This window comes from Strongylocentrotus purpuratus, unplaced genomic scaffold (assembly GCF_000002235.5).
Source record: "Strongylocentrotus purpuratus isolate Spur 01 unplaced genomic scaffold, Spur_5.0 spur5_scaffold_6, whole genome shotgun sequence".
Lineage (NCBI taxonomy): Eukaryota > Metazoa > Echinodermata > Echinoidea > Camarodonta > Strongylocentrotidae > Strongylocentrotus > Strongylocentrotus purpuratus.
This window is the reverse complement of record NW_022145612.1, coordinates 51,458,916-51,526,285: the sequence shown is the minus strand read 5'-3', so window position 1 is coordinate 51,526,285 and position 67,370 is coordinate 51,458,916. Positions and strand designations below refer to the sequence as shown.

Here is a 67,370-nt window from a genome sequence, read left to right as displayed (position 1 = left end):
AGATTGATGCTAAACAGGCTTTGATTTTCTTGAGCTTCAGTGAAAAGGTTCCCGTGATTGAACAATAGCTTAATAATCTACCTCGGACGTTTGAGTACAGCGATTATTATAATGATGCAAACGAATAAGACGGCCTGCATAATAGTCAAGAGTTGCACGATATCGTCTGCACCTCCTTCTATTCAACACGAGAAATCACAATAGATTTTTCAAGGCAGACATTCCTATCATACACGACGAATAATAGATATTCAACTTATCTAGTTTTTTTTCCTGCTTGAATAATCCTCGCAAAAAATTGATTACTCTAGCAAGAATCATAACTAAATGTAGATGCCGACGGCCACATATGAAAATACATTAATTAGTACGCATTGGAAAGCAAGTTGACTTGGCCGCACCCTCTTAACCCTTCAATCGCGATTTATTTTCTCTCTCCTTTTTCCTTCTTGTCTGACGTCAGAGTGCGTGGTTCTCTGAATTATGAAAATGGAATGTGGCATTTCATAAAAAAAAGCATTGTGGTATGCATCACAGTGGTGTGTTGCTATGCCTTCTCGCCCACATATTTATGTTTGGATCAGTCTAAGGTCACATTCATGTCTAAAGAGCTATACCTAACAACATCCGTGTTCTATAGTAATAATCTTAATTCAATATTTCAGAATCAATTTTTAAACATACATTTTTAAGCAGGTGTTCAATAAAATACCTGATATAGACTACATGTGATGAGAGAAGAGCAACCAGTAAAACCATGCAAAATATGGGCAGCCAGTGTGGAAGTGCATGCATAATTTGCATTTTCCCCTGACAAGAAATGAAGAAGAAGAAAAAAAAGGGTCATCATATATATTTTTTGGGCCGTCACTATACCTTTTACTCCGCGGATCAGGCAGAAACTGCATTGTGACGAGTGCATGGAAGACTAAAAAAGCTTTAGTGCCGTTTGTCTCTTCCAAAGCAAAGAGTTACATTTTGAACTTTAATTTATGGAATGTTATCATTTTTTTTAAAATTATTTTATTTCCACATTTGGGGTGGATTACCTTTTCAACTTAAATCGTTTTCATAGGGGTCCATACACATCTTAAAACAGTTACAAATCGCGTCAAGAAACAAGCGAAGAAATAAACATTTCAATACATGAAATATCTTTTCTTGTATATCTCATGTATTTAATCGTTTATTACTTTATCTCTTGTATAAGTAAGTCGGGCCTTTAAAGTTACTACGTCCCTTTTGCAGCCAACATCAAATTCTGTAGAACTTTGCAGGAATTATGAATATGTCATGTATGTCCTATCTGTGAAATTTAAACGTTAGCAGTGTCCTCATATTCAAATTATGCAAGGAAACCCGTTTACTTACTAGACTTCACTGTCAGACACTATTGAGTGACTGACTGGCTTTTTTTCTTCTTTGGTAATAACATACATGAAAAGAGTTGTAAAGGGTACATGCATTTGTCTACATCAATAACCCACTTCTTGTGATGGCCAAGATTAAACTGATTGAATCTTTGCGCAGCATAAAACGTATGACCATTCGGTACAATGAAAATCAAGACTATTACTTTTGGGCTCTATAGCCCTAAAGTCGATTTGACAACTAAAAGTCATTATTTTCCCACTTGAAGATATTTTCAAGCCCCACCCTTTTTAGGGAAGTTCTAAATAAGTATTATCTTTCAAATGCAGTTGGAATTTAACTTTTTCATTTTTTTGGCCTGCAAATGGGACATAGTACCTTTAATGAATGTCGGAGTCATGCACACACTAAGAAAAAATGGTGCAAGTATGCACCTTTAGGGGTGCTAACCGATGCAACACTGGCAGCACCTCTAGGGGTTAAATCCTGCACCCTTTTTAAAGGGAAAAAAACGCTTCTAGTTGGACACAATGACAAATATTGCTTTGTTGGGTAATGCAAATCAAAAAAATATTCTCGATATTGATTTTGATCATGTTTGCAGTCTCGGCACGTCAAAGAATTACAGAGTATCAATACTTTTGTAATATTCACAGGAAGCCTAATTTTTAATGTGACATTACAACACAAACAAGGAAAATATTAAACACTCCTTTAACAGTCGAGCTACCGCTAGAAGGACAAGGGGGTATGCATTATGGCTATGCAATCAGGGGCGGACTCACCGGGGGGGGGGGGGGGGGGAGGTGCCGCTCACCGACCTAGGATTAAAAATGTGGCCGGGAAAATGTTGATACGACGGACCAATTCTACATAAAAGCCAAAATCGAGTTCTTAGGGGCGGTTTTCCCATTAATTTATCTTTATATACACTAACATGATGTCACAAATGCCGCCGGTCCTCTCCGAGCCGTCTGATGGAAGGGAGGGGGGTAGGGCGCAAAAAAGGAGCAAATTTCACGAGCACTTTTCAATAAAATTTCAATTATTTTCTGTCGGAATCCTTCCGGTCTCTCCGAGTCTCCAACATGGGGTTGATGGTTGGGAGGGGGAGGGGGGGGGGGGGCAGTGATCCCTTTTTACGCTCCAAGAGGCAAGTTTTGTAAGTTTTCATCCTGTAAGGAGGGTGGCAGCCGATTTCCACCCCGGATCCGCCTATAGGTTAACAACCCTCCATGATCACAAATCGACAGGTTCTTCATGCAGATCCTCAGTTTCCCCTACTTCACGAAACAGCTTTGTTTTTCATGGCCATAATATCCTGGAGGATCATTAGTCAATATAGGTCTAGGCAATAAAATGTCTCAGCCAGATTATCAACTTGATTTATTGAGGTTAAGGTTATATTAACTCTGTATGCTGTCTCTGCTGTCACGTATGCTTAACTAGCCTTTCAAACGCACAAAAGTTGGCATTAGCTATGTTACCGTATGACAACTTCGGTGAAGGGGTTGGGGGTCCAGGGCAACAATGGCTTTTTATAGACTTGGTCGGCACATTTTGTTGTCAGCAGAACTTTGAACTTTAGCCTATCTTAAATTATTTGTGCAGTTTTGGTTCCCCCCCCCCATGAATAAATGGATACGCCAATAATGCCATTACATTTTTACGAGGACGAGAATCGAAACCTTTTTAGTGATTGATTTCCTATATAAAATTAATGTTAACTTTATGCACAAGGCAAATTTCAACATAAGCTTTTATTGTGAAGTTACATCTAAGGGTCAAATAACAGAATTACTGTTGATAACAATGAAATATTGTATAAAGCGTAGGCCTACATGGATGAAAATATTAGCCTCCCAGCCATGCTAACCATTACTGACAAAATTCTGATGAAAACGAAATGTAGAGGCATGACTTAGTTTACAAAAATTGGTTGGTAAGTCAATAATCATCAATAAATACATTGCTCCTGAAATCCCAAATTATGTTTATTCATTTTCTCAAAACGTTTCTGATCGGTCAATAATTATGTAGCCTCATAAAATCAACCGTTAGTTTAAACAAACTGAAATAGATTAAGATTAGGAAATGATTTCCCAACTAATGCAGCCAAGATAATGAAACATAATAAAGTATTGTAATGCCCTATCCCGGATATTTGCACTATATACTTTTGGAACTCTGGTAAATGGAATTCGAAACATTCACATTGCTGCTGTTAGAAACTTAGAATGCAAAATGTACCGAAAGTTGTCAAGGAAACTGTGTATAGCGAAATGATAATCCACCAAACTTGCTCGCTTGCTTCTCTCGATCGCCAGGTTCGAACATAGCTTCAAGTTGTGCTTCTCATGATTAGTGAGACTCACCTTTTTAGTAGTAAAGGATTTTAGTTATCTCCCCCTTTTCAAGTTTTTACTCCATTGGGGGGGGGGGGCGATCACCCTCTCCATTCTTGTCTTTTAAATAATTTCTGCCATCCCTGCCCGCTGCACTCCAGCCAGATCCGTAAAATGTAGATAGGTTGTATATAATTATGTGAACAATGAATTATGACCCCCTTTTAGTATCGCTATATAACTTACAAAATGACTCTGTAATCACATACGCCATGCCTGTGTCTGATCAATAAAGTTGAGATAATCGACATCGATTTATAAAAGACTGTAATGTTACTGGTACTTACCTTATTTGAAGTACCTACCACCGCCATTGTTTTGACTTTGTCGTTGTCCTATTCCTTGATAAAACAATGCCGGGTAGACTGATAACAAAGTGATGTATGACTGTATGGAGATCTCTAACGTGGGCAGTTTTTACTAAAGAGAGAGAATGAAAAAGTTTACACCAACCAGGGATCTCCTTGCACCGACTACCACGAAGATGTGCGTCACACAGTGAGCCCTAACACAATGAGAGTGACATTTAGCAGCTCTACTGCCATTATAGCGTAGTGTGACGACATAAGGGGAAGAAATGAAGGGAGGGGGGGGGGGGGGGTGATAAGACAATTTTAGGAAGACATGAGAGAAACCTTCAGAACGCACCTGTTAATTGCATTAGTGATGTCTTTGCGACCCGCTTGGATTAGGGTTGGAGGGGGTTGCCAAATCACTCGAGGGGAGCGTGGAAGGGATGGGAGAGGGGGGGGGGGGGCTCACCCTCGTAACTCCCTAAACACAGACCGCCCTCAGATCTGCATAAGCCTCCACGCAAAATGTAACATCCACGTATAATTTCCTCTTTATGATCGAGTTTCATTTTCGTGGAGTAAGTAGAATGATCGACCGATTGTCTTTACCTTGTTTGCCCTCTCTCTTCAGTCTGTAAAGTTTGGTACATCCTTGTGGTCCCCGTGATGTCTATTTTAGCCATGGGTGGAAGGGAAAGAGTAATTATTCAAGGACTTTCTTTGATAAACGTGCCAGCTTTATTAGAAAAATATCATAAAGACATGTTTTTTCATCGTGTTGCATGCAGTCATCTTTACTTTATTTTAGGGTAGTCCGGCATATTAGGTCAAAATCTTTTAGCTCTGAAGGCAGTTAAATACTTTTGACAGAAGTATAATCAATACTTGGCTATTGCAGATTTTGATCACAACGATCTTTATCTCCATTATACTTGGAAATATGGTTTTGGGGTACAGGGTTGGCGGGAACGGCGGGGAGGGTGTCACAGAGGACTTTGGCATGTGGAGGTGTACCTGGGTATCTTTATGTGGGTTAAAGAATTAAAGAGGGAAGGGGGTGGATAGGAGAAGTTAGAGAAGAGTGGAAGGAGGCAAGGAAGGAGGAAGAGAGGAGATGAGAGAATGGAATTGAAGAGAAAGAGAGAGAGAGAGAGAGAAAGGGGGCGGGGGCGGATCTAGCTTTTTGCTAAGGGGGGGGGGGTTGACCCAATGACAATGCGGATACTGTGTGGGTCTGGCACATGATGGCGTTTTTCTATGCACATCACATTTTCACTTGGCTTGAGGGGAGGGGGGGGGGTTAAACCCCTAACCCCCCCCCCCCCCCGTATAGATCCGCCACTGGGGGTATGGGAATCATGTAGTTCCATTTTTTTTTCGAGGCCACTTTCTCTTCGACATATTGTGTTTCGTGATACCAATAACCTCGGAAATAGGCCTAAAAGGTTAATATTCTTAGCATAATAAGCCCACCCTCTGATTTCCTCTTCCATAAGATCGGAAAAGAGACAAACATGGGCAGGATGTTCTGCTCTTGTTTTTTAATCTAGTGGTAAAGGAGATCAGGATATTTTGATTTGGGGAGGATTTAAAGTAAGCCTATGTTTTGCTGGTGTGTATGGCCGGGGTATAGGCTTTCAAGTGACGCGAAATCAATCTCAATCATTTACAGTAAAATAACAAGGAAGAAAGAAAGAATATACCATAATAAAAACATTTCCTCTCCGAAGTGAGACTTCTGAATTCAATACATTAATTTATTGTTTTCCATATTCCAAATGATAGAAATAGCCCTACTACAATATAAAACAATTCTTTGTAAATTATAATCACACAAAAGGAAATTAGATACATGTTACAAATTTAGATCGAGTTATTAACAGCTTTTATTAGAAGACGTATATATTTATTTGATAGTGAAATATGACGAAACCTAATAAAAATAAAAGCTTGTTAAAAATAAGTTCCGTACAAAATAAAATAGTGAAAAGGAGGGGGAGGGGGTTGTTAAGCGGGATAGAAAAAATAGTTTAAAATAAATTGGAGAAGGATTAGGATTTGGGAGTTGAGTCTCTTCAATAGTTGTACACACAAAAACCTTCTGTGTAATTGATAATTTGTTCATAACGTTTGAATGTGTCATTACTTTGTATGTTTAGTCAGAACTAATTGACTGTAAAGTAACAAGCATGGAACTTTAATGATCGCATTAAAGTTTAAGTGTTCAATGAAAGTATTTTTCAGATTTTCTCAAACTTTTATTTGTTTCTGACATATCACTTCCACTTCAAGTGTGTATAATGAAGATTCGATCCCTCTTAAAATTGCTCTTCTTTATGTGTCCATTTTATCGACGTCCTCTCCTCACACACTTTTGCACTTCTTTTTTCATAACACATACATTGATTGAGTCATCGCATCATGACTGCCCCCCAAAAAAATTTGGTGTGTGTATTATTTTGTTTTTACTGTGAAAAGATAATTGTACTCCCTTGGTTTCAAAATGATATAGCGCCAGCTTGAGTTTATGATGTTTCCTGTGGCAACTAGGCGTTGTGGCGTGCGCCTGTAATCCAGCTAAAAAGTGGAAGTTACAAACTGATTCAGCCGAGGACGCAGGTTCGAAACTGAGTCACGTCTTTCGGATGGTGACGTTTAAAGGTCGGTCCCAGACGTAAATAATCATATCTGATTGATACACGTCTGTAAAAACCCAATACACACACACACACAGCTGTTTACTACGTGTACCGCTTAGGTTTCTGAAATTGGTTCACTTCGTGCGACGGTATCATTAATTATCTATGCATTTCGTGAGCTGTTGTAAGATATGGAACTACTTGCTGTTTACTTGGAGGTACATACACACGACAGCTCTGAAAATCCCTTGATCACTGTACGATGGCTGGCATTTGGGGCAGTTTTGTTGACAATATAAAGTCGTTTTTTGCTTGGATCTGGGTCTATTTATGGGTGATTTGGCTTTTGTTGGTTGGTGTGCTTGTCTACATTTTGAGGTCACCATTGAAAGTTATGGAAAATGTGAATGTAGGTGAGTAATCTTTGAAAACATGATGATTCTTGCTTGTCGCTAGTCACAAAGTGTGTGGCTGTATGCATGGGCCTGACACATGGGCAGGCTTCCTGCCAGGGGGCTGGGCCGGTCTAGAGTTCCGACTGTGTCGGTGAGTGTGATGATCAACTCCAGCCATGCAGCTATATACCAGCTCTAAACTTAAAGTTAGTGCTGCACCCATGGTGACGTATGAATGGTGAGTTGTGTATGTGTGCCATCAAACTGAGAGGTAGGGGCTAGTATAAGTAAGGCTGATCTTCATGGAAAAAGCACTGCCAATCCATCCGGCATAAACTAATAGGGCCTAAAGCAAGCTGTACTTTACATGTAGGTCTTCTTTGCAGGACTCTCTCCCCCGTTCCACTACCAGGAATGTAAAGTCCAGGGCCTACACAACCCTTGTGTGCCCCCAATTGGAGTATCCCTCGGAGGCTTGGAACCATCTGCTGCTAAAACCAACAGGAATTCTTCTTGTTCTTTCGTTATATGTATATTCCACCAATTGTGTCAGCTTGTCATTGTATTTGTAGTAGAGGGCAGCAAATTAAATGACATTATTTTTGTGTTCCATCAATGTATGAGGTTTAAATATATGATCATAATCATTCATAGACTCAAACCTAGTAATAGGATCTGTGTCCTGCTGCACCAATGTAAAATAAACACCAAAATCATTGGTAGCAGGATTCAATTTTCTCCCACATTATCTAAATTACTTGTTTCAGGAACTCTTCAGAAATATTCTGTTACCAGTTTGGGGTTTCTAAGCTGAAAATGAAATTTTAAACAATAATTTTCCACTCATGTATGGTCTATCCTGAACCAATCTGTGAGGATTCTCACTAAAGTTGTTGTAGGAATTCTAACAGGCACACCTGTACAGCTATGGAATGGGTACAAATACAATTAAACCATGTTCATTTTTAAGTGAATCACATTAACACAAACTAGTTATCACATTTACTTTACAGTATATGTTTTATGTTTGAAAATTAAAGCCTAGATACAATTGCTCAAGATGGGTTTTTATTTCATAAATACTGCAACAGTTAATGTAACTATATGGGGCCCGTTCCTAGAAACCGTTTTCTAGGAACGGGCCCATGGTATCAATAGTGTTTAAATATCAATATGTAAAATTGTAAATATATTTGATGTGAACAGCATTGTGTAATGCCCTGCTGCTGTATCCAAGAGGTGTACACTTGGCCGGGAATGAAGTTGACTCAAGATGTTAATTTAATTATTCCTTTGTGAACTGACTTATACTTTAGCAGTTATGATGGCAGTGGTGGGATACAAACCCACAGCATCAACATATATGTAGGCTATGTACTGTAATAGTTGCAATATGACCCCTTGTAATGTAGTAACTGATCACTGAAGGTTGGGCTACCCTACTTAAAAAAAAAAAAAAAAAAATAGTAAGACATAGGGCAGGGCTCTCCACTACCATTTTTAGAATGGGTTCAGGTTGAACTTTTTACAGTCTTGAATGTAAATACCCTATGTAAAAACTTCAATTTTTGGGGTACAAACTTATATTTTAGGTTCCTACATTTGTATGTTTCCTGGGCCCAAGTTAGTGTTAAGCCCTGATGAGGGTTATGTAAAAAAAAAAAACCACCTCAAGGCTCAAGGTTATATTTGGTTACAGTGGTTTTCATGAAAATTATTAGATTAGATTGCATTGTGAAAGAAACATTGTGAAATCGATCAGAAAGGATTGATCATTTAGCATATAAGTATTGGTGTGTACCTCAAGGTTCTGGAATCATCAAAATGATGAGAAGTTTGGTCCAGTCTTGGTAAAGTTACAAGCACTGTACACAAAAAGATGTATATGGGACTACAGGAACATGTGGCATACAAATCTGTCCCGATTTTTATGATGTTACATGCCATATTTAGAATATTAAGGCATTTGAAGAGCCATGCTTTTGAGGGAACATTTTTTATCTAATTCTCTGCCATACTTGCATAATAACAATGATAACGCTTACAAACTATTTTTCACCTCTTCCCAGAATTCAACCTTCTCTTTTAGTGTTATAAGGTGCATGTGGGCAGTTTTCAAGGAATACTTTTGTTTCAGCAGGGTAATGCTAGATTACTGTATAATTATGCCACTGGCTTAAATGAGCCATTAAAACAATACTCTAAGAACAGGGCCCCTCCTAATAGCTTTGCTTTCTTGGAGTCCTTTCAATGTATTTCTTTGTATGTATTCATTATTTGATTATTATGTTTTAATGAAAAAAATAAATAAAAATTGAATTGAATTCAACAAATATAGCAATTGGTTTGATGGACTTGACTTAATCTGTGCTGGCATGAGTGTACAATGTGTCTAGTAAATTTGATGATGCAGTACTGTGTGCAGTTTATGTACCTGTGAAATGAACATGAAAAATAAAATAAAATAATAAATCAACCAAAACAACAATTACACCCACAATCCCCCCAACAACACCAACCAACAGCAGCAGCAACAACACAACAACACAATTTGACAGCCAAAATGGAATGCAGAGAGGTACATGATTTAAAAAACTTTCTCTCAACTAAAGATTTTAATTTTGTTAATTTAATATTGAAATTTACAAAGTATAGAAATCATTTTGTCAACTAGTTTATTTGGGTGGCATATTTCCCCAGCTGCACTTTAAAGGATGTAATTTCCTGCTTTGTTTACCCTACTCACATCCTGTATACTCCACATCCTCTGTCTGAATTTTCTTGTTCTTTACTTCTTTTAATGACATTACTTTGAAAGAGAAGAAGTACAGTGTCAATTTACCTTCGTGTTATTACTTTTACAACACTATAATGAATCAATCCAGTTTAAATTTCTAATTGTAGATCGCTGGGATTGGGCATTGTCATTTAATCTACATTTTTTAATCATAAATAACATACTAACTGTACAGGGGTAAAAGATGTCCAGTACAGTCATGAAGAATTTTGAGAAGCTGAATAATCTTATCATAAATTTGGGTCATGGGAATTCAGTCTACTTCGTCTAATACTGTGCATATAATAGTAAACATTAAGTATTTAAAATTAGAAGCATATATTTGTATAATACTACTTCGTCTAATACTGTGCATATAATAGTAAACATTAAGTTTTAAAATTAGAAGCATATATTTATTCAAGAGAACTTTGAAATGTCATGAATTCTGTCTGTACACAAATTAGTAATAAAATAATAGTCATGGAAGTCTAGTCAGTTTGGTCTGTTGATCTTTTCATTTTTTGTTAGCACTGGGACTTCACATTATGTGTGTGTGTCTTTCATGTGTTTAAATATATTTCTTGTTTCTTAGCCTATTGATATAATCATTTGATTATAGTGCTTACTAATATACATTTGACAAGTTGATTCATTATTTGTTAACAAAATCACTGGCATTGTGTGATAACATGATCAGAGTCACTTATTTTTATATTTTAAATGAAGATTAATATGATTATTTGATGACCTGCAATGATGATTGATGATAACAAAAACTAAAATATTTTCCTGAATATATTTCCATTATGTAGTAAGAATTGTGATTTTCAGTAAATGTTTGGTTCCTTAGCCAACAGTAGACATTTGTATAGTGATATGGGAGAAGGGAAACAAAATCTCTGAGCTTAGGCAATGCATAACATACTTTCAAAAAGTATTGCTGCCCTCTGTGTGGAACTTGGTTATATTCATATATTATACAAGTCTAGTATGCAATAAATCAATTTTTTTCCTTTCTTCTTCATGTTGTGAGGCAGGCGGTATGATTCCATTTTTGAAGTGAAAATGAAATCAGCTAGACAAGAAATATCTCAGAATATCCCATTTCAATGGGTTTGATGAAAAAGGAAGACATACTCAGTCCGACTCTCCCCCCCCCTTCTCTTTCTTTCTCTCTCTCTCTCTTTCATTGGCAGTCCCTTTCTCAGTCTGTCTGTCTGTCTCTTTTTGTTTCTCTCTCTCACCCTCTCTCTATCTCTCTCTCTCTCTCTTACTGGCCCTCCCTTTCTTTCTCCGTCTGTCTGTCACTCTATCTCTTTCCGTTTCTCTCTCTTCCCCTCTCCCGCTCTCTCTCTCTCCCCGGGTCCCTCCCCTCCCCCTCCACCTCCGCCCCTTCACTCTTTTTGTCCCTGTCTGTCTTGACTTTCTTTCCTTTGTATTTTATATTTTGATCCCTATATCAAGGATTTGCAAGCCCTCAAAAGCTTATGTCATAATTTATCTGTAGGATCAAGTTGAGTTTACGAAAGTTTCAAAATTTCAAATTATCTCTATGAGTGAATTTCGAGGCCCTTGTATATTTCACATAACAAATGGGGTAAACAAAACACTGCCAGTTGCAAAAATCAAATTTGAAAAGAAAATTAACTGCAATTTATTTGCCACCATACTTTTGGGAAAGTTTTCAATTACACATGTAGGATTAACTGAAGCATTTTGGCCCTTCTGAGCCCTAATATAATGAGTTTTGAGATTTTCGTTTTGGGGGTTTGGTTTCATAGGAACAATAGTTTATCTGAATAGTTTATCTGTTTGAGTCTTATTCATGTTATAACTCCCTGCTTATCCACCAGGCAAACTTGAATTTCATTCTGTCGGGCCTCAAAGGGAGTGGGAGGGAGGGAGGGGGGGGGGCGTCTATTTACGATTGAAACCGTTCTGTTGAATGAGTAGCACTTTCATGATAGGGAAGAATCCATCGTGAAAAAAGTGTAAGTGTATTTTAATTTTGTACTTGGAAAATAATGAACAAAATATAGATGTAGTAATTAAAGAACATTTGATCTTTTGCTGTCAAATTCTTGAGCTTTTTTGTTTTTAAATTATATTTTGTTTGTTTATTTAAAAAATAAAGCTAGTATGGCGATATCATAAGATTTATTACCGATATTTAGAAGGCCAGACGATTGGCGACCTTTGACCTCAACATAAACTAGTTGCCGTGTCTGCGAGGAAAACTCCATATGTTGAGAGATTAAATACTATTTCACGGCGAATTCCGACTATTCTTCGGTGACTTTGAGTACTTTTTGATGTCTCTAGATCTTTGAGAAGCCAGATTTGTTGCATTTTTGAGCAAGCATGAATGGTAAGGCAGGAAAAAATAAATGCGAATTTGGTTACGATTTTCCGCTGTGAGTTGATTTCGGATGTCTGCCAGCGAATCATCATGCAGTGTGTACGTAGTACATGCAGGTTATCCTACAGTAATAATATGTCTAGCCTTATCTGCCAGTGCAGTGCCTGCGCCCGTCAGTGCAGTGTGTGTGATCTGACATGACTGAAGCTGTAGTAGGCCACGTTTGTCATGTTTGTTGTAGACTATTTGACTTATTTTCATCATTTCCATCGTGTCCATGCCTAGACTAGACTCTATATAAAATGAGACGTTTCATAGCTTGTCTTTTAGTTCAATATTATTTTGTTCCAAGTTTCAATTTCTGTTTGAAATTGACTCATCTCTCGAGTAAATAATTTCAATCTGTCTTAAAATTAAACTTTAGAGACTTAAAAAGTGTCAATAAATGTCACATTTTAGTGATATTCTGAGGCTGGAACAGATACCGGCGCTTGTTCAGAAACGTATCCAAATTTGACCCGGAACTCCGGCGTCGAGATACCCTAGATCTACTAAAACATACAAAAAATGAAGTAAATATTCAATAAATGTCCAAATAAAGATCATGAGTTAAAAGTTGTTATGTTTATTACCTGTTTCGTGTCAATTTTCTTGATATTTATGGAGTATTTTTCGGAAAAACAATGATATTAGTATACACTTTTCACTTTCACGGCAAAATGCTGCACAATACAAGTCATGAAGTGCATACCGATGGTGGGTTGCGGGCGGGTGCTCGCGCTCCTGTGTGAAGTTATCTACCGTAACTTCACACAGGCGCGCACCCGCCCGCAACCCACCATCGGTATGCACTTTTATTGTACAGCGGTTTGCCGTAAAACCTGTGAAAAAGTGTATACTAATATCGTTTTTCCGAAAAATAACAAGAAAATTGACACGAAACAGGTAATAAATATAACAAATTTTAACTCATGATCTTTATTTGGACATTTAATGAATATTTACTTCATTTTTGGCATGTTTTAGTAGGGTATCTCCACGCCGGAGTTCCGGGTCAAATTTGGATACGTTTCTGAACAATTTCTGATACCAATGAATCATGATGACGGAGGCTCCTATTCTAGATTCATTTACTATTTACATGTACAACAGAACTCACAGAAAATCATCTTAAGAACCTTAATTCTGCCACCACTCACACTGAGAGGTTGCGATGTTGGTTTTGCCGCAAACACAAATACATGTGAAAATGTGTGTTTTCGCTTTACTAAATTGATACTTCATGATAATATCAATTAGTTTTGTGTTCTTAGGGTGTACGAACGGAGTGTGCTGAGTTTAGCAAAATCCCTGCGCTTGTGACTTTTTACATTTATAGCTATTGCTATAAATAATATATCTCAAATTGGCAACGTGAAAAACAGCCATTTTAGCGTACACTGCATGTATTTGTGGTGGCGACAAACCAACATCGCAAACTCTTATGAGAGGTCAGAGTTTTTTAAAATGTAAATGGCATGTTTGCTTATTATCATCTGGTGGAAAGTGAGCAAAGCGTGATCTCTCTGGCAACAAATTTCCCCATCTTTTGTTAAATTCTTGACCAATTTAAAATTGCTTTGTATGAGAAGAAAGACGTGTCCACTAGTGAACTCAAGAAGGTAGTTTGCACGGTCAGTCGGGTGCGGAAATGGGTGATTACAAACGCATTTTAGACTTAGTTTACATCAGTCTTTGGGAATGAAAATTTGTATCGCTACAGTAACTTTGTATTCTTTTAGGTTTTTTATCAGGAACTACATACAATGTACTTCCATGATTTTGATACGAATTGAAAGTAATTCTGGATCAACAAGTCCAAAATTTGATTTTAGTGTCCTAAACCCCCTCTAGATTACCCCAACATATTTAGATCAGACCTCAATGAAATCCGATCTCTGAAGGATATGGAGAAGAGTGGTTAGCAAAAGTTGCACAATAAATATCAGTATAAATGTAATTTGGCAACTATAAAAAGATGGATTGAGTAGAAACAAAAAAGTCAACAAATGAAGGGGGGGGGGGGCTGAACATTGCTTATCAGTCCTGTACACCACAAGTATTATCCAGTTGTAATGGAATCAACAGTTCATGATTACTTTTGAGACTGGCTCTGTGTGTAAAAGGGGATCTAATGTACGACATGTTCATTTGTAGCTTGTGCTTGCACAGTGGTTGTTCACCTCTTGTTTAGCCTATGACCTTATTTGGCCAAATCACAGCTTGTATTCTTTCAAGTACAGTACATGTTATGTACATGTACATGTAATATTTGTAGTAAAGTCGTGCATAGTCATGCATCTGAGGTGACTATTAGATTTAGAATTTAAGAAAGTGTTATTAGGCCTATATGTTTAATAGGTTTTGCAACTTTGCATTTTTTATCTAAAAAAAACATGAAAGAAAAAAATGAAAGAAAGCATACGTCCATTGTCTGTGTAATTGATTAAACTGTTGGGGTTTTGTGATCAGACAGACACAACTCTATTTGCTTTAGATGTGGTTTTTAATACTGTTCCCTCAACTTGAACTCCATTGCTTTTAGTTTTGTATTACAGTATGTACACAGAAGTCAGAATATCCCTTCATAACACATGTACCGTGTTGATTGTATGTGTACTACACGTGTGTAGACGCATTGACTAACTTAATATTGTTTATGACTATGTACATAGTTGATTTGTTTGTTTGTGTGTATAACATAATGGAGGCAGTTATTCCATTGTCAATTTCCATAATGTAGGGCCTTTAAAAAAGAATACCTGTTTGGAGAATAATAATACCATCCTTTTTCTTTTTCTCTTTTTCTCTTGTTCTGCAGTTGCAATGTTCCTGAATACGCTCACTCCAAAATTTTATGTGGCACTGACAGGGACTTCATCTCTCATCTCTGGTTTGATTCTGGTAAATTTTCAAAATAAACAATTACATTTTCATTATAGAATAAGTAAGTTCTTATTTCATGAGAAAGAAAAATTATAAATGTTTCATTTGAAAATTCATTGGCACATGAGTTATTCCCACATAATTGAATTATGATCAAAAGCCATAGTTCCATGAGTAAGGCATCCGAATGGCAATATTGTATTTTCATCAATGAATTATTCCATATCTATGAGTACATTTTTGTTAATCTTTAATATACTGTACTGTGTTGATATATCAATTGTTCAATTTTTGTTTGAAACCTCAGTAATATCATTGTGTTCACTTTACTTTTCCATTTACAGATCTTTGAATGGTGGTACTTCCGTAAATATGGAACATCATTCATCGAGCAGGTGTCGCTCAACCACCTGTCTCCTTGGTTAGGAGGTGCAGAGAATGGAGGAGGGACTTCTACTGGGCAGCAGTCACCACCAGGTAAAAATATATATATATATATATATATATATATATTAGTTTAGACAATTAAACAGATAAATGTAGCTAGTTGAGTCTTTTAATACAGAGTCAGAAATCACTGATTTTGCTGTTTCAAGTTTTGTTGTAACTATTAATTGCCTGTGTGCATTGGTTTGCCATTGCTGTGAATATTGAGGCAGTTTTGTAGGATATCTTTATAAGGGAAGCATTTGAAAAAGCTCTGAGTGAATGAAACAAGGAAATATGGATATGACACAAATTGAATTTCATTGTAGCTATAGCTAGATTTTTTAATCAGTAATTTTTAGGAAGTGATATTTGAATTGTGTTTCATTTTTGATCAAGTCTTATGACATGATTGACAAACCTGGCATTTATGCTTACAATGTAGCATGTCTGTAGCTCACATATAAATATGCAAATATCTTATTGAGGTAAGGTAATCCACAACTTCCTTGTCTATATTATTGATTTTGGATAGATATCAATGCCACTTGTTAGTTTGGTATAGTTTGATTAAAGTGTAATGTGAGAAATGATGACATATAATCTTCTTTTAGTTCTAAGTGAAAGTTATAGGTAGCTGAAAATAAGTATGATCTTACGTGATTCAAGTTACTGTTCCTCATTATCAAATTTGAAAATCGAATAAAAGTAATAGTACTGATATTTTTAGACAAACCAGGAAGCTTATTTTAGAAGACAGAGAAACAAAACTGTTTTTTAAAAGTCTTAATGGGTACAGTATTACTGTTGTTTTTATTTACCGTATATTTTCAAAACTTTTGTATACCAGTAGTTCAGGTTATGTTAATCTTTTTTTTAAAGGTGCATAATTGATACTTTGCATTTTAAAATACTCTAAAAGAACTTGATGATTAGCAGGCACGAACTGTAGAGTGTGTCTCAGTAATGCACATATTTCTTTGTAAAACACTAATGCATTAATGACTAAGTGATACCACAGACTGAAGAGTGCACACTTTGAAATGATTCTCTATCTCTATGATTTTTCATTGAACAGAGTGTAAAACGTGGCGGAATCCACTGAACCTTATACGAGGAGCAGAGTATAATCGATACAACTGGGTGACAGGGAAAGATCCATTGACGTACTATGACATGAACCAATCCGCGCAAGATCACCAAACTTTATTCACCTGTGATTCGGATCCTACCAGACACCAGGATGAAGGTGAGATAACACTCATGATGATATATCATTCTGAAGTTAAAGATGACTACCTAATTTTTTCATACTTAATTACCAATAATAATAACAATTCTTTTAAACCAAATAATTTTTGTGATTGGAGAACGACTTCAGATTGGTAGGATTATAAAGATTATATATATTTCAACCCATTACTAAGTATATTATGACATTCCTCTTTATTATGCACAATAGTCTAAAGAAGTTATACATTCTTCCTAATTGTTTATCTAAAATAGCAGTAAAATTATTAGGTAGCAAATTGAATTAGTAAAATGCTTTATTCTGGATTTTTGATAGCAAGAAATACATAGTGCATGGTGTATCTGTTATGATTTTATTTCAGTTATGATGAAAGCATGGCGAGAGAGAAATCCTCAGAACCGTATCAAAGCAGCACACGAAGCCTTAGAGAAATCTGGAGAGTAAGTTTGGTACATGTATTCCTCATAATCAAAGTCAAATGAAGATTTAATGACATAACTGCCGTAACCCACTGAAAGACTTACAGTTGATTTGTTATGATAGGAGATAATGTTAATAATGTTTTCCCAAGGTATCACATATTAGGTAGTAAATGTAGCTCATGTTATCTCAAAGTGTTAAATCATTATTTCTGCCACTTTTAAAGCTTTCTAAGTATATTTTTGAATGTTTTGCATTATCTGCATTTTAGTAAATGTCTGGTTGAATACTTGCCTGTTTGAGTTCTTGTTAGTTTTGTATTTTGTTATTTAAACCTTACTTTCAAAAGCTGAAAAATCTTATGTGTAACTATTTGTCATTTTAAGAATACTAGATTACTTCTTTAAGATGAATCAAATCAATTGGTATAGCAGAGTAAATTGAACTGATAGTTGTCAATGATGTATGTAGTACAGAGCTGGAAGCAGTACTTATCTTAAGTACTCCTTGTTTAGATTTGAGAAGAATGTGATTTCTTCAAATCTAGATTGTTTTCTTTCATGTGTGAGAAATACTGATGCCCTGCAAATAGAACAGGAAACTGAAATGTCTGGTGCAAGTAGTCAGTTCCTATAATTTGTTATCTTGTTAAAATGGTCAGACATTTACATTTGTGGCAGATATTTTTAATATATTGATGGTACTTGAAGATGTATTGTTCATCATTAAACACAAATGTCTATATTCCATTATACAGTTGTGCAACAGCATTGGTTTTATTAGCCGAAGAAGAAGCAACAACCATCGTTGATGCTGAGAAAAAGTTTCGGCAAGCTCTCAAAATTGCTGAGGCCAACTTCAAGAGAAGTCAGGCCTTGCAGCACCACAGTCCCCCTCATGAGAAAATACACAGTAAGTCATATACATAGGATGTTATTGTGTTTATGTCAGGGTGACGGGCAAAAGGGTACCTGGTCCCAGTTTAGCTGTATGATAGCTGCCATCGGGATTATCTCTACAAGTAACAAGTAACAATAATGGATGTATGGCCAGGGTATGTTCGTTTCTAGAAGTATGCACTTTCAAAGTTATGCCGTTTAACTACAGATACAAACTATGTTTCAGTCCATATTTTTGTCTTGAATATAAATTGTGACAGGTTAATTTCTATATCCTTAAATGACAAAACTGAGAAAAAAGTAACTATAAGATACTGGTACACATTTGTGTGTCAAATTGTGGTACTCTCATTTTCATATTGGTGCAATTTATTGTTGTTCATTTATGTCTTGTACTGTGGTATTAAAAATGCCTTCTAAATTGATCAAAACTGAAACTAACTTAAAAGGTGATTGATAAGCTTGCGTCCCTGCTGTAATGATTGGTTCATAATCACCTTCTTTCAACCCTATCTGTCATCAATACTGCAAATTGTGTCTAGCCTTAAATCATCTGATGATATTTCATTTCATATGCTAATTTTAAAGAAAAAATGTGTTAGGAGTTTGAAGGAGAGTTGAAGATTGTCTTCAGTATTTTCCCGTTGTCACCCTGCTGTTGTAATAATGTCATGAAGCGAGTAGGGCATGTTAAGACATGATTGTTATGCTAGTGTTTTCTTTGTTTTTCTTTGTGGAAACAGGAAGAGATCTGAATGTACTGGTGTATATCAAGCGGCGAATTGCCATGTGCATGAGGAAACTAGGCAGAACAAAGGAAGCGGTGAAAATGATGCGTGATGTAAGTCAGGATTATTATGCATGAAACCCATCAAGCTCCATGTATGAAATAACACTTAAATCATGTAGCATGGGAATCTGAAGTTTCAAATCAATAGAATGAACATTACTCCAATAATTGTAAGATTATGAGGGATTCAATTATATTTAGCAAAATCCCACATGAAGTAGGCGTTGAGTGGAAATACGAGCAATTGCAGAATCACCCTTTAAAGATGTTCATTACATGAAGTAATTAGGTGACATCAATCATTTCAACGAGGAAGTATGCATTTATAAGCAAGACAAAAATAAACTATGGTTTCAGGTTTTGCCACCTCATTGAATCTGAGGCGTATGAAAGTACAATGTACTACTGCAAAACCCAGGAATGCTCTAATATTAAAATCTTAAACATACATCATTGATTTTGCAAGGTCTGGCATACTCCTATAGATGTTTAAAGAACTGAGATTGATATTCACATGGTAAAAAATTCCTTATTGTGGTAGATGATTTATTACAAACAAATCCACTACTGGGGACTCTGGTGAAGAGGAAATACATATGAAAAATGTTTAGCAGGAAATTGACTGTTAAAATTGTTGATATTGCAGAGTATGTTGGGCATCATATGTCCAATGATATACTGATGTCATATGAGAGCTTATGTCACTTAAGTACAAATACAATATCATTGACATAGTAACCTGAGATTGCAACAAGGGAATAATATTCATAAATTAGTTGGTAATGCTCCATATAGAGTACATATTAAATGGAGAATATGAAATCTGAGTTATCATATTTTATTTATTCAATGAACAATTAAACTCCTTTCACAACATTATTTAGATATTTTACAGAATTGTTTATTCTGTGCAACCAGTAGATTAACATTTTGTAAAACTGTTAAGCCACAAACTTTTGCCTACATGAAAGTTCGCAAATGTCATTAGTGGTTCAGGTTTGGAAAGTATCATACTGTTAATAAAGTAATTGATCGCAGCTGACATATCACCAAATTTTTGCAGTTCAAGGAAGTTTTTTGCTGAGAAAATCCTAGTCATATTCAATTTATATGACATTATATAACACAGCATTTTTTTAATTTGTTCTGTCTGTCCTGTGTGCTCCTTTCAGCTGATCAAAGAGTTTCCAGTAGTGAGCATGTTTCAGATCCATGAGAATCTCATCGAGGCTCTTCTGGAGATGCAGCTCTATGCAGATGTCCAGGCTCTACTTGCCAAGTATGACGATATCAGTCTACCCAAGTCTGCCACCATCTGTTACACAGCGGCACTCCTGAAAGCCAGGACAGTGTGTGACAAGTAAGTAGCTCCTCAAAACCCCTTTCAGACACAATGTAGTAAACCACCTGAAATACAGCACAGGCAAACGTCATGTTTAAATGATGGCATAAATACAAGTTTTTAGAAGGTGATAAATCGTAGCTGTGGGCGATGGCCCCTACTCTAACTCCTAAAATATGAAAATGCAAAGATCTTTATTTTTTATCTCCTATGATTTTGCTACAGTGGATTTTAAAAAAAAAAGTGGTTTACCACCTCGTGTGTGAGTGAGCCATTATAACTCAATGCACATCTCAGATATCTACCCCTTCCACAGAAATTGTATTTTTATTGGAATAATATGTTTCAATCCACAAGAAATATTGGTGAACATACGCACTTGTAAACATCATTGGGCTACAATTATTTCTCTGTTTCTGAATCACTGATAAGGATCCATGTATTTTAGAATCACAAAAATGGGAGACAAGAAGATCAGTGTGACAGGAATCATTTAAAGACCGTCACCACTACTGGGCAAGAAGGGATTAGACCACACAGCGAGCCATCGAGGTCACTGTGACAGGTGGCTATCTCATTAACTCAGCTCTCATTTAACATAAGAAAAAGAGGATCATGGGGGACCAACAGGCACCGATTGGGGAAGTTTTCTATATAGAGGGAGCAAGTAGCTACAAGTATGGCAGTGTGCCTTTAAAGCTTATCTGCCGTAGTTTACAGGAGGGATTAGACCGCTCTGCAAGGTCACTGGACAGGTGGTTATCTCATCAACTCAGCTCTCAGTTAACATAAGAAAAAGAGGATCATGGGGAACCAATGGTCACCGATTAGGCATTGTTTGTTATATAGAGGGCGCAAGTAGCTACCAGTAGTGCAGTAGGCCTTTAAGAATTAAATCATCATAGTGACTGTAGCTTTGTCCATTCCTTACCCTTTATGTAGTGCTATATCTGTAATGCTTACATATCTCCAACTCTACTCCTTGGAATATAGAGTGCTTCAAATATCTTAATTTTGTAAGAATTAATTAAGATTGCTTATTAAAAAAAATATGTTTGATATTGACTTTAGGTTAAACTGTAGAATACCCTACCATGCATCAGTAGTTCAGTACAAAGTATTAGGGTTAGGGTCACTGTCAGGTCCTGGGGTCAAAGTTAGAATGGGGTTACAAGTGTGGTGGGGTATTCCGCTGTTGTTCCAAACATTGTCTTTAATGGTTCCTGAAAATCTGACAGTATAGACAGCAAAGCACAAACTGACACATTATTCTCTGTTTTGTTTTGCTTTGTATGTATAGAAACTCCAACATCCATAGCAGCTCCCAAATTTCTCTTTCATCGTTCAGGTTTTCGCCTGAGATGGCGTCTAAGCGGGGGCTCTCAACCGCTGAAATGAATGCAGTGGAGGCCATTCATCGAGCTGTTGAGTTCAATCCTCATGTACCAAAGGTTAGTCAAATAATGTAGTGAATTCTATTTACATCAGTTTGACTTATGATGTAAATTATGAACTGACATTTTTTCAACCAATATCCAAACTTTTTTGCAACATTATAGACAAAGAATGTGTTTTTGTTTTGGAGTTACAAAGTATGATTCATTCCATTGATTAGGAATGTCAGCTTACAAGTGAGCACCTGCATAAGGCCCTGTGATGGTATTTGAGGCCTAATGCCCTTGCATACCTAAGAGAGTCTACGTTCTATATCTAGTGCCACACCTGAGATGTAACTATGAATGGGGTAGCAAATGAGGGTCACATTGTCTTAGCTTTACGCAGTGTTATTTGAATTACTTGTATTTAACTTGCAACTCTGGCATCGGATGTAAATGGGACCAAAGAAAAAAATGCAGGAAGAATATTTTCCAACTTAATGGGCACCCGGTAGGATGGGACCGCCGTTGTTGGTCAAACAGCTTTTGAGCGTCAAGTAATTGTGCACACAGTGTGTGGGCAAGCACTGAATCCAATCACAGGGGTAACAGTATATCTGTAAAGGGCTTAGAGTCATTGTATTAAGCACTATATAAAAGCTGAATATTATTATTTATTATTCTATTCCCCCCTCATCTTGCAGTACTTATTGGAAATGAAAAGCCTGATCTTGCCACCAGAGCACATCTTGAAGCGAGGGGACAGTGAGGCTATCGCATATAGCTTCTTACACATCGCACACTGGAAGAGGGTGGAAGGGGCACTCCAACTTCTTCACTGTACGTGGGAGGGAACATTTCGAATGATCCCCTACCCGCTGGAGAAGGGACACCTTTTCTACCCCTACCCCAGCTGTACAGAGACAGTGGATAGGGAGTTATTGCCTTGTAAGTCGAGAGTACTCAGTTTCAAAGGCTCATAATTTCCTAATTTGTTTATCATCGTGTTTAAAAAAAATGTCTGCATTTTTACATTTTAGTCCCAGAGGGTTAAGTATTTATATTGTATTATTTTTTCCCTTGATATTTTCCCTCCTAAGAGTCTGTTCTGGTAATGAATTTGCCATTTATTTCCCCAAAAATCAAAGTGAAAACTATTTGCAGTCGACTGTATGAATAAGATCTGAAGTCATAAAAATTGAATAAAGCAGTCAGGTTTAACTTCGAACATATCATATTCCACCTATTATTCCAGGAAATATGGTTGTCACTAATTCTTGAATGTATGAGTCGTACCATTCCTGATGCATGAAATGTTCTTTAATTCTCCTTAAGTAATAAACAACATGTAATTGAAGATGCAGATTTAGGTGTAATGTCATTGATGTTTTTAAACGATGTTAGTACTTTGAAGTGTCATAGTAAAACGGTTGAAACACTTGACTGGAGATGTGGAGGTTGTGGGCTCAAATCTTGGCACCTCATAACTTTCTTTAAGCAAGAAAATATTAATCTACATTTCCCACTATATGCCAAGATGTTAACTTGGTATCTAGTAGGAAGGCATCTCTTGAATGCTGTGAGCACTAATATTGGAGCATTTTAAGCACGGTGAAATGTGTGCATGGCAGATAAGGGCACTATAGAAATGTCAATTATTGTTACTCATACTTCATGTCTTGATGTGAATTTCTTTGTTTGCATTACAGCAGCTTTTCACGAGGTATCTGTATATCCCAAGAAGGAGCTACCTTTCTTCATCCTCTTCACAGCAGGGCTGTGTACTTTCACCGCCTCTTTGGCACTCCTCACGCATCAGTTCCCCGAACCCATGGGTGCTATCGCTAAAGCAGTGAGTTCTACCAAACTTTTCTATTGGATAAGTGCTCTCTCTCTCTCTCTCTCTCTCTGTTTCTCTTAGATTTACTTGTAGAAAAGTGACAACTAATGTTTTCTACCAAACATTTTGAACACCATAGAGAAACTACATTTCTATAGGATTTTAATGATGCATAAGGGAGTATGTGCAGTTAACCTCCCTTGTTCTGCTATGGTTTTCATTCTTATTGATGATATCTGTATTGCTATTGTGATTCCTGCAAGAAAACGTCTTTAAAGGTTGCTCTACATTTTTATTGATATATGTCATTCCTGATGTAGATTGTGATAAAAAGAAAGCATATTATTTATCTGCATTTATTATTGTGATCTTAGGCTTTTAAAAAGATTATCATCAAATTTCTTGCATTTTTTTGTATTATTCACCTTTCTCTCATCAACTTCCGCTAAAACCTGTCCATCCAAACGTTGTTTTAGAATTGTAGAAGTAAAAAAGTTTTGTTGATGATAAACAGAAGAGGAAGCGCAATAGCTCAGTCGGTAGAGCAATGGTCTCGTAATCAGGTGACCTGGGTTCGAAACCAAGGAGATGGGCTAGTGCCCTTTGGTAAGGCATTAATCCTCATTACCAGGTCCCTCGGAGAGGACCTTAAGCCGTCAGTCCTCTGGTTGCTTAATAACAAGCATTTATGCTTTCTTAGCAGTCAGGTAAAATAACCACCACTACAATAGCAATTTTCATAGCAAGAAACTTTGGCAGTTTGCAAAATTTAGTGTTGTGTTAGCTGTAATTCAATTCTTTGCGGCGTGAGACTGTAGTACATCTTAAGCCTTCACAAAATTTGTTAATATTTCATTCTAATATTTTGCCTTCCTTTCAACATCTTCCTAGTTCCTCTCGTCACTGTCGGCACCGTTCAGCTTTATGATGGAGAGACTTGAGGGCATCATCCCAGCAAGCCTCTTACAGCAGCTAACGCGTCTGTAAAGACCACCATCATCATCATCATCATCATCTAGCTTGGGAGAGTCTTAAGATGTCACCATCTACACACTCGACCAGCTTTGTTTCTCTTACCAACACAAATCGCTTCAAATCCACCGCTTTTTACAGGTGGTACGCGATGGTTGGACCGTATGAGCTGTGCTATCAGTGTTTGTGTTTCCTTTTCTGTTCACGTCATATGATGTTGTGTTCATGTTCAAATGGTTGGACATGGCTGTTTCCAGTTCTGCTATTCTTTTTTTCTTTCTGTTTTTCTGTGTCTGTGAAATGTATTGAACCTTGTGGCTGATTTCTCCTAACGCTGAGAGAGCCAGTAACTTACCTGCTCTATGAAAGAAGAGAATGGAAATTGTAAAAGGAGTAGGCTAAACATTTTTGCAGAATTCTTATCTGCACTGTGCATTCAGACATTAAACTTGTGGCTTATTTAATGTATTGCTTGTTGTTTGAAAATAGCATATGAAAAGTGGGCAAATGGTTGTTAGAAAGTGAACATAAAAATTCTTTTCACTCCTTGTAAGATTCAAGAAATTGCCCTCGCTTTTTTGTCTGTAACCAATAAGTATTATTCCAAACATCATGGCTTTTGTAAACAAAAACTGGATCATCACCTTTCAACTTCATCAGATTGGGCTTATAATTTTTTATAAATTTCCATTGCCAGGAAATATGTGACCCTAGCCTGCTCAAAACCATCAACAAGTCATTGAAAACAATTTTTGTTTGTCCTCTAGAATATCTTTATCTATGTTTTGCATTGTTTGAATTATTGTCCACTTATATTGTGTGATTTGTTAACAGCAATTATTAAATTTATTCAGTGAAAATTTCAGAGAAAATTAGTAGACCTGGCTGATCTCTTGAGTATAAATTATGTCAAATATGTCATTAAACAGTTGACATAAAAACCAATTGAAGGTATCTATCAGGTTGCATTACTTTGATAGCAACTTTTAGTTTTACTACATTCACTACTAATGAAAAAAAAGCTATAGGTTGATTGATTATACAATGTATATTCTTAAGATTTACTGCTGAAATTTAAATTTTGATATGACAAAAATGATGAAATGACCAACAAACTACTTATTTATGCAGACAAGCAGAAAATTATCTCAACAGAAAATCACATATTTACTTTCCCATTTGCTCCCTTGTCTTTATTTTTGTTTAACCTGGTGGTGGTTTTGAGTTGGCAAGTCGCATATTGATCATCATAAGTGTAGATAAATAAAGTTTAAAATCGATAGTTGCATTTGCGTCATAACATTCTTTAGGAAACGCCTTACACAATCAATTTTTTAGCTTAATAGCTGGGATGAATTTTTAATGCCCAAACTTTTCACTCTTTGCTGATTTCCTGCTAGTTAGCAATACTCCCATCATGGAAGCGTTGCTGAGAAAACATTAGTACGAGAGATTAACCCTCCTGCCAATGTAATGATTTAATTTATAGACAAGTTTGGATGTAGCAGATATTCATCAGATATGTGCACTCATGGGCTTCATATTACTAATAAACTTTAAAAGGACTACAATAGGATCAAGTTCCCCTCTAACCACAAAATGGAGACAGATCAGATGTTTTTCTAATCAAATCATTGGAAGAGAGTGAGATAAAAAAAAAAAAAAAAAACAATCTTCTTAGGCAGGGATATTATTTCAATGAACATGAATGAAATCTTCATCACCATATTTTTAGATGAGAGATTGCCCATTTAGATGTTTGTATGTGAGTCATATTCAGTCCCAACCACATTTATTACCATAACTGAAATGTACAAGAAGCTCTTCGTTGAGAGAGAGAAACTATTTCTTTATATGTTATTTTAAATTCATAACACTGCAGGACAGGGTATAACAGTACTTATTATCATTTTCCCTTTTCATCCCACCCATCTTTTGTCAGTCCCAGAGTCTGTCATTACTATTATTTATTTACATTCAAAATGATGAGAAAGTGAGAAGTCGGTACATTGCAACAAAGTGGATGTTTACGTTCAATTATAGCCCTGTAGCTTTTCATTTCTTCTTTGTTCACAAGATGGATGTAATGAGACACACACTCAAGGACTAGTCAAAATATCAGATATTCATGTTGCAAAAATTTCCAACACTTCTTGCCATTGTGGACAGTGTTCTTGTTGAATTCTCTTATATGATACTCAGCTTTTTTACTTTCCGTTTTGATCACAGTGCACTTGTAACAATTTGAACATTTCAGTTGAAAGTCACCATTTTAAAACAAGGACAGTTGGCTGTCAATTTGATGTTGGTGGCATAATCACTTTGCCGTTTCATATCTGTCTCTTCACCAAGTAAAGAAATGTAAACGTTTAAAGACGACAGAAATTTAGAAATAACAGTTCCATTTGTTTGCACTTCAGTATTGACACTTGGTAATCATAATAATGCACTTCAAATGCGTAATGCACCTGCAATTTATGTTATGTGTCATGTTGACACGTTATAAGTGACCCTAAATATTCAATTATCTTGTTGGATCACCTCAAGTGCACAGCAGTTTTATAAGTGTATACTCTGCCTGGGCAGGCAAACGAAAACGGACAATGGTGTTACAATCTTAGTTAACCAAAGCTGTCAGGTTTCATAATGCTGTCTAACTCTAAAAAATTGAGACATTATGTGAACAAGATGATTCAGATTGATATCATGTATAGGTGAATGATGACTTCCACGATATGTTTAGATATGTTAATTAATGAATGTGATGTGGGAATGTGGCTGTTACTTGCACATGCAAAGAGTCTACCAGATGCACACTGCTCCTGTTTTACAGACAGTAAAATTATTTGTTAAGTTTAAGAATTAGCAAGTGTAACATAATCTTTGAAGATGTGTAAGTTGAGCCTTCCACAATTTCATACTTCCAGTTGAAATAGCTTGCCATGGTTGAGTCAGAATTATTGGTATGTGCTCGGGCAAAAGGGGCATTGATGGATTCTTGGCTAGTGGTTGCAGAAACAGGCAAGAAATATGCATTTTACAGGTTGGACTATTCTTATACTGCATCTGCATGACGATAGTTAACAGTGAGAGGTTATGGACTTCTCTATTCTATTTTGTTACTTTTTTCTTTAAAGAAGTATAAGAGTAGAATGACCAAAGTTTTTTTGAGCCTTATGCCAGGCACACAACCATCAACCATAGCTCATGTGAAGAGCCAGAAGGGTGTTAAACTCATATATTGTGCAAAGAGTTAACACAATTCTGGCCCTCTGTAGACAGGAAATTTGAAGTTTTGGATGTAAAATTAAAAGGCAAGCAGTAATTGTATTGCATAATTAACATGCAATGTATATCATTAATACCAAAGATAATCATGAAACCATAACATCATACTTCCACAAGTGTAAATGAAGCATCATTAAAGACACAATGCCAGGACAGATTCATTCTTTGTAAGAAATGTGATACAAATGTCAGTATGTGAAATATACTGTGGTAAATCTACCATGTGAATGTGAAGTAAAGAATAGAGGAGCAAAAAAGAAAATCCTTTCATAGAAATTATAAAGATGCAAACAGCAAGAAAACAAGTACTATTCTGAGTTTAATATGTGCTTTTGATGATGTAAATGTAGCAACAAAGAAGGATGATTATCTAGTGAAAATCAAATCTCGATGAATCTAATCTTGTTTTTAAAATGTGTCATCTTGCCTTCTCACTTGAATCAATTCTGATCTGTCAATGTCCCCCTTTCCATTTCTGAAATGGGGTTTAATTTATCTCCAGTGTATTTAAGAGTATCTGAAGTCTATAATTACTAAACCCAACAGTAAATCAATAATTCTATAAAAAGGAGCATTTCACATGAATATGAAAAGTTGTGGTGATTATATACAATCTCTTAAATTTCATTAATAATTCTAAGAAGTACATGTAGTACAAAGCTATATAAGTTATGGTTATTTGCTATGTTTGCCAAAGGAGGTACAAAAAAGCTAAGAAATTACTGAGTGATCAGTGATAAATGTTGCGCCTTTCATTTCAGAGAGATATTTGTTCGATTGCTTTAGTTCCTTTTCTCACAATGGTGAAAATTAATATAGATACACAATCTCCAGAACACCAATGGGACAGGTTTCCCCTGTCAGACTTGTGTTATGTCAGCAAAAACATCAATAGAGAAAGTATTTATAAATGTAGCCATGAATTTCGATCTTCTTAGCTATAATACCTTAAATTTGCTTTTCTGTCTACGGGGAGTGGTATTGTTTTTTGTTTATCTTGCTACTCTTCATATCAGTGCTGATACCTTTTGGAAAAGGTCAAGAAGGTATCACATTTCTGATCATTATACTGCTTCCCTTCATCCTCTTTGTTTTTTGTTTGAACGCTTCCTTTTTCTTCCGTTGCATCATTTTGAATGTCGTTTATTTTTGTTGAGATGTTATTTATGAGATTTCTGACGAGGAGTGAAAAGAATTTCGGTGTTGTTACATGTTGAAATGCTGTCTGATGCAAAAAAGTATTAAAAAACAAACATGAAAAGAACTGAGAATGTGTTAAGCTTTCTTTATTCTTCATGAGATTGTGGAAAGTGAATTTCTGATAAGTCAGAAGAGGATCGTGATAAGGTTTATGTTCTTGCCAGTGGAGTATTTAGGATTATGGTGTTCGGGACAATAACAATTGCATTGGGAACTGTTTGTGTGTGTGTATGTGTGGTGGTGGTGGGGGGGGGGGGGGAGGGTGTGTCGTCCATCTTTGTGTGTCTTAGTTTTACTTCTCCCTGTCATAAGTCGGATGTACTTTAGTCTAGCTGGAGAGGCAATGATTTTGCGACCAACCTCCCATTGCACAGTGGTACCATTATTGCAATCGTATTACAACCTAGTTTCAAAGCTAATACAAGCACCTTGAATCGTGAACATTTCCAATCTGTCGATGATGTGATTTTAAAAGATAATAATTCAAACAAATACTTTGGGCCTTTACCATTCAATGCTTTGTAAACAAGCACAAGTATCTTCAATGAAGTGCTATGTCTTATTGGCAACCAATGTAATTTATTAACAGGTGTAATATGGGGACATTTTTATATATCGGACACAAGCCTTGGACATGCTTTCTGAACAGGCTGCAACTTGATTATTAATTTTTGTGAATCTAGCAAGCCAAACAATAATCTATTATAACAATCGGACCTACTGCTAATAGATGCATGGTCCATGATTTCATTTTTTCCGGTCTTATAATGTCTACGAATGTGACGGAGATTTTATATCATATAAAAGGTAGTTTTTCAAGTGTTGGATAAATTATGTGCTTCTTCATGGTAAACAAGAATCTAGGAGATCATTATTTATTCAGACCAGCGCTGTTTCTGTGCTTTGAAACTGCCCGTATGCTGACTGGGAACAATGAATTATGACAGAGCTGCTCTTGCATAGCAGCTCCTTCATCTAATTTGGATATTTACTGTAAATTACTAACTGTTTGTTGAAACTCAACTCCACACCAGGCCCAACTAAAGTCACTTTCCAATCAGATGGAAAAAAGGTCATTTAGAGAGAGACAATTTCATGATTTTCGTAAAGACAGTTAGCAGTGATTCAGAACAAAATACAATGCAATAAAAGCTTTGTCAGCATTGGATCCAAAGAGCGTGATTTTTTGCTATAAGGTTTACAACTAATATTATCTTTTTCAGATAATGTTTTGAAATGGGTGAAAATTTGAGATTGTGAAATATGAAAATCTACAATATCAAAACAAAATCATAATCAGGATAAGAAGCTCCATCATCTACAGCTGACTTAATTTAAAAATGAATTCTTACAATCTTATCACAGGACACAGAACAAAAATGCCTAGATCATAACAAATTTTCTCTTATCAACGCGAGGATCGAGGTATAACATGATGAATCTTGGACATATTCAACAAAGATTTAGTAACATTAAAACGTTTCCTTTGATCAGAACGATTTTCCTTTATAAGTTCAGATTAATATATGCGACGGGCATTATTAAAAACAAACAATACTGTCTTTTTACAAGCAGCTTTAATTTTCGTGATGAAGAGGAGATCTTGTTCTCAACCATCTGTTTTCAACTTTCCTTCTTTTTCATTATGTTCTGTTCTAACATCATATGTTAATCACTGTGCATGTGGATGAGAAGTTACAGTCTTAGTTAACAAAGGTGCATGTTTGTGCAAAATTGAACTGAGAGTATCAGTGTATAAATTAACCAATTCTGTAAGATCATCGGGAATGTTTGTACGTCGTGAATTGTTAGCACTCTTCACTATCTTTTATTTCATTTGTTTCACTATAGTCTAGTTTTTTATTTATTCATGGTTTCTGTGTCGGTAGATTCTAAAACATTAAGACCTGCTGAAAAGGACTACCTGTTTGCGTGATTTATTTAAAATGGTATACACTTCTGTTTTTATGACTTCCTATATTACATTTTATTTTAGTCTAATTTTCTTCATATAATGGTCAATTCTGATGTTCTGTCATACCAGTATTCTATTTCTTAGTATTATATTCCCGCTATTTTTGTTTCGTTTGGTGCTTCATTGACTAAGGTCATAAACCTACCTTTGATGTTATCTCTAAGATATTGTTTATAGAGGCTTTAGACCATTTGAGTAGAAAGTGGGCGTGGTCGACCTGTGTTTTGAGCTGGCCTGGATGGAAGGCTTGAAGGGAGCTGTTTGCGCTATTGCTAGGCGCCTGGCCTAGGCCGCTCCGAGACTAGACGTGTAGGTCGATCATATATCGCTGTACCGGTACTGTACACAATTTTCGCGCTCGCTGTGCTTTCACGGTGCGCTCATGTATTTTTTGTAAATAGCAAAATGGCTGGATCACGAATGAATAAGAGATTCTGTGTAATTGGAGTGGCTTTATTACTTGCCACATGCTATGGTTGGATTCGGCTCTTGCTTCTTACCTTCTCTTATGACACTCTTCCTCGCCAAACAGCTCATCATTTGAGATTTTCTCTCAGTTTGCCACAAGAGGCGGTAAGAAACACACACAATTCTCAACTAGTGGGCGCATGTATTATGCCCTAGCATCGTCTGTTCTGTGCGGCGAGGCGTAGCAAACTGGAATAGTGTGCATCTTTCACCTAATCATTTTTTCCTCCATCTCATCAATGAAAACTATAGAAAGTAAATGCCTGTATGCAAAATAATCAGTACCAAATAATGATTGTCCTCTGATTATAGACCTAGATCTATGTTTTGACAGGAGAACATGATCAGACTCAGTCTCAGAGGATTGAAAACGAATTTTTCAATTTGGTTAGACAGAAATATTTTATGATTGAGGAACCCTAAATTTTCAGGAATCGGAATCTTTGCAGCTCTTTGTTAGTTGCTTGTAATACATGAAGTTAAAGTGACATGGATAATTCCTTTTTATCTGACAAATACTAATGACATGTGTACTCTTGTTCGTTTTTCAGGAATGGTATGAACAGCAATGCTTTGGAAAGATTGATGAGAAACTCAGCATTTCAACTTTAGAGGATACCATCGGGAGATGGCAAATTGCTCTGCATCCTGATTGTTTGTAAGATATGTTCCTCTTTCCTCAATTCCTTCCTCTAGGCTCTAGATTTATTACTTTGTCAGATATGTTGTGATATAAATTCTGCTTTAATGAGCTATGGACATAATTTACTTTAAAAAGAAAAGAAGGAGGACTTAATGTACAAAATTGTAAGGGCATCAGGGTTCTCACCAGTGCATAACTATTGGCTCTAAAACCAAAAGTAGGGGGGGGGGTAATATGCTAGAAAAGATTACTACCGGTCAATTCTCCTTGACAAGGGTACTGATAAGGGTGATTATAATATGTCAACAAGCATTTTTGTTAGGCCATTCCAAACCACCCCCTTAGATGCCGCAAGGCTATTTTGTCTTTTCTCGGTTTAGACCAAGGGTTAACAAATTCCTGTCAAGGATGTATGCTGCCTTGGCACATAAGATTGTCCCATTCTAATTTTTTCCAGTAACCTTCTCAAGTAAAATATATTTGAGAACAGACGATTTATTATTCTAAGAATTCTACATTAAAAAGTTTGGAAACTCAAGTTCGATCGATTATATCTCTCTATGTTTATTCCTCTTTAAAATGATTCTATATTTGTTATAATTTTGCAGTCATGGAATTATAAGGTGTTTTCTTAGGGGTTTATATGGTGCTAGACAGGTTATGCAACTATAACCAGATATTAATATTTTGTTTAAATCTTTGTTGATTTTTTAACGCATACATTCTCTCTTGTTCATTCCTGTCCTGTATTCAGAAAGGTCTTCCAGAAATTCACCACCATTTACAGCATTAGCAGGAGGACGGGTCATGTAGTAATTCCTGAGACATTCCAGACCAAGGTCTTGAAGTGGTTGGGTAATGATGAGGAGCTCTTGAAGGAAGTGAAGCTGCAGGTTGGTTTGACAGTTGTAGACCTGGGGGTTGTTTCACAAAGATCCTAAGTCAGACTTAACTTTAAGTTGAACTTAAAAATTATGGAGAGCCATTTGTAGCCTTAAAAAAATATATTCAAAAGCGAAAATTCAACTATTTTAGACTTTTCATAAATTCCACATCAAGAACATGAAATCTCCTTGATATTAGAAAATATGAATGATTTGAATCAACATTTTATGCCTTTTAAAATAACTTTTACAAAATGTTTTTAAGGATGCTAACGGCTTTCCATAATTGTTAGGTCCAACTTAGGATCTTTGTTAAATGCCCCCAGGACTTTGTCTGACAAGTCTTAGCATTGTATTTGAATTGAATTGAATTGATCTTTATTTCATTCATCATAACAACATATAAAATACAAAATATAGCATACAAATTAAAGAGAAACATTTACAATAGAATACAACAGCAACAAAAATGTCATATGAATGTGGAGACAGCTAGGAAAGCCAAAGGCTTTATTGGTGCTGCAACCAAAATAGTATTACAGTATAATATTGTTGTTTAAAAAGGTGATTTAAAAAACTAATGCTTTAAACTAGAGGGGAAAAAACAAAAAACAAAACAAAAGTCTGACCGTGTACAGAATCAATCTTTATTTATATAGTTGGATTAGAAATGATTTATATCTCCATATCTCCTTTTAAAAACGTTAATCGATAGACTGGATTTTATATCATGAGGTATATTATTCCACAATTGTGGTCCTTTAAAAATATAAGCCCAAAACACATAAAAAAATAATCTTAGATACAATGGCATTTATTTATCTTTCTTTGATTGAAGTGGTTTTGGTTGATTAGGGTCGAGGAATAAGTTTTGTGATAGAATTTTTTGTATTCGTGAGGAAAAATGATTTGCAGTGTATCTGAAGATTTGATTCATGGATACTGACTGATAAACTATAACAAAAATGTTCACCTTCTATGATAGTTCTAGCCATGTGTAGTTTTCATCACCACTCCAAATTTTCTGTCTTTCCGCAGCATATCACATCTATCTTTAATCGATACACCCATGAGAGTGCTATCTTCAACCCTCTTCGTGCCAAGAGACCTGGAGCTACCGACCCTGGGGAAGACATTGACCAGTACATTGAAGAGCTCATTAGCAGCTCACAGAACTGTGATTTCTGTGATTTCAAATTGTAAGCTCAAAGAATTAGAAGTGTTAAGGTGACGTTTTTTTCTAGACCAATTGTGATTTTATATGCAAGCCCTACTCACAGGCCTAGAGCTGTAGCCATGCCCTTTTTGCTATCCTACTATGTATTGAGGTTTTGGTGCCCCTCTCACTGGACTGGCCAGAGTTACCTGCCCTTAAAACTGATGTTACCTACATTAGAATATTGTCAATATAAAACACATTTTCTGTTGACCTAGTATTAATCAACCTACTTTGTGCACCTTAGTGATGGGCAGTGTTTTCTTAAATCTTGTGCTCAAAGAATAATTGCTTTACATTGCTTGCATAGAAATGAGTACAAGATATAACAAATTTGATACACATGAAAAGTCAACATTTGGCCATACTACAAGTTATAATATTTTGTTTATTTACTCAGTAAGACAGCTGAAGACACATTTGGTCGCATAGAATCAGAGCATGCTGTAACTGCATCGAATACCTTCAAGTACGATGCCTACCATGCTCTTATTATTCTCAAGAGTCATCATCCTCTCAAGTTCTCTGAGGAGCAGTTCCTTGATATGTTTGATGTCGCCATGAAATGGTAATCGTGTAGTTGTGGCTCAGGTAGGAGAGGGGAGGGGAGGGGAGTGCAGTGCAAGAAGGAACATGTGCCCCCCCCTCTCCTCCGGCAAAATCATATCTGATATATTTTAAGTATATATTCTTTATCCCTCCCCTCCCCCCCCCCCCCCCCCACTTTGAAATCTTTATAATACCAAAAGAAAAAAGATGCCTGAAAATGGGATTTTTGTTGTTGCCCCTGTCAGATATTTTAAACTAAGAATACACCTAAGATCATTTTTTTTGTCTGAGAAATGAATCCTTGATCTGATCAGATCTTAATCTTGATCTTAATGTGGATCTTGATCTGATCTGATCTTGATCTTGATCTGACCATTGATATGAATGTCATTGCTTAAAATTTCTGCACATTGCTTTTTGAGCAAGTTTGCAAGAATACAATACTGAAATGTATTCTTTTGAAAGCTGTCTCTGTAAATTATGTAAAACTACCCCATCTCATGGCAAACAAGATTATGTTTATGAGATATTCAATTGGTTTATTAGTTGTCATTAATATATCTAAAGCACTTGTGATACAATCTAGTTTTACTTCCTCATTCACTTACTTTCAGACTTCCTCATTTACTTACTTTTGGGGCCATTCTAATTTGTGTTAAACCTGAAGCTTTAGAATACTTGAATTTTTTTTTGCAGATTTGCAAGTAGTTTGTTTTGGTATTAATTAATCTCATCTTACACAGCACTTAATTTTTACAATTCGTGAAAAATTCTAATTTTTCTACATTATTGTGTTAGTGGTCACCACTATGATTTCACTTTTGTTGAAAATACAGGAACTTTTTAAAATCTGTAACCTTTCACTGAAATTTGCTATTTATCCTGCCCTTGTGGGTGGCATTGTGATGTAGTTTGTCTTATTTATCAACCATTTAGTGCTATTTAAACATGGCAGTTTGAACTGCCTAAACTTTTTGGCAAAAGTCATGGGACCAGAAGATACTTGCCTTTCTTCTCGAATTCAAATATCCCAGCATGGTATTTGAAATCTTTACCAAGCCATTGATTGACATTCGCCATCTTTTGGAGTGGTGTCTACTAGACAATCACAAGGACCTAATAGGAAGAAATCACTTGAATCTTTGAATGCCTTCAATTGCTAGCTCCATTTAAGGACGTTCCACAGTAATGTTTGTGCGCACCCTAGCTGCACAGGGCCAGATGATCATGTATTTACTGTGCACAATACAAAGAACTCCAGGGGGGTGTTTCACAAAGACCCTTAGTTGGACTTAACAATTATGGAAAGCCGTAAACATCAATGAAAATATTTTGTAACAGTTATTTTAAAGGGCATAAAATGTTGATTCAAATCCTTCATATTTTCTGTTATCAAGGAGATTTCATGTTCTTGATGTGGAAACTATAAAAAGTCTAAAATACTTGAATTTTCGCTTTTGAATATTCTTTATTTTAAGGCTACAAATGGCTCTCCATAATTTTAAAGTCCAACTTAGAGTTAAGTTCGACGTAGGATCTTTGTGAAACACTCCCCTGGCATTGTGCATGGTGAATACATGACCAGCTTAAGTGCGCCTGAACATTACTGTGGAACATCCTTAAACCAGGTTAATGATGTAATCCATTTGTATCCTCAATAAATTAAAATATGGATCCAAGAACTATTACTAATGTTATTATAGTAACACAGTAGCGACCGTATTTCTCATTGGAACCTGTCCTATAGGAAACCGTAAATAAAGACCACTTTCTATCTCACCTAAGCAGTCTTCATACACAGATATTCACTATTTTTTATTATTTATTATGGCAGGTTCTTGAAGGTGCACTCAACAGATAAGCAGTACGTCTACCCCCATCTCATGTGGGATACTCTGCCTAAAGCCAGCGCGAGTCAGATCCACCCTCATGCGCAGGCCAGTGTGAGCTCAGAGAGACATTATGGTAAGGACTCTTAAAGGTATAGACCAGTTTTGGAAATGCCCCCCTCTCAAAAAATGAAATGGAAGCTCTTATTACCAGTCATGTAAAAGAATATGTTTTGACTAATACGTGATGATCCAGAACTGGTCTATACCTTTAACATTCATCCAGGGATCACAAAAAGGTGTGTCAAGATAGATAATTTATGGGCAACTTGATAGAATTCTCAAGTATACTTAAAGCCCCTATTACTGTCTGTTGTCAAGTGAGAAAATATTTTTGAGACTTATATTTATGCCAACAGTCAATGGTGGTGCACTATGTATTAGGTAAAGCATCAAAATGGAACTGAAACAACTGCTTTTTGTATTTGTCTTCTTACTTGATCATCTGGCACTCCAGATAAAATCATCTGGCCTATGGGATACCATTTTAGAACCCAGTATGTTATAGTTGAGACTAAGCTTGTTTTAGAACTAAAAAAAAAAACTACTAGTAACTGAATTCACTTGAATTACTATATACCTAAACAAGTGTTGGAGAACATATCATTTAGGACTCATAGCCAAGAAGTGTTATAGTTGTAGAAAAGGAGGAAAGAGGGAGGAGATAGAAAATACAGTAGCAAAAATTGTATCTGGTGTAGTTTATACTGCATCATGCAAAAATTGAAAGATTTCACAGATAAGTTGACTGTATTGTTGTGTAAATGTAGATTTTTCACTGGGTATAAACTAGTTCATTTTAGGCCTTTTTATCTTTTTATCTTTAATTTTTTTTCTTTCATTAAGGTTTGATGGAGCACATCAGACTGTCAGCACTGGAGTATAGTCTGAAAAATAATGGACAAAACTACTTCACTGATCTCATTCAGGTAAAGTTCATTTATTCACCATTTTCTATCATTCAACATTATTAACTGCACATGTGCCATGAAAATGCATTGGGGAAACTCTTTGAATCTATTGTAAGATTCAATTTATAGACTACATAATATTGTTGTACAGGTGTATATTGAAATGAGATAACTGTTAGTAAGATGGATCACTGTGTTTAATTGCAATTAATTTCACAGTGCACTATTCAATTACATCATTAATCCTAAGGACAGTTGAAGACTATAATCAGTTTTAAGGTATTCACCATATAAATGTTTTGTTAATACTTGGTATATGGTATTCAAATTAAGTAGGTACGAGAAGAATAGTGTTTTCAGATATTCGTTCAGAGATTTGTTATGCTTTGTACTATTTCAAAGTAGCTGTCAGTTTTTAAGCCTGACATTATAGTTTCAAAATATCAAAATGACATTTTGAGGCATATACTGGAAAGATCATGACAATATCTCTAAGCCAAACCTCACAATATGGTTATCATCATGCTCCCCCACCTCACCCCTACAGGTTCATAATGCTCTTGGTCTGACCACAAAGTTTGGGGAAGCTACAGCTATGGCCTACCTCACACCCAAGAAAGACTATGAAGTCATGATCATCAGTCCGATGGCTGGTAAAGATTTTATCAGGTAAGAGACTTGGATCAAAGTTTACTGTAATAAATCTAACTTGAATTCAGCGTAAATATTCAAAAATGAATGATACCACCAATAAAACTAAAACAGCAACAACAACATGCTAAAAACTTAGAGCCAATTTTCATAAAACCTTTCTAATCTAGTTGTCAGCACTACTACTTATATAGTTAGGGGAAAACTAGACTTGATAAGGTTCATGAATATGAGCCCTGAAATATATGTTAGTATACCACACGGTACAAATTATTTGTGTCCCTGTTATTAATATGCTGATTATTTTTTGTTAGAATAATAGTCGTGTATAAAACACATTGACATTTTGTTAACATTTTTGAACAAATTTTAATTTACGGTAAGAGAGAGAGAGAGCGAGCGAGAGAGAGGGGGGGGGGTGAGATAGTTGGGAGAGGCACAATGATGTTATCTTGTACATGACTGGGAACCTGGGTGTAATATAAACTTACCCCCTGTTTTGCCTTTTGATACTTCTGTGTGCAGGTTACTTTACTATACAATAAGAGCATTCATTGATGATCTTCATTTATATGCATGGAGCCTTGCGATTTTCTTACCCAAACTGGTAAGTGTGTAAGATTAGTAGCTCCTTCTCTAGTAAATTGTTAAATCATTTTGATGGGAGTGAATGTAGGGGCATTACATTGTCTTCATTACCAATCTTTCATTGCTTTTATTTGCATCATATTCGTATGGTAATTATTTAATGAAGTGGATGGTTTCTGTGTATGAGTTGACTCTGAGTTTTCATATGTTGCAAATGCTTTTAATTTTTTTCCAGGCGTCAGTCCTTACTTTTCTCAGGGCCAGGTACATTGTGATTTAAAAACCTGTTGAATTAAGTTTTCATTTTAGATACCCTTTTATGAAAAGTAATTTCTCAAAGGTCTTCTGAAAGTGATAGAGGGCATTATGAACACATTGTTTGTCACTTTGACCAGACTCTCTCTCTCACAATCCTTCACTTCTCTTGAATTTTCATCTCTTGCACTCTCTTGCTTTCTCTATCTCTTTCTCTCTTTGTCTTTCTGTCTATTTCCGACTCTGGCTCTCTCTCTTTTTCACTCCCTTGCCGTCATTCTCACATTTCTCTCTATATCTTTTCCCCTTTGTCTTTCATGGTAGCGATATACTTCTTTATTGCTTGCAGCGAGGAGCCATTGCGGTCCTTCAACTCGGTGATTGCTGTTTTCACTTCCTCTTTCACTTTTCTTTTTAACTCAACTTTCTTTATTCCAGGAACCTTATGGTATTCCCAAAGCAGAGGACATACCAGCTGTTGCAAGAATCATCAGTAGAGGGCCTCCTACTAATCCAAGGAATGACATCAGTGCGATGGAGCTTTTTGCTGTAAGTTCATCCTGGTTTGTTTATTTTACATCGATATGCATTTTGATAAGGAAGTTAAAAATCTGCAGGTTTGAGTCCTTTCCAAAAACAATGTAATTTAGGATCATTGCTTGACGTAAATGCACTCCACATTTGGCATTCAAAGATGAAAAGTCTTGGATTACTATCTTCTAAATCTAAAGACTGAATATAACCCACTTAGCCATCTTAACACGTCAAACCATAATAATAATCTGGATTTACATAGCGCTTAATATGGAGTACAGTCTCTTACCACTTAACAGATATTATTAACCTGGTCATCAGATTCATTCACCGGCATTAATCTACATTTGCCACTCAATACCCAGGAGAGCAATGGGGACCCAGTAGGATGACAAAAGCATTTGTGTTAGTAATTGCCTATGCCCTCACAGTGACCATATGGTAGGAATGCTCCCCCAGGGAGTGGAGATGGCGCACATTGTGCACCATCGGATTCATTCACGCACAATTTTCTCTTTAGATTAGATCCAGACATCATATCAGTTGATCATTGAAATTCATCATTAGACAAGTATTTTTATAATTGCTTTAATCATAGCATCATAGCTAAAGTTCTCATTTTTTCAGAGACCTAAACCCTTAAATCAATTTTTTATCACCCACCAGGCATCCAATGTGAACATCGATCCCTTCAGCGTCATTGAACACATCAAGATGTCTGTTAGCATGAAGGGGCGACTCCAGGCAGGAGACCTGAAGAAGATAGCGGAGCGGAAAGAACAGCTCCAGCATGAGATGGATGAACTGGAGAAACAGGAGGAAGAGCTGGAGCTGAAGGAGAATATTGAGAAGGATGCGGGGAATCTGGAGGTTGGGGATGATGGAGGGGAGGTGAAGATGGTAGGAGTGCTGGAGGATCCAGGAGGGGATAGAGGGATAGTAAGAAGAGGAGGAGATGGAAATGGAGCCACGGAGCGAAGAGAGGATGGATTGAAACTCATGAAAGAGCAACTGATATCTCAGAGAGGCGCAGGTAATGATGAGAAAGAGCAGAGGCTAGGTGATGATGATCCTGAGGGTAAAGATTTTGAAGGGAAGTACTTAGAAGGGCATGATACAAGGAGGCGAGTCGTCTGGCCAGGTGATGGGGTTGGTATCGAGGAAGAAATTGGTGATAAAACGTGAAGCGAAAGTAGTAGGAAACGTACGTTGTTGGAAGATGTTGTATTCCACCATGATTGCAGTCATTCAGTACAGCCTAGCGATGATGTGATAATCAACTTTCAATGAAATAATCGTATTGAAACTGACTCATAGCAGGCCAGGAATGATTATTCAGTACTATCCAGAATCATTATTGAGAAATGTCCATTCTAGAACGTGTTTATGATGAATGAGGAAGTATTTTCCATAAAATCAAATATAGATAATATATCTTCTTGTTCACAGGGTATTTGAAACTGTTTATACCTATGGTTAAGAATAGAAAGTGGTAATATATCTGTAAAGCACCTAGACACATCGTTGATTTATTAAGTGCTATATAAAAGCGGGATATTATTATCATTAATTATGGAAGAATAAAGTGAGTAACTATGGAGGTAGACAAAATAAACATAAAATGGTCCTTGACATTTCCTCTTGTGCTTGTCTATTCAAGTAGGATGACTCATTTTCATGATCGGGTTGTATATTATCATGAATGTACAACCAGGAAATGTTTCATCGGCAAGGAAGTACACTAGACTGTACCTTGAGTGGTACTTCTTGAGTGGTACTTGTTTAAATTGGCTATGAAAGAATTTTGTTGTATGTGTTTGTGGTAATGAGGAAGCTGGGGGTTAGATGTCATTTAAATGGAGAGACTATTAAAAAACATTTCGAAAGGGAATTTCTAAGATTATTACATGCCAATACAAACAAAGTCTCTAAGTATCATCATTTAAATGCCAACTTTTCATAAATTTAAAGTCAGAAACAATGTGAGTTGGGAAACAGTGATGACTTATATGTTTTACTTGACTGCTAAGATAGCAAGTGTATGTCAAGTGATCTTTTGTTCTTCAGCTCCAAGTCCTATCCAAGGGACTTTCGAAACCAGGATCTCCTAGATACCAGTCCACTGCCCCTACCATGCACTAAGTCATGTATGTACATGCCATGCCAGTGTATGGCCCCATGTAGCTACCCTAGGCTTTGAAGTACGTGCCGAACTACTTTCCTGCAATGGTCTGTCTCTGAGCATGAACTGCATTTCCAGGTACCTGTAAATGACTGATGCCCTTTACATGATTTAAACACAAAATCCCAAATCTTGTTTTTTATACACATAAATGGTTTCAGAAGGTGGGGATTTTTGAGAAAATTAAATTAAATCAAGCTCCAAGAAAAAGTCTACCCAGGGAGGAAGTCATGTACACGGAAATATGGCACTTCACCTAGATCATAATCCTGTTATTGGTTTCGAAAAGGAAGTGATAGCAATAAAGAATCATATCGTTTGAGTGTGGTGGTTTGTATTTATATTTGCTTCTGGTGAAATAACAATGATTTGATCAGGAAAGCTTACCATGAACAAAATGAGGAAATAACAATTTGAAGTAAAAAACACCTGTAAATGCTTTTGAACGTGACAATAATAGTGAAGATGGCAATATGTAAATTTAACAAACTGTATGTGTATACCTAGGCAGGCTATCCTTATGGTTCAAAACTGAAATCAGTGCTGCTTTAATTGGCCACTGAAACTTTTTTTTAATTGTTATTATTTAACAGCGATTTATATTAATAATAACAAATTTTAATCTCGATTAAAAAAAAAAACGTGAAACTGGTCACCGACCTTCTTTTCTGTTACAATTTATTGCACTTGTTCTTCATCACAATATGCACTAGAATTCCTGACTGATTTGAGTATGTTACATACCTGCTTGCTCTATAAATTATATATATACACACACCACAGACTTACTAGATACAAATAGAATTCTAGTGTTTCCTATCATGCATTTGACCATAAAAGGTAAACCCGAAATGGACAACTTTCAAGAACTCCATAAATGTATTGTCAGGAAGTTTGTTTTAAGAAGGAAAAAACCATGAAGTCAGATAACGGGTTGTGGTCATAGCTTTGAGCGGGATGTCCATGAGTTCTATTTCTGGAATTTCCTGGACTTGGATTTACCTAGCTTTCTGATATAATACAACACAGCAAATCTTTGCTGAGAATAAACTGCTTTAACCTATTGAATCCTCGTAGTGGATTGTAAAATAAGAGTATGTGCCGCAGGGTTATTTTTTATGCTGTCCTGTGGAGGCCAGTCCAGGCATTATTTAAACCATAAAGTGTGCAATTTTTTTATTTTGACAAGTAAATGACTTACTTGCATTTTTTTCTTAAAATATTGATGTTATATGAATGAAATAATTGGACAGTAGATAAAAATTGAAAAAGCATGTGTGCTATGTAATTTCCAAATGAATAGTTTTATTTGTCTGTGTAAACAAAATTGGAAAGACAGTATTACTATATTAAAGGAAGTTCATAAATGTTCAGACAAAAGAAGGTGGTACTGTTTTATATAAGATAGAGTACTAATTTATCAATTAATCTCGATTTGTTGACCTATGAAAATGGATTTCTTGTTGAATTTTAAGCAATTGTGTTGTTTATGATTGTGCAACTCTGGGAAATGCAATAAACTTTTCAAATGTGTAAATATTAAAAAGGATCATTTTAAAATTTTACATACATACCTAAGAAAAATATAAGAAAGATCCATATTGGGACAAGGGTGTATAACAAGCATTAAAATATTAATTGAAACTTTGCCGTATTTGAGCTATCTAATATTAAAATCAATTGTACTGACAATGAGTTTTTATTTGTAAAAATGCAATAGAAATGAAAGGAAATTATTTTCATATTAAACTTGAAGTTTGAAAACATATTCATTTAGAGTTGTTTCTGTGAATGCCTATTTCTTTATATCCCTCCATCTTCACCAGTTTCATCTCATTGTTTCCACCTTTACTCCTTATCTCTCTTTTCTCTTCCTATCTAACCCCACCCCCTCTTAAACACTCGAACCATAGATCCAAACCAACACACGCACACATCTACGCACGCGCACACATTCCGTCTCTTCTTTTGTCATCCTCCCTCTAAAGGTACTATGTCCCATGTGCAGCCAACATCAAATTCTGTAGAACTTTGCAGGAATTATTAATATGTCCATGCACGAATCCAGGATTTCTAAGGGGGGGGGGGGGGGGGGGGGTGACCAAATTTGAAATCATGCAAGCCAAATATTGTTACGTAATGGTGACCAGCAGTGGCGTAATGAGCAAACAAGTTTGAGGGGGGGGGGGGCAGAAAAAAGCCCCAGGAAACTCAGGGATTTGAGGCATTTCATAACGGTCAGATAAGCATTCAGGGGCATGCCTGGTGGGGTCGAGGGCGTGGAGCCCCCAAAAGCTCAGGAGTTTAAGGCATAAAATTACCATCAGATAAGCATCCAGGGGGCCGCCTTGGGGCTATAGGTGGGGTCCAGAGCTCCCGGAAGCTCGGGGTTTTAGGCATATAATTACGGTCAGATGAAACTTGCGACACTGGAAGGGGTGGCAAGGGCCTTTCGGCCCACACCTTGAAGGCGGGTAAATATGCAAATGATCTCCCCTACCTTTCTTCTTTTATTTCCTCTTTTTTGTCGGGCGGAGAAAGGCAAGGGCCTTTGCCCCCCCCCCCCCCCCCCGCCCGATCAACAAATTGTTGGCGGTCAACTTGCAACTGATATCCCCCTTTTTACTTTTTTTTCCTTCCCTTTATCTCCTCTTTTTCCTTTTTTCTTTCCCTTTCCTTCCTTCTCTCTTTTTTTTTTGAAGGGGGGGGGGGGAAGGAGGCAACAGCCTCCGAGGCAAAGCCCTTCCCCCCCCCCCCCGATCTCCTTCTTTTCCCCTTTTCTTTTCTTCTCCTCTTCTTCCTTTCCTTCCTTCTCTCTCTCTCTCTTTCTCTCTCTCTTTCTCTTTTTGGCGGGGGGGGGGGGGGGGGGAGGTGGGGCGTGCCTAAGCCCCTTCGGCCCCCTAGATCTGCGCCTGAATATGTCACGTATGTCCTATCTGTGAAATGTAAACGTTAGCAGTGTCCTAGTATTCGAGTAATGCAAGGAAACCCGTTTACTTGCTAGACTTCACTGTCAGACACTGTTGAGTGACTGACTATGTAATAAGATACATAAACTGAGCTGTAAAGGGTACATGAGCATTTGTCTACATCATTAACCCACTTCTTGCAATGGCCAAAATTAAACTGATTAAGTCTTTGCGCAGCACAAAACGTACAAACATTCGGTACAAAGGTCTGAAAATCAGACTATTTACTAGAAGGATTGCAATCGCTAAAATCGATTCAACAACTAAAAGTCGTTATTTTCCCACTTAACATTTTCAAGCCCTTTCGTTTTAGGGGAAGTTCTTAATTAGTATTATCTTTCAAATGCTGTTGGAATTTAACCTTCATTTCGTTGGCCTGCAAATGGAACATTAGTACCTTTAATGAACACTCCCTGTCTTTATGCCTTAGAACAGCATGAATTGTATCTTAGCATCTGATTAAATATAGGCCCTACCAATAATTCTTAAAGAGATGTATGGAGAAGAGGAAATTGGTAGGTCCTGTTCATAATGTTAAGGATATGACCTGATATCCCATTTGCATGAACCTGTATCCGTTTTCTAGATATTTCCTCCACCAAAACATTAGGGAATTTTTGATGTGTTTTTCTTTCTTCAAATTTGAACAAGGAAATATAATACAGTTGAGAAGGACTGGAAGAGGGTTTGCTCCCGCTGCAGTGTGTTGTGTCACGATGTATAATTGTGTTGATTCAGGTTACATATATTTTGGTCTTGTACCTGCTTTGTCGATTAACCGTACGGATTCGTTATAATGTTGACTTTTTTTCTAAATATCACACTGCTATCTACTTCAAAATTTTGATGTCATTGAGAGCTTTGAAGAAACAATTTAGATCACTTTCTTTATCTCAATTATGCATTCCATGCCCCCCCCCCCGAAAAGAAAAACCTCACGATACATGACTGCATATTCAGTCGAATTCACTCAATATAATGGTGTAAACCTTCGTCGACTTAAACATTGTAATGTCCTTAACAGAAAAAGAAAGGTACATAGACAGTGAGAATAAGAGGAGGGGAACCCCTGCCTTATTTTGAGTAATGGGGCAAAGTTCCTTTCCACACGCACCCCCGAGAGATAACTTACAACGCACAAACACTCCACATATGCAAACAACTCTTGATCGGGCAGCCGAGCCGGAATAGGGGGGGGGGGGGGGAGGAGGATAGTAAGTAGGCTAAGTGTCTTCAGGTTTTCTCAAACATTTCAAAATTACACCTCATTATCAAATAGTGCCCTTGAAACTAGTCAAGTGATGATCCAACTTCAGTCTATATATGGCCCAAGGAGCTGGGAACTTCCTGGTATCTTTTCCGGTGCCAAGTTGATCTGTACCTCGTGTATGATAACATTGTATTTTAAGGGAGCTGTTGTCGACATACATTCTGACCAAGGAGTTATTACACTGGATCTGAAATCATGTTCATTGTTCATACGCATCATATAAGCAGGCACGTAGCCAGAGTTTGATTTTTGGGGGAGGGGGGGGGGGCACATACATGTAATCGATCGAGGTCAAAAAAGGGGTCTATAAAAGTTCAACCGATCTTGGAATTTTTTTGGGGGGCAAGCCCCCCCCCCCCCGTGCCCCCCCCCCCCCCCCCCGTGCCCCCCCCCGTGCCCCCCCCCCCCCCGTGGCTACGTGCCTGCTTGATATAAGGCCTCTGCTCGTATAACAAAACACTACGTTACTTTTCCTTATAACAATGCCTTTCTAAGTAAGAGCACGTTCGATGCCTTAAAGTATACCCCTTCCCCCAAAAAAGGCATCAATTTCAAACCTCCAATTACCCTATTTTACACCTCTGTGCTTATAATTATGATCTACATCACACACGTTTAGACGCTATCCCATATTGAGAAGTACAGACAAAACATAAATTGTTTGCTTCATGCTTACTTATTTACAACTTTAATTATTTACCTTGGATTTCAATCTACATGTTGCGCGTGGATAAACAAAAATCACTTGAATATACGCTTACATTATTGTAATATCAGTCATCTGAGTACAAATGGATATACATGTACACGTTTTTATCAACTTTTATAATGGACACATACCATGTTGAAGATATTACAATGTAGTTTCACTTTCTTATTCCTTCTATTCTAGATGAAAAACCCAAATTAGCCTATTATTTATTATACCTTTTTACACAATCTTTATTACACGTTGAAACATTTTTATGATCCAAAGAATGAGTAATAGCTTGTTAAAAAAAATAACATGATGACAATGCTTGATACAAAATTCAGTAATCAAAGGAGTACCAGTAATTGATGATACGTAGGAGAGTACATATATATATATTTTCAAATACAAATTCTGCGTTTCTGATTTAAAATCATTGTTTTTATATCATGAATGACGACTTAACGCGTATTCAATAGCTCTGCGTAGAAATACAGATTATACTGTTTCGAAAGATAAATACATTGTCATTGGATATGGTTATTGAGAAGCGAAATCTTAACCAAGACAAAGGATGTACAATTAATTCAGAATAGCGTGCTATATGAACAACTATATACTATCATAGCCATGATAGAGCAGACAGCTCGTTACTGATGTTATTTTATGTTCATATCAAAGTAATGAGCAATATTTACAATAATTGTATACAGCGGATTGTTTATTTGTATTATTATGATATTATTTTCAGAATAAGACTCACCTAAGTACTTTTGTAAAATACATTTGTACAATTCAGCCCCGGGCTACGATGCATATTACCATTATAAGACATTATTTATTTTTTAGATTATAAATCGAACATCGTATTTCAGTCATCGATAAGTACAGCACGATCGTAGAGATTTTCGAGAAAAAAACATCAATATCAATAGCCTTGTGCATCACCTTTTAAAGTGAATGAAAATTACAATGACATTACTCTAACAAGATTTCTGAAGGCAAACGATAGGCTACTGAAGTTTTTAGCTGATTTCTTGAAAGTCTCTACAATCGTGTTTTAGGTAAAAACTTTTAGGTTACAAGCAAGCTATCAATGACTACGACTTTAAAGCAAGCAGAGGCAATCCACCTCTTCCTATCTTGCAGAATCGGCATAAAGTAGACAATTGAAATGTTAAAAGATTCATTAGATTACACTTTTTACATTACACGGTATTCTAAAACCCCGTCTTAACCGGAAAATAAAGTCGCGGTGTCGTCCGGACGTTGTCCGGATGACATTTACCCCCTTCCTGTTAAGACGCGTCAATCGGGGTAACGTCCGGACAATATCGAGGTAAATGTCACCCTAGTCGGGCCAGGGTGATATCGCGGTGACGTCTGGACGTTGTCCGGATGGCATCCTGATAAACGGCTTGTTAAAGGTACTATGTCCCATTTGCAGGCCAACAAAATGAAAAGGTTAAATTCCAACGGCATTTGAAAGATAATACTAATTTAGAACTTCTCTAAAAAAGGTAGGGCTTGAAAATGTTTTCAAGTGGGAAAATAACGACTATTAGTTGTCAAATCGACTTAGGAGCTATAGAGCCAATAAGTAATAGTCTTGATTTTCAGACCATTGTACCGAACGGTCATACGTTTTATGCTGTGCAAAGATTCAATCAGTTTAATTTTGGCCATCACAAGAAGTGGGTTATTGATGTAGACAAATGCTCATGTACCCTTTACAGCTCATTTTATGTATGTTATTACCAAATAAGAAAAAAAGCCAGTCAGTCACTCAACAGTGTCTGACAGTGAAGTCTAGCAAATAAACGGGTTTCCTTGCATAATTTGAATATTAGGACACTGCTAACGTTCAAATTTCACAGATAGGACATACATGACATATTCATAATTTCTGAAAAGTTCTACAGAATTTGAGGTTGGCTGCAAAAGGGACATAGTACCTTTAAGACGCGTGCGGAACTCTACCCGGGTAGATGACGTCAGGGCCGTGAAAAAATGTATACAATCATGAACACAGCGCGCGCCAGGTGATCGCGATGAGGCAGGTGCGGTTGTTATGGTAACCTACCCGGGTGAGGTTTTTGCGGATGGCTGGTTAAGACGGTGTCCATGAGCCAGGCAAAAGCTCACCCTGTGTTTTACGATCAGATCCCACTGTTTCTCATCCACATGTCGCTCGGGTGAGATCGGAAACTTCTATTAAGACGGGGCTTATCGGCTCATGATAAGGCTTTACAAAATGAAATGCGATTAGAATTCAAATTGCTTTTTATCTTAATTCTCTTTCTAACTTCAGTAGATATCTTACTTCGAGTTTTCTTTAGAACCAACTATTCATATCGGAGTAATACTTAAGAACACAGTCGTAGTGTTCGTACACTCCAAACGATGGTACTATCTAGAGTCATTAAGAGATTTCCGAACTTCCAGATACCTTTACCGATGGTGGTACACGATTTAAACACGTTTTCCAATCCCATTTTTGCCATCATGTTGTACGTAAGATTGTCTGACCTACAAAATGTGGCCTCAATGTTCAGACGATCAGTGCCTCCCCCAGTAATCAACTTCAAGTCATTATTTTGTCAAAATATAACGAAATATAGTTTCAGTATACATGTAGATTCAAAAATCGGTTTCATGCAAAACAGACTAAACACGATCGCAACCATTTTCGAAAACTCAACTTGGGTGCAAATTCACTCTATCCTATTCATAATACGTAATACGTCTTTGTAATATTCGCACGTTTCAAAAGGTGACTTTTAAGGAAATTGAATTTACGTTGATTTCATTTTACGAAAGTAGTTGCGATCACGTTACTATCTAAAAAAAAAGATATTTATTTGATGAAATAAATATTTAAAGCAAAATACTTACAACCATACTAGATTCGAATTTCAAAGAAAATAATAAAAAGAAAAACATTTAATTATTCGTATATTTTTTCTTGGTCTTATCAACCTCGGCATACAATGCATCTACACTGACTACGTCATCCTTAGGCAAGGTTGGTGTCTGTCCTGCTTCTGGAGTGGCCTTCGAGGTATTCCTGGTGGGTCCTTTATCTGGCATTTCATAGAGCGCGATCTCCTCAGCACCACTCCCTGATCCTGGCATCTTGACATTCTCATACTGGTCCCCTTGCTGAAGGCCACCACCGCTGTTCAGCTCGTGTTGAGTGATAATAGCACTGTTGCCATAGAGATGATCTGAATTGGAAGATCCATCAGTAACTTTTGATGTTGATTTTGACTCGCGATTGATGGTTGCCCTTTTGTCCGGCATGGCATAGAGCGCGTCGTCCAGCGGACCTTCCACTCGTGAGATGGAGCTATCAGCGATCTTGTCTCTAGAAGCGTAGAGAATATTGTCAATCATTTCACCATTTTCAAGATGGTCTGCATTTCGTTGACCCAAGCTGGTTTCCCTCAATTCTTTAATGGAAGTAGCATACTCTGGACTCTTCCCAGATCCATCTTTGACTGATTCGTGACAAACTCCAGGATGCTCCTTTTTAATCGATGCGTTGCCAATGTGTTTATTTTCTCGTCGATCTTTCGTTTTCTTACACCGCAGAACGATAATGATAACAATCAATATCAGAATGAAAGCAGAACCAAGAATGACGATAATCAGGATTATATTGACATCCCTCGTGTTTTGATCCGAGCTGGCATTCTTGTTCTTTGGTGTGTGATGTTTTGTTGTAGAAATTGATGTAGATCTACCAACAGGCAATTTTTTTAAAGCTGTATATGATAATGTCGATGGTCTATTTTGCGTCGTTTGTTTCCAAGAAGTCGTTGGTAGCTTAGTCGTTAGAGAGGAGGGTGGCGTGGGCTGAGTTGATAGCATGCAGGTGATCCTCGACTCGGTCCCAATTTGCAGATAGAACTCTGAACGAAGCGTGTTTTTTTCAGTCACAGTAATCGAAAAAGAAAAGTGGCTCCCGAGAATTACAGCCTTCCGTTGTTTGTTCCCGTTCAAAGTGATATTTTGAGAAAGCGCCTGGTTTGTCCAATAATTATCAAGAGTACAAATCACTTTCATTTTATTTGGTTTTGAATGATTTGTTAAAATGCAATTAGAACATCCAATGACACGTAAGTCATACGTCTTAAAGAGTCCAACATTATGGCCATAACATTTGAAGATAGCCGAATCATTCATTCTGATGTTAGAAATATATATTTGGTTAGATTCAGTATAACCATTGCGGGTAACACCTTGTGTAAAACGAGGATCATTGATGTAGACACCGTTCCAGTTGGCAATGAATGTTGTTTCATTTCTGTACCAATTCTTGTAGTTATCATAAACACGATCACCTCGATAGCAGCTTAGTGTGATGTTATCTCCAATGTTAGCTAGTCTTAGTATATCACCTTCCACTCTATAAGCAAGATCCACACAGAAAAGTACAACAAACACAGAAACAAAAACACAAAACACCTGTGATCGAATGAACTCCATCTTGAAACCAAGTTTAGTGAACAATGATGAAAATCCAATTCTAAGAAGACAATATTGGATGCGCTTTGATAGCTACGGAACAATGTCAGGTAGGTTTTCCTCTCGCGGCGTCAAACTAGTAACTGGTAGTATTGCGTTGATTCGTTAAAGACGGTGAAGTACCACGATGACTGTTTGATTATTGACTGCATTCGATGATATTGTTCCAGATGAAGTCGACAGAGTTTTACGGGAATGGAGTTTTGAAGTAGGGTGTGATGAAAGGTGCGTGCGCAGGATTGGGCCGATTTGAAGAAGGGAACTATTTTTCTTTTGATAATTTTGTCATAAAACCTCATCACGACACATCACGGTAATATCTATTCCCCATCATGTTTTGTCCTTATAGTGGCCTAGTATTACATTGATTTCGTGTGTTAGGTTCACGACATATTGTAAAATGGATGACTATTTCACATTGCTTGAACCGTACCTCCATTAAATTAATGATCGGTGATAGCAATGACCTTTTGTCAAGAACATTGCGATGTTAATGTCGAATCTATTTCTAACGATGACCTCTAAACGAATCCCAGCATGATTCTCTGTTACTCGTATTGTTGGTGAGTCGCGTATTTATTAGTTTTAAAACATGTTTTTATTGATCATGAAAATAATGTTACGTCATGTCTGAAGTGCCGCGGCAGAGCCAGGTTCCAAACGATTTCAACGCTGGAAAAAAGATACCCAAAATGCTGGAAGCCAGAACCTCAAAGTACATTGTATCTCGTTTGTTAATAAAAGATTATTTTTGTTTTTAACAAATGTGGCAACCGGTAAATGTATTCTGCCCTCTTGAGTCTAGATGTGTTAAGACTTCAATCTTCTTGAAAGGAAACGACACTTGTATTCGATACTAGTATTGGAAATGGATACATCGACTGTCCAAACACATACACCTTTACGACCGCTTAGAAGGCTAACGAATCCAAGATGGTATACAATGATAGTATCTTGTCAGTTATTATATTCTTATTTGAATCTTGGAAGATGATTGGATATATTATATATTTATTCATTTATTTCTGATACAGGGTGGCACGTATCACCAATTTTGTGGTCTTCCGTGAGGCCCTGTTTGGTAAGAATAAAACAAATAAAAGTAGCCAAAAACAAAATAGATGAAACACAAGCATATTATGCATATAAACAGATAAAATACAAATTAAATGGTATCCTAGTGAAATAGCTGATCATTCAAAAATAACCCTTGATCGTTTACAAGAAATATGGAAATGGAATTTTCAATTTGAATAGTAAAACATTTTAAAAAATGAAAATCAAATAAAGAATAGATAATAACCACGTATTTAAAATAAAGAAAAACAAATATTGAAAAAGTTCATTTTATCATCTGATATAGCTTAAAACACGGGATACCAAAATTGTTATATACATATTTACTTCCAATTGCTCTTTAATTAATACACTTAGGTTGTTCACAATATAGCTGGAAAATGGATACATTACATGTATGAATACATGTAATGTTATAGTAGTGTCAACCAAATTTAATAATTTTGCAAATAGGAAAAATTAGTTAGCTTCGCACGAAACCGTCCAAAAGTTCATTTTCAGAATCGCACAGAACATGAAGTGATTTCTGTAAGTATTTCCGTGTTAAGTAAAGGAAAATGACGTCATTAACAACGTTGAAGTAAGCTCTCTTTGAAGAACCTCTTACCCGACCATATACAATGGGAAAATACCGAGAGAAAAATTTGTTTACGTCAATATTCTTTGCCACAGGAGCGGCACTTACTAAACTACAAATAATAACAATATATCTCGATCTATTTAGGACTCTACAGATTATTTTTACCTTGGTCATGTGATTACGAGGAGGTAAAAAGTCATGTTTATTAACAACTTCAATTCATACAGAGCGAATATTACAACGACATGTTACATTATTCTCACGCACACAGTATGCACCATCTCCCTGTTTGCCACTACATATTTGGCGAACTTGGGACTGATTTTAACATATTTTGTTTGGCCGGGGGGGGGGGACGTGCCCCCTGTGCCCCCCCCCCTGGATCCGCCACTGACGTTTCTGTCAACAAATATAATAGACACATATCGTGTTAAAGATACATGTAATACAATGTTGATTAACTTGATTAACTTTTTAGTTTTTGTAAAGCGCTTAGAGACAATTTTGTATTAAGCGCTATATAAAAATTAAATATTAAATATTATTATTATTATTATTATTATTAGTTACGAAGTATCTAATTAGGTAGGCCCTACTTTAATAAACCGACTTCTCCTAATTCTCATAAGCGAACAGGACTGAAGAATCATAAATGCCTTCTTAGGTTTTTCTTCGCCTCATTTTGTCCACGGTCGCAAAAGACGTAAATCCATAAAAATGGGTTATCGTTTAAAATGTCATGATTACAAACTCTAAAAAATATTGGGCAATTTTTTACCCAACATGAGGGCAATTATGTGTCCAACAAACTGTTGGGTAAGTTAAAGATTTTGCATGATTTACCCAATGTTGGATAAAAAGAAAATACCCAACTTTTAACCAACAAAAATCTACCCAATCAGAAATTCACCCAATTATCACCATAATGTGTAGCATAAGTTACACACTAGTTGGGCAAATAAGTTGGATAAAATATTATTTTGAAAAGGAGATTAGTGCCGCGGCGAGACTCGGACCGCGGACCTCGTAATCCATAGCCCTGTGACATATCCACTCGACCATGTACGACACTTCTAATAAAAGAACATAACCCTATTGTTGGATAATAATGTTGCCCGACTTACGTTTGCCCAGATACATCAGCCCAACTTATTTAGAACATTTAATTGGGTAAATACATGTAGTAAATGGTTGGGAGAAAACAACCCAAATGTTGGACAAAAATGGCCCAACTCTAATTTGCCTAATGACATTACCCAACCTATTTTTTACCTTTCATTGGGTAACTTCATATAGTAAACGGTTGGGAGAAAATAACCCAATTATCGGACAAAATTTGCCCAACTTCGACTTACCCAGTAACATCTGCCCAACTATAGACCGATTTAGAAAATCTGGATTAAAACGGATTTCTTCCGTTCTTAACGAAAGAACGAAGTTAACCTGTTTCTTTTAAAAGTACTATGTCCCATTTGCAGGCCAAAACAGGAAAAGGTTAAATTCTAACGGCATTTGAAAGATAATACTAGTTTAGAACTTCCCTAAAAAAAGGAGGGCTTGAAAATGTCTTTAAGTGGAAAAATGACGACTATTAGTTGTCCAATCGACATAAGTGCTACCAAGCCAGTAAGTAATAGACCATCAGACCATTGTACCGAATGGTCGCACGTTTTGTGCTGCGCAAAGATTCAATCAGTTTAATTTTGGACATTACAAGAAGTGGGTTATTGATGTAGACAAATGCTCATGTATCGTTTATAGCTCATTTTATGTATGTTATTACCAAAGAAGAAAGAAAAGCTAGTCAGTCACTTAATAGTGTCTGACAGTGAAGTCTAGCAAGTAAACGGGTTTCCTTGCATAATCTGAATATTAGGACACTCCTAACATTTACATTTCACAGATAGGACATACATGGTCATATTCATAATTCCTGCAAAGTTCTACATAATATGATGTTGGCTGCAAAAGGGACATAGTAGTGAACAAATTGATACGATAAGTTTTACATCTTGAAACATTTTTATAATCAAAACACTGAATAAAATTCTATTTAAAAAAAATAGATAATGAGAATGCATGGTAAAAAAACACATTAATAATTCAAAGAGTACCAATAATTGGTGACAGGTACTCCGGAGAGTAAACATATCAATTTGTTTATACAAGTTCTGTGGTTCTGATAAAAAGTCATCATAATTATTTATCTTGTGAATAACGAATTAACGCGTACTCAATAGATCTGCGTACAACATACAGATGATAGAGTTTTAATTGGCATTAAATATGAATATTGAGAAGTGAAATCTAAACTAAGGCAAAGGATGTACAATTCATTCAGAACAGCGTGTACTAAGAACACCGATAAGATCATAGCCATGGTAGAGAAGATAGCTCGATACTGATGTTATTTTTATGTTCATACTAAGGTCATAAGTAGTATTTACAATTGCTTAGTGATTGTTAACTTCTATTATTATGATTGTTTTTAGTGTATTTTTTATCAAGTAAAAACTTTTGTAAGTACATTATTTTTGGGGTTAGCCCCCGTGCTGCAATGCATATAGCCATTATTATTTATTTTCTAGATTATAAAGTGAACATCGTATTTTAGTCCAAGAATAGTACAGCACGATCGTAGAGATTTTCGAGAAAAAAAATCAATATCAATAGCCTTGTGCATCCCCTTTTGAATTGAACGAACATTACAATGAAACATAACATTATTCTAACAAGATTTCTGAAGGCAAACGATAGGCTGCTGAAGTTACATGTACCCTTTAGTTGATTTCCTGAAAGCCTCTACAATCGTGTTATACGTTAATAGATTTAAGGTCACCAACAAGCAATCAATGACTACGACTTTAAAAGTAAGCAGAGGCAACCCACCTCTTGCTACCTTGCAGAATAGGCATAAAGTAGAAAATTGAAATGCATGTGTATATCTTTTTTTTCTTCATTAGGTTACACTTTATACAGTACACGGCACTCTAAGACATCGGCTCATGACAAGACTTTACAAAATGAAATGTGATTAAAATGCAAATCAGTTTTTATCTTAATTCTCTCTCTCTAACTTCAGTAAATATTTAAGATCAACTTTTCATTAGAAGCTTAAATTCATATCGCAGTAAGACGTAAGAAAACAGTCGTACTGTGCGTACAATCCAAAAGATAATGCTATCTAAAGCCATTAAAAGATTCCCGGAAATGTCACCCCAGCAAATTCCTTTACCGATGGTGTTACACGATTTAAAAGCGTTTTTCCAAGCCCATTTTTGCCATCATGTTGTATGTAAGATTTTCATGCTACAAAAAATTGCCTTAATATTCAGACGATTAATGCCTCCCTCAGTCTTCAAGTCATTCATTTGTCCAAATGTAACACAAATCGGTTACTTGCTAGTTTTAGGTGATAAAACAAACTAACGAGATCGCCACCATTTTCGAAAAATCAACTAAGGGGCGAATTCAATACCCTATCCTATTCAGAATACGTAATACGTCTTTGTAATAGTCGCACGTTTCAAAAGGTGACTTTCAAGGAAATTGAAATTACGTTGGTTTGATTTTACGAAAGTAGTTGCGATCACGTTACTATTTAAAAAAAAAAAAATTATTTGATGAAATAAATATTTAAAGCAAAGTACTTACAACCATACTAGATTCGAATTTCAAGAAAATAATAAAAGAAAAACATTTAATTATTCGTATATTTTTTCTTGGTCTTATCAACCTCGGCATACAACGCATCAACACTGACTACCTCATCCTTAGACAAGGTTGGTGTCTGTCCTGCTTCTGGAGTGGTCTTCAAGGTATTCCTGGTGGGTCCTTTATCTGGCATTTCATAGAGCGCGATCTCCTCAGCATCACCCCCCGATCCTGGCATCTTGACATTCTCATACTGGTCCCCTTGCTGAAGGGTATCCCTGATCTGCTCGTGTTGAGTGATGATAGCACTGTTGCCATAGAGATGATTTGAATTGGAAGATCCATCAGTAACTTTTGATGTTGATTTTGACTCGCGATTGATGGTTGCCCTTTTGTCCGGCATGGCATAGAGCGCGTCATCCAGCGGACCTTCTACTCGTGAGATGGAGCTATCAGCGGTCTTGTCTGTAAAATCGTAGAGAATATTGTTAATCATTTCACCATTTTCAAGATGATCTGCACGTTGATCCAAGCTGGTTTCCCTCAATTCCTTTATAGAAGTAGCATACTCTGGACCCTTCCCAGACCCATCTTCAACCGATTCGTAACGAACTTCAGGCTGCTCCTTTTTAATCGATGCATTGCCAGTGTTTTTATTTTCTCGTCGATCTTTCGTTTTCTTACATCGCAGAACAATAATGATAACAATCAATATCAGAATGAAAGCAGAACCAAGAATGACGATAATTATGGTTATATTGCCATCCCTCGTGTTTTGGTCCGATCTGGCATTCTTGTTCGTTGGTGAGTGATGTTTTGTTGTAGAAATTGATGTAGATCTACTGGCAGGCAATTTTTTTGAAGCGGTATTAGATAATGTCGATGGTATATTTTGCGTCGTTTGTTTCAAAGAAGTCGTTGGTAGCGCAGTCGTAGAAGAGGAGGGTGGCGTGGGCTGGGTTGATAGCATGCATGTGATCCTCGACTCGGTCTCAATATCCAGATAGAATTCTGAATTAAGCCTGTTTAATTCAGTCACATTAAACGAAAAAGAAAAGATGTTTTCATTAATTGCAGCCTCCGGAAATATGTTCCCGTTTAAAATGATATATCGAGTAAGCGTCTTGCTTGTCCAATAATTATCCAGAGTACAAATCACTTTCATTTTATCTGGATTTGTATGAGTTACTATCATGCAATTAGAACATCCAATTACACGTAAGTCATACGACTGAATTATTTGGCCATGATCGTGACGACATTGGAAGGTAGCCGAATCAGTCATTCTCATGTTAGAAATGTATAAGTTGTTAGAAAGATAACCACGTTGGTTAGCAATTTGTGTATAACGAGGATCATCGATTACGACACGGTTCCAGTCGGCAATTAATGTTCCGTTTCTATACCACTTATTGTAGTATTCACGAGGTTGATGACAGCTTAGTGTGATATCATCTCCGATGTTAGCTAGTCTTAGTATAGTATCACCTTCCACTCTGCATGCAAGATCCACACAGAAAAGCACAACAAAAACAGATACAAAAACACAAAACACCTGTGATCGAATGAACGCCATCTTAGAGCCAAGTTTACGAACAATGATGAAAAATCCAAATCTAAGAAGTCAATATTGGATGGGCTTTCATCGCTACGGAACAATATCAGGTAGGTTTGACTCTCGCGGCGTCGAAACAGTAACTGATAGTATAATATTGTTTTGATTTGTTAAAGACGGTGAAGTATCACAAGGACTGTACATGTATGTCCAAAGTCTGCATTCGATGATAATAGTTTCTGAACTCGATGGTGTATAACGGAAATAACGTTTTGAAGCAGGTAGTAACGAAAAGTGCGTGCGTAGGATTGGGCCGATCTGAAGAAGGGAACTATTTTTCTTCTTATGATAAATTTGTCATGAAACCTCATCACGACACATCAGCGAAATAACTATTTCCCATCATGTTTTGTATCTGTAGTGGCGTAATATTACTTTCATTTCGTGATCTAGGTACACGATATATTTTAAAATAAATGAATTTGTCACATTGCTTGATCCGCACCTCCAGATATCAATGATCAATGTTAGCAAACACAATTTGTTAAGATCATTGCGATTTTAAGTTCGAATCTATTTCTGACGATGACCTCTAAACGAATCCAAATCATGATCCACGATTTCAACGCTGGAAAAAAAAGATACCCAAAATGCTGGAAGCTAGAACCTCATAGAACTTGTATCTCGTTTGTTAATAAAAGATTATGTGGCAATCGGTAAATGTATTCTGCCCTCTTGAGTCTGGATATGTTAAGACTTCAATCTACTTGAGAGGGACCGACACTTGTATTCGATACAATTATATAGTATTGAAAGTGGCGATACATCGACTGTCCAAACACATACACCTGTACGACCGCTTGGAATGCTAATGAATCCAAGATGGTATACAATGATAGTATCTTGTCAGTTATTATATTCTAATTTAAATCTTGGAAGATGATTGGATATATTATATATTTATTCATTTATTTATTTATTTCTGATATTTATACAGGGTGGCCACCAATTTGGTGGTCTTCCGTGAGGCCCTGTTTGGTAAGAATTCATAACACAAATAACAGCAACAAAAACAACATAGATGAATACACAAGCATATTATGCATAATGGTATCCTCGTGAAATAGCCGATCATTCAAGAATAATCCTTCATCATTTACAAGAAATATCTAAACGGAATTTTCAATTTAAATAGAGATACATTAAAAAAAATGAAAATCAAATAAAGAATAGATGATCACCACGTATTTAAAAGAAAGAAAGAAAAAAAATGATTGAAAAAGTTCATTTTATCATCTCATATAGCTTAAAACATGGGAAACCAAAATTGTTATATACATATTTACATTCAATTGCTCTTTATTTAATATACTTAGGTTTACAGTAGACTTGCGGGTGCACCATGTGAGAGAGAGGGATGATTGAGGAGTCCTGAAAAGGACGCTCGGTAATCTTTCTTGAGGGTGTGTAGTCCTGAAAAGGACTGTTGGTGTAGCCATGAAAAAGACTGTTGGTTTTCTTTCTTAGCTTATAGTTCTAAGGAGAACTATTAGCGCTTGGAGAGGATGAGTGGTGGGAGTGGCTCGACGTTTCGAACAGGTTGACTATCCGTCGTCAGGAGTGACTCCTTAATCCTCACTCTCTCTCACATGGTGCACCCACAAGCCTACTGTATATCTACATCACCGTTTATAGCTGAAAATGGATACATACATGTAATGTTATAACAATGTCAACCAAATTTAATAATTGTGCAAATAGGAAAAAATAGTTAGCTTCGCACGAAACCCTCCAAAAGTTCACTTACACGTCATCTGCAGATAACAGGGCTTTTAGAGTGTGCTTAAAAGACGTGTTCAAAGTGGGTGACATCTTGATAGAACTCTCAAGTTGGTTCCATACTCTAATTCCAGAAATTAAAGGACTATTTTGTATGTGTCCGTCCTACATTTGGGCACACCCATTACGACCAACATTGACAGTTTCTCTCAGAAAATAGGAGTGGATATATATTTTCAGAATCGCACAAAAAATGAAGTGATTTCTGTAAGTATTTCCGTGTTAAGTAAATGAAAATGACGTCAGTAACAACGTTGAAGTAAGCTCTCTTTGAAGAACCTCTTACCCGACCATATACAATGGAAAAGTACTGAGAGCAAAATGTGTTAACGTTAATATTCTTTACCACAGGAGCGGCACTTACTACTACAAATAATAACAATATATTTCGATCTATTTAGTACTCTACAGATTATTTTTACCTTGGTCATGTGATTACGAGGAGGTAAAAAGTCATGTTTGTTAACAACTTCAATTCATACAGAGCGAATATTACAACGACACGTTACATTATTCTCACGCACACAGTATGCACCATCTCCACTCCGGGGTCCGGGGGGGGGGGGATGTATTCGCACCAAATGGTGACCGTGAGGGCAAGTACTATCACATTTTCCCCAATTTATTCCAAAAAAAATGTCCTCCTCCATATTGAGAAGTACAGAAAACATAAGAAATTGTGTGCTTTATACTTATTTATTTGCAACTTCAATCATTTTCTTTGGATTTTAATTTACAGGTTGCGCGGGGATAAAAAAAAATCGTTTGATTATACGTTTACATTATTGAAATATCATTCATCTGAGTACAAATGCATATATACGTTTCTGTCAACATAAATAATAGACACATATCATGTTGAAGATAGCCTACATGTAATACAATGTTGATTCACTTTTCAGTTACGAAGTATCTCTAATGTAGGCTATACATTAATAAACCCACTTCTCCTAATCCCCATAAGCGAACAGGACTGAAGAATCATAAATGCCTTCTTTGATATTTTCTACCTCGCCTCACTTGTCCACGGTCGCAAAAGACGTAAAACCATAAAATTGGGTTATCGTTTCAAATGTCATGAATATAGACCGATTTAGAAAATCTGGATTCAAACGGATTTCTTCCGTTCTTGACGAAAGAACGAAATTAACCCGTTTCTTTTAACCTAGTGCACAAATTGATATAATAAGTTTTACATCTTGAAACATTTTTATAATCCAAACACTGAGTAAAAATATATATATATTTTTAGATGATTAGAATGCATGGTAAAAAAGCATCAATAATTTAAAAAGTACCAGTAATTTATTGGTGACAGGTAGCCTACTATAAAAGAGTAAATATATCTATTTTGTTAATACAAGTTCTGTGTTTCTGATATAAAGTCATTATTTTTATCTTGTGAATAACGAATTAACGCGTACTCAATAGATCTGCGTTCAAAATACAGATGATACAGTTTCGAAAAATAAATTGTCATTAAATATGAATATTGAGAAGCGAAATCTAAACTAAGGCAAAAGATGTACAATTCATTAGGAGCAGCGTGGAATAAGAACACCGATACGATATAGCCAAGATAAGAGAAGATAGCTCGATACTGATGTTTTTTATGTTCATACTAAGGTCATAAGTAGTATTTACAATTGCATAGTGATTGTTAACTTCTATTATTATAATTCTTGTTAGTGTATTTTTTATCAAGTAAATACTTTTGTAAGTACATTATTTTTGGGGTAAGCCCCCGTGCTGCAATGCATATAGCCATCATTATTTTTTTTTCTAAATTATAAAGTGAACATCGTATTTTAGTCCACGAATAGTACAGCACGATCGTAGAGATACTCAAGAAAAAAAATCAATATCAATAGCCTTGTGCATCACCTTTTGATTGGAGCGAACATTACAACGACATGTTACATTATTCTAACAGGATTTCTGTAAGCGAACGATAAGCTACTGAAGTTACCCTTTAGCTGATTTCTTGAAAGTCTCTACAATCGTGTTATACGTAAATAGATTTAAGGTCACCCACAAGCAATCAATGACTATGACTGTAAAAGTAAGCAGAGGCAATCCACCTCTTGCTACCTTGCAGAATAGGCATAAAGTAGAAAATTGAAATGCATGTGTATAACTTTTTTTTCATTAGATTACACTTTATACAGTACACGGCATTCTGAGACATCGGCTCATGACAAGACTTTACAAAATGAAATGTGATTAAAATGCAAATCAATTTTTATCTAAATTCTCTCTCTAACTTCAGTAGATATTTTAGTTCGAGTTTTCATGAAGTAAAAATTTATATCGCAGTAAGACTTAAGAAAACAGTCGCACTGTTCGTACATTCCAACAGATAATGCTATCTAAAGCCATTAAAAGATTGCCGAATTTTACACCCCAGCAAATTCCTTTACCGATGGTGTTACACTATTTAAACACGTTTTCCAAGCCCATTTTTGCTATCATTTTGTATCTAAGATTTTTTGTGCTACAAAATGTGGCCTCAATGTTCAGACGATCTGTGCCTCCCCCAGTAATCAACTTCAAGTCATTATTTTGTCAAAATGTAACGAAATAAAGTTTCAGGATAGATTCGAAAATCGGCTTCCTGCCGTAGGGTGACAAAACACTAAACTTTCTTGGCAAGATCGCAACAATTTTCGAAAAATCAACTAGGGTGCAAATTCAATACCCTATCCTATTCAGAAAACGTACGTCTTCGTAATATTCGCACGTTTCAAAAGGTGACTTTCAAGGAAATTGAAATTACGCTGGGTTTACGAAATTAGTTGCGATCACGTTACTATCTTTCGTTTTCAAAGTTTTTTAAGATATTGATTTGATGAAATAAATATTTAGAGCAAAATACTTACAACCATACTAGATTCGAATTTCAAAGAAAATAATAAAAAGAAAAACATTCAATTATTCGTATATTTTTTCTTGGTCTTATTAACCTCGGCATACAATGCATCAACACTGACTACCTCATCCTTAGGCAAGGTTGGTGTCTGTCCTGCTTCTGGAGTGGCCTTCAAGGTATTCCTCGTGGGTCCTTCATCTGGCATTTCATAGAGCGGGATCTCCTCAGCATCAACCCCTGATCCTGGCATCTTGACATTCTCATACCGGTCCCCTTGCTGAAGGCCACCACCACTGTTCAGCTCGTGCTGAGTGATAATAGCATTGTTGCCATAGAGATGATCTGAATTGGAAGATCTATCAGTAACTTTTGGTGTTGATTTTGACTCACGATTGATGGTTGCCCTTTTGTCCGGCATGGCATAGAGCGCGTCGTCCAGCGGACCTTCTACTCGTGAGATGGAGCTATCAGCGATCTTGTCTCTAGAATCGTAGAGAATATTGTCAATCATTTCACCATTTTCTGGATGATCTGCACTTCGTGGATCCAAGCTGGTTTCCCTCAATTCCTTAATGGAAGTAGCATACTCTGGACCCTTCCCAGACCCATCTTCAACCGATTCGTTACAAACTTCAGGATGCACCTTTTTAATCGATGCGTTGCCGTCGTGTTATTTTTTCGTCGATCTTTTGTTTTCTTACATCGCAGAACGATAATGATAACAATCAATATCAGAATGAAAACAGAACCAAGAATGACGATAATCAGGGTTATTTTGCTATCGCTCGTGTTTTTGTCGGAGTTGACATTATTGTTCTTTGGTGTGTGAACTTTTGTTGTAGAAATTGATGTAGATCTACCGACGGGCAATTTTTTTGAAGCTGTATATGATAATGTCGATGGTCCGTTTTGCGTCGTTTGTTTCAAAGAAGTCGTTGGTAGCGTAGTTGTAGGAAAGGAGGGTGGTGTGGGCTGAGTTGATAGCATGCATGTGATCCTCGAATCGGTCTCAATTTGCAGATAGAATTCTGAACGAAATCTGTTTAAATCAGTCACATAAATCGAAAAAGAAAAGGCGCTCCCTTGAATTATAGCAGGCGGATAATATATGTTCCCCTTCAAAGTGATATATGTTGTGAGCTTCTGGCTTCTCCAATAATTATCCAGGGTACAAATCACTTTAATTTTTTCTGAATTTGTATGAGTTGTTGTAATGCAATTAGAACATCCAATGACACGCAAGTCATACGACTGAAGGGTATTTTTATAATAGTCAATGCATTTGAAGGTAGCCGAATCATTCATTCTGATGTTAGAAATGGATAAATTGTTAGAATCAGGATTACCATATTGGGTAACACCTTGTGTAAAACGAGGATCATTGACGAAGACACCTGCCTGGTTGGCAATTAATGTTCCATTTCTATGCCACTTCTTGTAGTTATCAACAATACTACCAGGTCGATAGCAGCGTAGTGTGATATTATCTCCAATGTTAGCTATTCTTTGTATTATATCACCTTCCACGCTGCATGCAAGATCCACACAGAAAAGTACAACTAAAACAGATACAAAAACACGAAACACCTGCGATCGAATGAACTCCATCTTGGAACCAAGTATAACGAACAAAATGAAGACAAATCCAAATCTAAGAAAACAATATTGGATGGGCTTTCATCGCTACGGAACAATGTAAGGTACGTTTTCCTCTCGCGGCGTCGAACTAGTAACTGAAAGTATAATGCTGCTTTGATTAAGTGAAAGACGGTGAAGTATCACAAGGACTGTCCGACCATAGTCTCCATTTGATGATAATAGTTCCTGAACTCGATGGTGTTCGAAAAGTGCGTGCGCAGGATTGGGCCGATTTGAAGGAGGGTACTATTTTTCTTATGATAATTGTGTCATAAAACCTCATCTCGACACATCGTCGAAATAACTATTTCCCATCATGTTTTGTATCTGTAGCGGCAGTGGCGTAGACAGGTTCGTACACCTGGGGGGATGACTGGGCTGCCAACGCTAGTGAGGGAGCGAAGCGACCGAGCGGGGGGAGGGTGTGGGAGGGGGGTGTCCCCCCTCCCACGGTAGGGAGCTTTTGCAATTTTGAACTTGAAATCGTGCAATCTGATGCATACTTAATGAGGTAAAATAACACACACAAGCGCGCACGCACACACACACACACTCACGCACACACACACATACTCACACGCACACACACACACACACACACACATACTACGCCTTGAATGGACAGACATACATCGACAAGATCTACACACCGTGGCATACGAATACAGAATGGACTGACACATAGTATTGCATATTGAACCACACTACGTATTTATTTATCTCTGTGAATTTTGCTGTTACACCTCTTCAGAAAAAAAACCAATGTCAACTGTGTAGACGCAGGTATAGTCTTTGTTGTCTTGATAGGGGTATGTGGTTATGAATGAAAACAGCCTCTGTGGCCATTTGTGAATAGAACACATAAACAACAAACAAATAACGATTAAACTTTGAACAATATGTCTGTTCATTATAAAGCATAATGAATACGTACATACTATGCTTTTTTTTACCTCAAAGAAACAGGCATAGTATCCATAGATGGATATTGGCTGGCGGCTCATTGACATACAGATACAAAAAACAAAAACAGTATCACTATGATCCATGGCGTAACAATACTGCTTTGTAAGTTTGTGAAGAAATCGGAACCATAACGGCATTGCATCGTTTCAAATTAGGGCATTATTTACTTCTATTTGATCTCAGTCTTATAATAGTAATAATAATAATAATAATAATAATAATAATAATAATAATAATAATAATAATAATAATAATAATAATAATAATAATAATGATAATAATAATAATACAAATAAAAAATAATACTAATACAAAACATAATGCTAATACTAATAGGTTCCTTTTATCTCGCATTTCAAGACAGGGTAAATTCACACTGCGCTTTACATGAAACAAACTTCTTTAAACATTTCAAACTTATGTCTTCATGCATCAATCAACATACTTTGAATGAATACAAAACAAAGTGCATCTTAAATAAAACAAAAATAAATAAATAGTTAACAATACAGAAAAGATGTAGCTGCTGCAAGCTTAACAACAAACTAATCTATACCAGTCAGTCCTGATATCAGTATTAGTGTAACAATAGTCATATAGTGGGAGCATGAAGTTGAACAATTCATGATTATACATAATTATATATGTTTGTTTGAATAATACTTGTTATAAAGATGGTAGTATGGTACTCTCTGTCACGAATTATTATGTATACTGTTATTATGTATCACATTCATTTTCTATTCTGTTTTAGAATTGGTTTTCACCGTGTGAATGCGGCTAACAATAAACACAATTACAATAATGATGAGGATTATTATTATCATCATCATAATTATTATTATTATTAATATTATAATTGTTATCATTATTATTATTACTATTATTATCATCATTATGACTTATTAAGTAAGCAAATATCATTCCCCAAAACCTGGGGGGGATGATTGTACATGCCATCCCCCCCACCTTGTGAGGTGGGGGGGATGCATCCCCCTCATCCCCCCCGTTGTCTACGCCCCTGTGTAGCGGCGTAATATTACTTTCATTTCGTGATCTAGGTACACGATATATTGTAAAATGAATAAGTTTGTCACATTACTTGATCCGTACCACCAGATATAAAAAAATCAGTGATATAGCAATGATCTTTTGTTAAGAACATTGCGATTTTAATGTCGAATCTATTTCTAACGATGACCTCGATACGAATCCCAGCATGATCCTCTGTTACTCGTATTGTTGATGAGGCTCGTATTTATTAGTTTATAAACATTTTTTTAATGATCATGAAAATAATGTTACGTCATGCCTGAAGTTCCGCGGCAGAGCCTGTAATGTTTTGGTCCTTATTTAGACAGCCGAAAGGACGACACAACAGCCTTCAATTACATGGTTGATAACGTGTGTGTATTCTCTGTTCAACTTCTGTACAGGTCATATTACAATACACTATACATTGTTCTTGTACGAGTAACCAATGACAACCAGAAAGTATGGAATGCTAATTGTGCAGTTGTTCAAGATACTACAGAGCCAGATGCCAAACGATTTCACTGCTGGAAAAAAAGATACCCAAAATGCTGGAAGCTAGAACCTCATAGTACGTGTTGTATCTCGTTTGTTAATAAAAGATTATGTTGCAACCGGTAAATGTATTCTGCCCTCTTGAGTCTAGATATGCTAAGACGTCAACTTTCTTGAAAGGAAACGACACTTGTAAACGATACAATAGTGTTGAACGTGGATACATCGACTGTCCAACCACAATACGACCGCTTAGAAGGCTTAAGGCCCTTTTACACTTTCACGGATCGCATCACGGATCATCCGGGATCTTAATCCGGGGTGTTCCGGCGTGCGACACCACGATTTCTTCTCGATGCCGGTGTGGATACGTTCCGAACTGGGTGTATACACGGGCAAGTACGGTGTCTCCACGGACAGACAAGGCAGCAACGCGGACCACGCCGGAAACGCATACGGAGCTAACACGGATTTCAAGGAAGAGCACGG

At 36.5% G+C, this 67,370-nt stretch overlaps 2 protein-coding genes across 7 annotated transcripts; both read left to right on the top strand.

Annotated features, from left to right (window-relative positions):
- Window positions 1–6,886: 6,886 nt before the first annotated feature.
- LOC100889253 (suppressor of tumorigenicity 7 protein homolog) lies at window positions 6,887–29,035 on the top strand. 6 transcript variants are annotated; one of them, XM_031000478.1, is made up of 12 exons: window positions 6,887–7,121; window positions 15,102–15,184; window positions 15,511–15,643; window positions 16,671–16,841; window positions 17,206–17,284; window positions 18,022–18,176; window positions 18,907–19,004; window positions 20,126–20,313; window positions 21,644–21,746; window positions 22,376–22,619; window positions 23,384–23,523; window positions 24,403–29,035. In XM_031000478.1, exons 1-12 carry the CDS (start codon window positions 6,971–6,973, stop codon window positions 24,496–24,498), a joined length of 1,641 nt encoding a protein of 546 aa, XP_030856338.1. In that variant the 5' UTR covers window positions 6,887–6,970; the 3' UTR covers window positions 24,499–29,035. The 6 variants fall into 6 exon arrangements, with proteins under 6 accessions (XP_030856338.1, XP_030856336.1, XP_030856337.1 ...); XM_031000476.1 differs by having other exon boundaries at window positions 6,888–7,121; window positions 21,596–21,746; XM_031000477.1 differs by having other exon boundaries at window positions 6,889–7,121; window positions 23,381–23,523.
- Window positions 29,036–31,279: 2,244 nt separating this feature from the next.
- On the top strand, window positions 31,280–43,492 carry LOC589390. The gene is made up of 11 exons (XM_789032.5): window positions 31,280–31,519; window positions 31,966–32,072; window positions 32,812–32,950; window positions 33,980–34,140; window positions 34,558–34,725; window positions 36,541–36,671; window positions 37,442–37,524; window positions 38,054–38,175; window positions 38,683–38,764; window positions 39,439–39,549; window positions 40,201–43,492. The coding sequence occupies exons 1-11, from the start codon at window positions 31,352–31,354 to the stop codon at window positions 40,717–40,719; spliced, it is 1,791 nt and encodes a 596-aa protein (XP_794125.4). The 5' UTR covers window positions 31,280–31,351; the 3' UTR covers window positions 40,720–43,492.
- Window positions 43,493–67,370: the final 23,878 nt, after the last annotated feature.

Coding starts and splice junctions, on each gene's coding strand:
- LOC589390 (XM_789032.5), top strand. CDS start 31,352: ATGGCTGGATCACGAATGAATAAGAGATTCTGTGTAATTGGAGTGGCT. Junction 36,672..37,441: donor GAGCTCAGAGAGACATTATG/GTAAGGACTCTT, acceptor TCTTTCATTAAG/GTTTGATGGAGCACATCAGA. Junction 38,765..39,438: donor CGATTTTCTTACCCAAACTG/GTAAGTGTGTAA, acceptor TCTTTATTCCAG/GAACCTTATGGTATTCCCAA.
- LOC100889253 (XM_031000474.1), top strand. CDS start 6,971: ATGGCTGGCATTTGGGGCAGTTTTGTTGACAATATAAAGTCGTTTTTT. Junction 21,747..22,375: donor TCAATCCTCATGTACCAAAG/GTTAGTCAAATA, acceptor CTCATCTTGCAG/TACTTATTGGAAATGAAAAG. Junction 22,620..23,380: donor GGATAGGGAGTTATTGCCTT/GTAAGTCGAGAG, acceptor TTTGCATTACAG/CAGCTTTTCACGAGGTATCT.